The 72,089-nt window shown below is 39.0% G+C and overlaps 1 protein-coding gene across 1 annotated transcript; it reads right to left on the minus strand.

Annotated features, from left to right (window-relative positions):
• Positions 1 to 10,248: 10,248 nt before the first annotated feature.
• Positions 10,249 to 32,763, minus strand: PRDM1 (PR/SET domain 1). The gene is made up of 7 exons (XM_036767596.1): positions 32,722 to 32,763; positions 30,762 to 31,010; positions 23,013 to 23,132; positions 18,807 to 19,059; positions 12,242 to 13,353; positions 11,258 to 11,386; positions 10,249 to 10,871 (listed from the first exon to the last, which is right to left on the minus strand). Exons 1-7 carry the CDS (start codon positions 32,761 to 32,763, stop codon positions 10,296 to 10,298), a joined length of 2,481 nt encoding a protein of 826 aa, XP_036623491.1. The 3' UTR covers positions 10,249 to 10,295.
• Between the last annotated feature and the right edge of the window lie 39,326 nt (positions 32,764 to 72,089).

A 72,089-nucleotide genomic window follows, 5' to 3' on the forward strand; every position in this document is an offset into this window, starting at 1 on the left:
GTAACATCTTCTCTTATGAGTTTCAATTCTAAACTCATTCTCCTCCTTTCACTACCAGTGTATTTCTGTCCCAATTCTCTTTCTTTTCTTCTTTAAGGGTGGGGGGGAACACCAATTGAATTCTCTTCAAATGTTATTCACTTGAAAGCTAACAGATATTACCTTTGCTAAAAAGTTAAAAATTTAAAAAGATAAACATCTCTCTCCACCCATGTAACAGAGAGATGGGAATATTGAGGCAGAACACTGAATACATTCTCCTCCAAGGGCATAAGCATTAATAAAAACATCACTGGGTCAAAATCTAACAGATCCTACTATGTATGTGTGTATGTACGTATGTATGCATGCATGCATGTGTATGTATATGCATACACACATAATATACACAATGTGCATGTATAAATATGCACATATGTAACCATGCATGTATATAAACATATATGTAAACATGTACACATGTGTATATATACTCACACAATGTACATGAACACATGTGTATATGTATACACATGTACATATGTATTAGCACCTACGTGCAAGTGTATATATGTATATACATATGTATGTGTGTATACATTTTATATCTATGTCTGTCTAGCATCCATCTATCTAATCCTCTATTCATCAAGCTATCTATCTATCTATCTGTCTGTCTGTCTGTCTGTATATATACATCTCCCTCCTTCTACATGGGAGAAGTAGGGGACTACTGAGACAGAACACATTCTCAGCCAAGGGCAAAAAGATTGATTTTAATTAAGCAAAACTTTGGCTGATGGTCTTTGTCAAAAGAAAGGTTCAATATGGAGGGGACTAGGAAATGACTGTGAAATAAATATTTTTTGAAATAAATAAAATTTGAAACCCCACCACCACAATAAAGACAATTTTCCTTGTTTTCTTCCTCACAACAGGAAGCTGGATCCATTACTAATGGGGAAGTCACCTTATTCCTTTAGAGCGAGCTCATTAATTAAGGAGAAAGGCTTCTAGTTTTTGCAAAATTATGAGGGTCCCTATGCTATCATTTTCTTTGCCCTGAAGAAGTTACAGTGGTCCTACATACATGTGGCTGGCCCTTCCCAGACATTGGTTTTAACTTCCAAAATTACTATAGCTGTAATACAGGCCTCCATGAAAGACAAACCAAAGAAAATAAAAAAGAAAGAATCTTAGAAACATGGAGTGTTGGACATGGCAGAAACTCTGAAAGAACATCATTTCATGCTCTTATTTTACAGGTCTCCAAGGTACCCAAGGCCCAGAAAAATTAAAGTACCTTATCTATAGCCATAAAGATTCTTTGTGGCTGATCTAGGACTGGATTTAGGGAATCCTGTCCCTTTTTCCAGTGTCCCCTCCATGTAAGAGAAAGCTAGAAAATTTCTCAATAGACTGAAATCTCACTTGAGTATTTTTTTAAGTTGTGGCCAAGTTGACCGTCGAAGGGCAGACTACAGTGATAACTTCAGTGCAGGGTCTAATGCAGGTCTTTTATGTCCTCAGCTCCTTTGTTAGTGTAGGGAAGCCTGTGAACCCTTTCTCAGAATAATGTTTCTAAATGAGTAAATAAAATACATAATATAATACATGTTAGTATACAATTGTCAAAATATTGTTAAAAAGTAACAGATCCCAGCCTCAGAATTCCTTCCTTAATGCATTTTAGCTGGTAGGAATCTCATCGATCTCTTTTGTAGCCAAGGCTGCTTCTCCCCTCTTCCTACTACTCTGCTCTGTCTCCCATGGGGATGGCTCCCAGTATCCCACAGTTAAGACCTACCCCTTCTTGAGGTACTACCATGTGACTTCTTAACATGGTTGGCACTCTTGTGGAGAAGCCTCAGCTTTCAAGGTCCCCTAGGACCAGAAATTCAGACCATTCAACAAATGGTGACAGGGTGGGATCAAGAGATGCTCCCTAATGTGCTGGACTGAAACAACCCCCATGGGCCTAGGCATGAGTACTCTTGCCTTATGAGAAGAGGCATGCTCTGATTCAACAGACGGGGCCAGGGGATGGGGTTGCCTCCGATCATGGTTATTACATATACGTTCAGTTGACTCTTGCCTATACTAGACCGCATGAGGCCCACAGGAAGGTAAATGGAATCAGCATTCTACAACAAAAAATCTTACAAATTTCTGGCTCCTGGGTTATCTGAAAGACTAATTAGAATTAACCCCAAACTAGTGATCTAGAAGAGGCCTAAAGCTAGCTTGCCCTCTGCTGCCAAGTAAGGTATTTCGGGCATCTGAATGGAACTCCAGAAAAGGCAAACTCCCCCACTTCAAGGGTAACTCATTTTACTATAGTACAACCCTCACAGGATGGGTATTATTCTTTTTGGAGTCAATTGGGGTTAAGTGACTGCCCGGATTTGAGCTCAGGTCCTCCTGACTCCAGGATGGGTACTCTATCCACTGCACCACCTAGCTGCCCCTATTCCTTTTGTTTTTAACCAACCTCCTTTCTGCTCGTTACCTCTATCTACCAACTTTATACCACCAACCTGATACCTCTTTGCCTGATACCTCTTTGTCACTCCCTCTTTTTCTCTCGTTGACACTGAAAAAACACAAGCATAAATTAGTCATTCATGCCAATGTGCCAACAGATCTGTGATCTCAGTGATGTGGGTATGGTGTCCAACGATGTGTACTTTGACATAACCATGGGTTGCCATGGCCATAGAATTGTCACTAGCCTATCAGACAATGAGCATCTCTACACTTAACCAGGCTGATTCTCAGGACAAAAGATAACCTGGTCATAGGATCATACCTGAAGACTTTCTTGCAGAACCAGCCATAGCTGGACAGCCTAGCATTTGGCAACTCTATTAAATATCCTAGACACAGTTAAGCCTCGTAAATCTGAAAGGGGAAGGAAAGGTGAAGGTATATTTGATTATTTATGATATTCTGAGAAAGTTGACAATGCAATTCCTTGATTTTACCAGGTTAAAAAACAGAACAAACATGTCTGACAAAGCAACTCTTTTGTTTGAATCATCTTAGGAACATGTATGGCTTTGCCCTATGTTACATCTGTAAAATGAAGGTGTTGGATTACAAATCCTCAGAGGTCCTTCCAGTTCTTAATCCATGATCATGTAACAAGTACTAGAAGTGGACTTCATAATCCTCCATTCTTTTCCAGTTGAAAAATTATCTGTAATATTAGTGACTTGCCCTCCCTTTATACTCATGCAGGGAACAGGTGACAGTAGGGCTTCAGAAAAATGGACTCTGGGGCCTTGAAATATAAAGGAATAAAAAGAAAGGCTCATCCAGGGTGCAATCGATAGATGGCAAGGCAGAGTGGATCTCGAAAAGAGCTGTAGTCATCACCTGCAACAAGCTGACTGCTCCAGAGCAGAATTTGGCAAGAACACAAGATAGTCACAATAGGAACAAAAGTGCTGAACTCACTGGTTCCCAAAACATGAGAATCCTCTGAGCCAGGTCAATGGAAGCATCTCCTTTGTAGTCTCTCTTGCCATTCATAACCTTATATGCTTGTCTTGGTTCTCTTTCTAGACCCAACCATCCTAGAGACCTGATAATTTTTTTCCCATGGAAACTATTGACAATGTGCCTCTAATTTTTTTCATTACTTTTTAATGGACTTTATTATGTCCTTTTAAAGATGGCATCAGAAGACAAAATAAACCTTTGGTGGTGGTGGTGGTGGCCTCGGCTACTTATACAAGTTATTAGTTCTTAAATTGATTTCATCTTAGGAAAGAGAACTAGGAATGTGCCCAGCTAGGGTCACCTCTCCACTGGAAGGTGTTTATTCTCTGGCCTGGGAGATTAAAGATAGGATTTCAACAGTGAGACTTTACTTAGGTAAGAGAGAGAAAGACTTGGAAATTTTAAACAACACGATGTCCTCCATCTTGAATATGACGAAGGGCTACTTTTTAATGACTTCAAGCCAACCAAACCAAAAAACCTAACCAACCAACAGCTGCTAACTTTAGCCCAATAAGACTGGAACTTAGCATGTTCATTGTCTTTTCCTGTGTTTTATTAAACATTGTCCAAGACCCACAAAGTATCCTCGGGATATAACTCTTTAGGGCAGGTCCATGCTTTGCCAAGAAATGAGGTATGATTTATGGTGGTGACTGTTGTCCAAAGGGTTTGGGGGAATATTTTGTTGTTGATCTTTTTTTTTGATGGGGGATTAAAAGTGATTGCTGCAACAGTTCTGCAGAATACAGGCACAGAACATACACCATTTGGCACATTTATGACAATACAGTTCTGGTTTTCTTAACTCCACAGTTACATGTTGGCAAGATTTCAAATTCTTAGGACAGATGTTTAAGTAAATTTAAAGAAGACAGTGAAACACTTTTAAAACACCAGATAGAGAAGGGTCACAATATGAAAAAGATCATTATTTCCTTCACTTACAAGTATCGAATTAACTTGAAAGTCAGAAGAGTAAAACAGAAAGAGTCCTGTATTCAGAGTCAAAGAACCTGGGTTCAAATGCTGACTCTGCAAAGTAGATAGAGTGGGCCTGGATTCAGGAAGATTTTGCTTCTTGTGTTAAAATCTGGCCTCAGACACTTACTAGCTGTATGACCCTGGGCAAGTCACTTACCCCTGTTTGCCTCAGTTTCCTCATCTGTAAAATGAGCTGGAGAAGGAATATCTCTGCTAAGAAAATCCAAAATGGGGTCACAGAGTTGGACATGACTGAAAAAATGATTGAACAATGGAATCCTTTCGTCGGGTCTGTTTCCTCATCTGTAAAGTGAGGGGGTTGGACTCCATGACTTTGAAGGTCCCTCTCAGACCTAAATATGGAATCCTATTGATCCCAAGGTAGAAAAGGATGACACAAGGCTCTTTTTGGGTACAGAAAGGAACAAAATAGCAAGCATGAAGTTAGATTTTTCTTTGGAAGATAACAATAAATTACATGGTTTCCAAAGGAATAGTAAGAGTATTAAGTGGTCTTTTCTCCAAAAGCGGGCCTTTAAAGTTAGAGGGTCAGTCAACAAGCATTTATTAAGTGTCTATTATGTGTCAGGTACTGTGTTAAAGACTGGGGATACAAAGAAAGGCAAAAGAGGGTGTCTCTGCTCTCAAAGACCTCGCAGTCCAATGGGGAAGACAATATGCAAACAATTTTGTAAAAATAAGATGCAGACAGGATAAACTGGAGATAACCAATAGATGGAAGGCACTAAAATTGAGGTGGAATCAAGAAAGCCTTCTTGTAAAAGATGGGATTTCAGATAGGACTCAGAGGAAGGCTGAGGAACCAGGAGGTGAGGATGAGGAGGGAGAAAATCCCATGTATGAGTCACTAACTGCCAGTAAAAATGCTTAGAATCAGGAGATAGAATGTCTTTGTGAGGAGCAGCAAGGAGGCTGGAGTTACTAGATCACCAAATATGAGGGATGGCGGGTTGGAAGGGAGTGGAAGTAAAACATAGGAAGACTGGAAAGGTAGGAAGGGGCCAGGTCGTGAAAGGTTTCGAAAGCCTAATAGAGGGTTTCATATTTGATTCTGGAGGTGATAGGGAGCCGCTGAAGTTTATGGAATGGGCTTGTGTGTGTGAGACATGGTCAGAACTGCACTTTCAGAAGATTAAGCTGAGTGGAGAATGGACTGGAGTGTGAACAAGGCCTGATGCCAGGCTAACCAGCAGGCTATTCCAGGCCTGAGGTGATGAGGGCCTGCACTAAGATGATGGCACAGTCAGAGGAAGCAGGTGAGGGATGTTGAGAAGGTAAAACTGACAAGATTTGGCAAGAGATTGGCTATGGGAGGGGTGAGAACAAGGAGGGTTGTGAGCCTGGATGATGGAAAATGATGGCATCCTTGACAGCAGTAAGGAAGTTCAGAAGGAAGGAGGGTTTGGGGTGGGGGAAGACAAGTTCAGTTTTAGACACGTTGAGTTAAAGATGTCTATGGAACATCTAGTTTTGAGATACCTAATAGGCAGTTGCAGATAACAAGTCTGAAGGTTAGGAGAGAGGTTAGGGCTGGATAAATGAGGATCACCAGCATGGAGATGACTGAAACTATGGGAGCTGATGAGATCGCCAGGTGAAACAGCATAAAGAAGACAAAGTCAAGATACTTATAGGCAGGTTTGAGATTTTAAAGGTTTTTTTTTTAAAGTCCATAATCCTAAGGGCATAATTCACTTTAATTCCTGAAGCAAGGTAGCCCTCTCAGATATCCACATTCCCACGGCTCCGATGGAACATGTTTGTCTGTGGACACCTAAGTTTGATCTCACATATACATAGCTGACCTCATCCTAGGCAGAGTTGAGATTTGCCTGTATGGTGTCATTTCTAGAGGTCAAAGGCTACTCTCTACATCCACACCCACTAAGGTCCTCCCTCCACTATGGCTTTCTTCCCACCTGTTTGTTGATATTTGAAATTCCTTTAACAGAACATGTACTTTCATTCCATAATTAGAAATGACCTAAAATGGGGAGAATAAAAGTTGACTGAAATGTCCACTAAATGACTGACATCAAAGACTCTGAGAATTATGAGGGACCTTAGAAATCACCTAGTGTAAATGGCCTTACAACCAAAGATCTTTTCCTGGAATCAGGTTTAGATAGGAGGGAAAGGTCCTGGTACCCAGAGCTTATGCAAGAGGCTGATAGGCCAGGTTTAGGGACAAGACTTTCTCTATTTCCAAAGTCTGCATACTGCATAACCCAAGGTCAAAGACAAAGGCTCCATTTATTTTAAAATGTAATTACAGTAGTACTTTTTTGTGGTAGCAAAAAAAAAATGGAAACAAAGTGAATGCCCATTGGATTAAACATAGTGGTCAATGAATGTGATAGATTATATAAGAAAAAGCCTCTAAAAAAATTCAGAGAAACTTGGGAAGACTGCCTTCCTTGTATGAGGACAATTTATACCATGAGAATACAATACTGTAAAGGAAAACAATACTGAAAGTCATGTTCTGATAGCTGGTCAATTCAGATGGACCAATCTTGACTCTGGTCTTCATGAAGAAGAAGTGGTAAGGTATACCCCCCCAATGAAGTATACGTAGTCAGACATGGCAAATGTGTTTGTCTTGCTTACTTTACTTCATTTTGGTAAGGCAGAGTTCTATAACGCTGTTGATAGAAAATTGGGAAGTGACATATAAAAAGAAATCAATAAAACTTTTAAAGTCGGCCTAGTGTATACACAAGGCCACTATTGAGACAGCTGAAGACATGGCAGCAACCAGTAAAGCATGAACATTTATATTTAATTTACATTTTGACAATTGTACATAAATAACAATGTAAACCAGTTCGTAAACATAAGATAGTTTGTTGTTCTAGCAAAGTAAGAAGCTGATTAACTTTGGTCAGTTTTTCCCTTTGAGAAAAGCAAAACCACTTCCGATTGTTTGCTACATTCACATGTAAGAGGCCCAAACGGGGGGGGGGGGGGGGGGGGGTCAGGAGAACTATGGACAGTAAAGAGAATTCGCAATTTTTAAAGCTGCAGTATAATAAATCTTTGAAAAACTTCAACACAGAAGCACTAGAGGCCAAAAGTGGGGGAGGGAAGAGGGATTTAGGATAAGAAAAGTGTGTCCAGTGTCGGAGTAGTGATACTTTGGTTTATCTACATTTAAGTACTGTTTTTTAACCACATTGCTACGCCTAAATTTCTCAGCTTTGCTGTTCCTAGAGGCAGAAATTATATATATAAACTTGTCCAGCAAATGCTTCATTTACATACTTCCCTGGGTTATCTTCTGAAGTTGGGCTGTTTTCTAGTTGCCAACCTATTAGCCATTTTTATGTCCATCATAAAATCCTGGAACTTATAAAATGCTCTGATCAGAGACAAATAAGCATTGAGGACATAAAGACAAGGTACACTGAGTGGTAATGGGTGTACACGTAATGGGATTTGCTTCTGACACTGGGTGTGACCACATAACTCAGATGTGGCAAAATGAAATAAAGCTCTATTAGGCTGTCCCTGACACTCAAAGATTGTTTATTCTACTCACATCCACTGGTCTTTGGGGGATGTTACCATATGTAGGATGGGATTTTTATATCCCTTTTCTGTCAAGGTTTTGAGGTCTTCACTCTTGGACCTTATAACCTACAGAAAGGGAGCATGTACACATGCACATTAACATTCTTTCAAATGCCCAACACATCATCATCCTGGGTTTGAGGTCATCAGGTGTGATGCAAAGTTCTCTGAAAAGGTTTGATTTTCATCTTTTGTGAAAATTAGGTTCTATTACATGGTTTGGCTCACAATGTGACATAAATATATATACACATATAGTATAGTGGTATAAATAAAATGTATAAATACACACCATTCTTTGCTACACCTTGAATGCCAACATGAGATCTTTAGGCTTAGCAAATCGAGACAAAAAAGTAACACTCATGCGCTTGGTGGAGAGAGAGAAAAAAGTAATACAATAGGCCCTTTGTGACTGTCTTTATCTGGCCCACCATTCAAGTGTAGTCAGTGGCACTGGTACGGAGTGGGAGGTGTGGTGGTGTCCTCTCCCTTTCCTGAATTTCGGGGCCTCATTGGTAGTTATGCTTTTGTGTGTATTGTCTCCCTAACTAGATTTTAACTTCCTTGAAGATGTGTACTTTTCTCCATTATCTATATATTCACCACAGTGCCTGAAAGGAGTACAATATGTACTTAATTGACCCTATACTCATGGCTCTCTCCCTACCCTTCCACCCCCAACCCCACCTCCCTTTCTGGCCCCAGTCCTTCAGTATGATTTTTAAATTTTAAGGAGACAGAGGGAAACCTAAAAAAAAAACACCACATTCTAAGTTTTCTGTGCACACTTAGTTTCTTCTCTAAAGTAGCAAAACATTAGATAAAACAGCATTTCCTGCACTACTGGACACACTCAATGAGGTAATTGTTGTTGAAGAACTTTGCAATGCCCTTTTCATCTTCAATTAAATTAACCACAAAATGTACAAATGCAAATACTGAGGAAAATCTGAGTCTTACAGAAAACAAAACAAAATTGATGTGCTGGAACAGGAATGTTCATCACCCACTTCCACCCAGAGATAATGAGAAAATACCCGTTTTGATTTTTGTTTGTTTGCTTAGTTTTTCAAAATGTGGACTGAGCCTTTCTACCCCAAAACTCCTTTCTGGGAAAGCACTGTTTTTGTGCAATTCTGACATCTAGAAATTAAAACACACATCATACACACAGAACATCCCAAACTAAAACCCGAAAAACTAACAACAAAAACCACTTGTGCTTTTAACAGTGGTTTTAAACATGGCATCTGATCATCTTCACATTTTCGGTTGCTACACTGGGATGGTAAAGTTATATGGATGTTTGTGATAGATCTTTGGGGTGACTTTGGGGTTTTGTATTGCTTTTAGAGAAAAAAGCAAAAAAAAACCCAAAACAAACTCAGGCAACCAAGCAACCAACAACCACCACCCCTGCTCATTGGTATAAAAGTCACCTCTCTGGGCAGAGCTCTAAGTAGGGGGGAAAATGTCTGGACTACCTACCGAGAGGCAGGCAGAGGGTTCCTTTCCGTATTGCCACTATCCAAATGATTATTGGGTAATTCTGCACATCTACCCCCAAGTTATACAATGTTGTTCAGACTAAATGATCTCAAGTTACGATTCAGCACGTCCACCTTTGGCAATACAAAACCTCACTTTCAAACCTTTAGTATGTAGGCCTTTTGACTGAAGTAATGTATTTTTGTTTTTCCAATCTGAAATTCACCTTAATTTAGACAGATGTGCAGAAATTATCTACAAAGAATGGCCACAAGACAAAAAAAATAAACATTTATACTCAAATTACAATGATTTTTCCAGTCATTGTAAACATTTTCTAATTATTGCTTTTAGAATGATGTTGCATAATAAATTATAAAGTACTATCATTGAAAAATAATTATAGATAGGAGATTGTCTTAGTAATGGGAAAGGCTACGCAAACATACTTACAGACATATTCAAAACACAGTCAAATATATATATGTATGTATATATAATACGTATACATATAATAGTCTTTTTTCTTTATACCCTGAGATTACAATAACTTCAGAGTTCCTTCTTTGAATTGGAAGAAAAGTGAGGGAACTCATCTGTGATGTCAGGAAAGCTTTGCAGCATTGGAATCAATGTATAAACAATTGGCTGCAGGCATCCTGACTTGCCAAGTCATAAATTAAAATTATTTATATATATGTATATATACACATATAAATCACTTCTTTCATTTCCTGAAAGTCTTAAGGATCCATTGGTTCAACTGTTTCTTGTTTGACCTTTACGGGTAACAGAGGTAGTGGGTGACTGTGAGGCAACTTCATAAGGGATGGGTCTGATGACTCGTAAAAGTTACACCCTGAGGAGATTAGTCCATTTCCCATGTTCCTTTGCAAAGACATTTTCAGGTTGGCTCCTTCCATCTCTCTTCTGAGTAAAGCCAGGATCTCTTTCTCCACCACAGAGGTCATATCAGTACCATCCTCTGCATCTTCCAGTCGGTCTGCATTGTCACTGATGTCAAACTTTTCTATTTCTTCATTGATTCGGGTTAGGTCCTCCATGGACAGGCCGGAAGTTGGATCTAGGGGGCAATAACCATTTAGGTGAACCTTGAGACTACAGAGGTGGATGTAGCTCTTGTGGCACTGACTACATTTGTGTGGCCTCTCCCGGGTGTGTAGGCGCTTGTGGAGTTTCAGGTGTACAAACTGGGTGAACTTGGCTGGGCACAGTTTACACTGGTATGGTTTTTCTCCAGAGTGAAGTCGCAGGTGGGTCTTAAGATTGCTGGTGCTGCTGAATCGTTTGTGACAAACCTACATTTGAGGACAGACAGGAGAGGAGACAGGAATATCAGAAGATTAAAAGCTGCAAATGGGAAGGGTTAAGCTCAAAGACAACCTGCAACAACTTGGGAGGTGAGAAACAACATGAGGGCTATTAAGCAAATAGGGCTGTGTGGGCATAACCCACAGGAGGTGGTGGCTCATTTCCCTGTCCCTCTGCCACCCACTGGACACTATGTCTGCCTGTTTGCTTGCAGATTATAGGACTCAGCTGTGGCGCATAGCAGCAATCAATCAGTGTTTAAGAGGAATTACATATTTTGGCATTAAGCTTCAGATTCTACTGGGCATGGTAGGAACTGGTTGGACAGATTTACAACCAGTTTAAAAATTTTTCCCCAGAGGAGTTTACCCACCTGACATTCATGAGGCTTTTCTCCAGTGTGGACCAGGTAGTGTTTCTGCAGGTGGGCAAGCTGAGTGAAACCCTTATTGCAAGTTTGACATTTGAATGGTCGCTCTCCACTGTGCACTCTGAGGTGGACCTAAGAACAAAGAGCAAACAATGCTTCAGTCTCAAGCCAACATCAGGATTATGCTGTTTCTTTGTAACACTGGTGTTATTTTATCAATCGTCCTATTGGTGTTCTGTTCACTTTATTTTCCATCAGTTTATACAGGCTTTCCCAGTGATCTCTTCAAGTGCTCATTTTCTCATCTCTTCTGTTACAATAATATTCTGCTTCATCCATATACTGTACTTTGTTTCGACATTCCCCAGTACGTGTGCACCCTCTTTAGTTTCTAGTTTGGGCTATGATGGAAAGAAGTGCTACAAATATTTTTGTACAATATGGGTCCTTTTCATCTTTCTTTGATGTCTTTAGAGTATAGAACTCGTGGTGGTCTGGCTGAGTCAAAGGGTATGCGCAGTTTAGTGATTTTTAAGACCACAATGTCTATGAGCCTTTTGGTTGGAAACATCTAAGATACAAATTTCTCAAGAGAACAAATGAAGGAGACTCTCTTCACTATTCTTAAAAGCAAAGTTATTGTTGTCAAATCGTAATGATAATATCAACAGCAGTAGCTCATATTTACATGATGCTACAGAATTTACTAAGTACTATCTTCACAAAAACTATGGGGTAGGTACAAGTACCATCCCCATTTAAAAAATTTTAAAACTGAGACATAGAAGGGTGAAATGGACTTGACCCAAAGTTACCCAGCTGTACAGTGAGTGGCGAGACCAAGACTAGAACTGGTCACAGAACTTCTTTTCACATAGATGTAAAAATATGATCTTTTATAAAAAGATAAGGAAATCCAAAACTACATGTGTACATGCATGCACATGTGCCCACATATAAGTCAATAATCTGATTTTCGAAACCCACCTTCAGATTTGAGAGTTGCCCAAAAGTCTTGGAACAAACGTTACACTCGTACTTAATCTTTCCATTCTGTTTCTTCAGTGGATACGGAAGTGTTTTGTAACCAGTCATATTTCTCTTACTCTTAATGAGATTCATGGCTTCTTCGCTGCCGTTGGCTGCCATCATCGCTGAGGTAGCTTTAGGTTGTATCATGTGTTCAGATGTGGCGGCCGTGCCGGCAGTCGGGGACCCACTCGTTGGGCTACATGGCTTGTCTTTCATGCTGGTGGCTGCGCTGGTGATAGAAAAGGCACTGTGGGGTGCGTGTACGAGAACGTCTCTAGGGTGGTCTGGCTGTAGCAGTCTCCGGGATCCTTCAGAGGGCAGTGAATTTGGGAGAGTAGCTGGGCTGAACATGGTATGAGGCAAGTTGCCTCCTCCGCTGAGTATGTTACCATAGACTGGATATAGCCTTGGGAAGAGATTGAAGTTGTTGATGCTGTTCATATTGTTCACAGTACTCAGGCTATTACAGCTCATACCATAGGGAGGTAAAAGTAACTTGGGATAATGAGCATTATAAGAGGGGAAGAAAGCTGGAGAAAGATGACTAGGTGGTATATAGCCAGGGTAAGATCCCAATCCTTCTGTGCCATAGTGTGTATTCAAGTAAGGGTAAGGTTCTCGATGTTCTTGAGAGATGGGAGCCAAAGGTGAAACTGTGTCCCCCAGGCTACCGTGAGGACTGGAGCTTTTCAAGCTTTGGTCTGGGCTGCTTATTGCTGAGGGGCTAGGAGTGGTGGATGATGGGATTGGGGAATGAGTAATGTAAGTAGGTCTCTCCATCCTGTAGGTCAGAGAAGCTTTCAACAAGTCTTCTGCATGGGGAACTCGGATTGGGTAGATAACCCGAGGGCATATAGGCCTTTCGGGGCTGCAGTTTTTTCTGAAGTCATCCATGTCCTTTTCTGGAGTGATGGGTGAAATGTTAGCATGGAAGAAGTTCTTTCCTTTTGAATGGCTGGAATCATTTTTCAGAATTTCTTTCACACTGTACTCTCTCTTTGGGACACTTTTGGGGCAAAATTCATTTTTCTCAGTGCTTTGTTGCTTTGGACTGATGTGTGTTTGAGCTGCAATAAAGAAGAATACACAACTGTTAAAGGGATGTGAGAAAACAGCAAAACGTTCATTGCCAAAGTGGAGAGAACTTCTCTGTTTTGAGACCTTTTTTATGTCCCACAGCTTCCTTGAGAAAATTGAGTCAAAGGAGAGGGACAACTAGAAAACCGAGGATGAATGACGTGGATGCTCATTTAGGGGTTTGGGCTATCCCCTTTGTAGATGGCTCCAGGCTCACCATTAAAAAATTACTCTAACTCATTTCTTTCCCCTTCAAAATGGGGAGAGAGAGAGCACTTACCTCTCAACGGTCATAAGAGGGTTATTGTTTGGATTATTTTGTTTCCATTGTTAAAGAACATACGATGTGAAAAGTGCTATTCAAGCAAAAGATCAAACTTGCCAGAACAGATAGCTTCTATTAAAATGGGGTGGAAAAATACCATGAGGTGTCAGAAGCTAATAAAATAGTCATACTGATGGTTCACAGTTCACCTAAAGGAAATCGGCACACACAGTGAGCTAGATCGGCCAGATTAAAACTGTTTTGAGTAGCATCAGTCATTAATTTTTACATCAATTGTATTTTTATATGAATTTGATTAAACTCAGTTATAAATGCCTATGTGGAGGTGAATTGGTAAACTAAAGGAAAAAATCCAGTCAATGCCTTCCTCAAACCACTTGTCCACAATACAAAAATTTAGCCAGGTTTGCCCAGTAAAACTTGGCTCCCAAAAATGTTGTCCCCTGGAATCATAAGGCGTGACAGATTAACCTTTGCCAAACCACAACATATGCTCCACCAGCCAGTTCAATTACTTACAGTCCCAAAGAAAACATAAGCAACTCGGATGAAAGCCTTTTTTTTTCCTAAGAGAAGGTATTCTATACCAGTAAGCATAGCATTACTCAGTAAATACACTATTTAAGAAGATGAACGACAAGGAAGAGCAATTACAAAATACCAAACTCCTGCACAGGACAATAGAGACAAAGTATACAGATAGAGGAAAAGAAAACCAAATTCGTGGGACTCGATCTACCCCAACTTGTATCAGACCCGAAATACTAAAAATCTGCATTTGGAAACCTTTTGTATGAGCTATGGGTAATCATTGGCAATACTGCACTACCATCTACATAGCAGCTATGACGTGGAAAGATATGAAACAGGAATACGTGAAACAAAGAAAACAGAATGACCTTTGGGAGTAGCAAGGAGATATGCTTCAGTCTAATTTTCCAGGGTTTAATGACAACTGATTGGTTACCATCATTTTTCAAACAATCTTTAAAAGGATAAGCTTTCAAAAAGTGTAAGACACATTTGGGGAAATACCTTTTAAAAATTATTTGCTTCATTTATCTGAGAAAAAAAAGTCAACGTCATAAGTGAAAATCTGGTAGGTCCAGAAATTAATAATACAGAATGCTAGAAACTTTACTTTCTAAATCAGTACATTGCAGGCCAGCAGGCTTAAGAAAAATTCCCTTCCATCTCAAGAATCCCTTGGAGAATGTTATCTCCACTAGCTATTATCAGCTGCTCCTCACCGAGCAGGCAGCCCAGAATAAACAGGGAGAGGGACACTTATCAGGAAAGGTGCTGATCAGTGGGGATGGATAGAAAGCCTTCGGAGGGACAAGGGTTTCTGAAGCCACTAGACCAAAATAAATATCACCTTATCAGACCAATATCAGTCTTTCAGTGGGGCCTGGGAGGCAGGAAGTTCAAATTGTCACTTTTGTTTTTTAAAGCTAAAATGGTAGAGGAAGAGAGAGACAGCTAACCTGGAAAACTGATAGGGGAGCCTCCTCACTGCTGAGGAAAGGAATTTAACTAAGATGAAGTGGAATGCTTGGTGGGAAGAGTCCTTAGAGAAGGCTGCCTCATTTCCCTTCCTCATTCACCACAACTCATCTCAACCCCCTCACATTAACAAAATGAAGGTACAGGTATTACAATCAACCATCTTCACTTGACAAATCAAATTTAATCGCCATTATTTTCTCCAGGGATCACAAGAAGTGCTTCTTCTTGATCAGTTTCAGTATGGGGGTGCCTACATCAAGATGTCAGATGAAATCAGTCCACAGTACTTGTCCTAGTTTTCATGGCACTCATTTTTCTCTTATATCCTTAATTGTGACTACTGAATACACATCATTACTAACTCAATAAGCTAAAACAAAACCAGTTTCATGATCATTAAAGCAACTGGAAGAATTATACTTTTTTTCAGAACCCCTGAAAGAAAATCAGATTCTAATACTGAGTTAATTCCAAGCAATAAAAATCCCAGTAAAAAGATAAGTGAAACATTTTCTTTGGTAAAATATCATTTTCTGCTATTCCTCTTCCACGAAGCACAAAACAGATGCCTACTAATTAGAACAATTTTTCCTCCTTAGCAAAAAGAAGGAACCCTGACAAAGAATCCTGATTGTTCAGAAAGTCAATATGTAAGACTGGAATTTTTTTTTTCTTCCCTGATTTCCAAACCCCAAAGTTACTAATATTTATCATTATCAGACCTTTAGAAAACCATGCCTGGAAAAGGCTGCTTTCAACTTAGGACAAGAGTCTAATTAGAATGTTTTATGAGAGTATTTTTGAAGGGAGAATTAAAAAGAAAAAAAAGTACATTTGTATATTTGTACATAGTAAATTATCCTTCAGCACCTGCTGAGTAACCAGTAGTTCTGTTATTTCTAATTCTTCCACTCACTAACAACTTAGCATTAAAAAAAAGAATTAAGAAAAAAAGATGTTTTGCTCTTAAATCTTAAATGGCTGTAGGCGGACAGAGTCATTTCAAGAGTAAAATGCTCCTGAAGGCCTTCAATGGCTTAATTATGCCGATTCACATTTTCAGTCTATAATAAGAGTCTCTAAGGTTAGAAGCAAGACAGCCTAGAAGTTCTGCAGAAGGTAAAATAAAGCATGTTTTCAAGTGAAACTGAGAAAGCAGACTAACATTTAGAAGTCTATAATTTGGTCATCTATTTTCTAGATGGGTCTATGTCTCCTCTCTTTTTTTGTTTTTGTGCCAAATAACTTTTCCCACCCTGGGCATTAGCAGAGGCATAAATTAATTTAATTCTGATTCACATTTAAAATCATGTCCTCTCCTCTAAAATGGGAAAAAAAGGCATCCAGTAATTTAGATTTTAAAACTTAGCTGTTATCCTATCAAAGCTCTTTTTTCTACCCTTTCTGTCTCTATTAATGAAACCATCATTATTATTCGCTAATATCCTGTGAGCCCCCAGTGGGAGTCTGGCACAACCTTGCATTGTGCTTCGAGTGTGGAAACTGAATACAGCTCACTAGTCAGAGGCATAATCTACTTATTAGGACTGATGAAATAGTGGAAATTTTTCTGATCAACAGTCTCAATCATCAACCACCACACCTAAGACAACTGATTTCACAACAGGCAATAAGAATCCTCTGCTGAGGGTGACTAGTTGTTATAGCTCAAAAACTGCTCAACAAAAGCTGCTCTGAACCTTCATGGAAAGTGATACCTGAAGTAATTCTTCCATTGTATATATAGGAGGGACCTAGAGAAAAAGGATCTACTTAAAAAGTCCTATCTGAGAGGCAGTAATGGCATTTCTGACAAAATAATGGATTCTGTCTGATACAGGAATCTGAAAATGCTGAGTATATCTTGACAATTTTAGGATGCAATGTGAAATAATTTTCAGTTGGAGGAAGACTCTCTTTCTTGGTAAAGTAGAAGAGAAGAGCAGGCAAAAGAACCAAAGATTCAGGAAGAGAGGCCAAGTCAATGCTGCAGGAATCTCACTGGTGTTTCCATCCAAATGGTTTGAGATTTACTCACTCTTGCCCATCAAAATAAGAGGATGCTGAATTGTACGTGAAATACTTACAAAGATTAAGGAGTTCTACATTGGCAAGGAGTAAGAAATTAATTCTAGGTAATTGCTAGAAGAACAAACAGAACTAAATTACTCCTCAGGCGTTCAGAGTTGAGAACCGAATTATTTCTGAATATTCTATCCTAGCCTACCTGAGAAAGAATAGGGGCCATGATAATATGAAACTCACTGAAGACCCATCTAAATGGGTGGGAGGGTACTTGAAAGTAACATGGAGATGCTTTAAACTTTTTTATTCCAAAGATCAGCCTAATTTTATACATTCTCAGGTATTACATTGACCTACTCACTCTGGTCAGAAACTTTATTTCTGAAGCCATATGGTTGGTAATTCATCTCTAATGAGGATCAGCTCCTAGAATTAGCTAGTGTGTATATTTGTGTCTCAACAGCAAGAAAATGATTTCATAGGATCACATATTGAGAGACAAAAGTTGTCTTAGAAGTTATCAAGACTAGCCCCCTATATTAAATGTTGAGAACACTGAGGCCCAGCAAAGTGAAATTATACAGACCCAAGGTCACATAGCTGGGAGGGGCAAAGCCAGGATTTTCATCTAGATATATCAAGCCTACGACTTAAAAACATACAGTGTTAAGTTTTGTTGACATTTCTCATTACAAAGAAAATTAATAGTCAAGTCCAAATGATTCAAGGATATGATCTATCCTTGAAATTAACTGGCTGTCTGGTTTAGGGAGCAAAATGAGAAATACTTTGGAATTTTAAAAATGGCAGATTTCTGTGGGTTTCATCACAGAACAAAAGATTCCAATTTTCTAACTTATTGGAAGACTACCCAAGAATGGCCCAAATCACTTATATAAGGTAAAACCTTTTGTAGCAGGTAGAGGCAGAAGGGGGTTACCAGATCCAGCCCAGATAATTTTACCTAAATAAAAAAGTGAAAGCCTATAGACCTGACTGAGGAACTGAGAATTTGTTAGATAAAGTGATATGCAGCTACTGTCAAACAGATTAAGAAATCAGATAATTAAAATTTTACCATAAGGAAGTTAGATATGAAATCTTCAGAACCTCCACTTAGAATAGTCTTTCAGGAGAGAGCTAATTGCTTATTGTTTCTAGAAAAAGCCTGGGATACCATAAAGTATTTATTCTTATGCTATCTCATGGCTGATGGTGATTTGGTAGTTGGCAGTTGACATGGTACAATAAGAGATCCATTTCTAAGCAGCACAAATAGGCAAGAGTAACTGATTTGCTCAATGGTTTCAGGCCTGTTGTCTAGCCATATTTTTTTTAAAGTGCTGCCAATTCTAAGTCACTTTTCTCCCTACAGCTTTATAAATTCAGCTCTCAAAAAGCAATGCTTAAATTTTTAAAAGTGCCCCCTGGATGGGCAAATGGAATGTGAAAAGAGGAGGCAAAGGAAAGAAAGAGAAGGAAGCAATTCTCCACTTTCTGGTCCAAACCACCTACCCTGGCACAACAGTTGATACAGCCATATAATTAACCACCATATTATCAGATCGTACAGGCTGAATAGACATTACTAGCATTCTTTTTTTTTAATTGTAATCCACTTACTGAGGTTCATCCTCATCAGCTCTCCGGAGGAAGGATAGTGGAGTCTTTCTGCAAAGTCCCGACAATACCACACAAGAAGTTCCTGGTTGGCAGGGATTGGCTTAATAGTGTAGAAATAGATGTTCATTCCATTCTGACATGCAGCCAAATTCTGCTCCTGAACGGAGTGAGCAGGGTTCACATAACGCATCCAGTTGCTTTTTTCCTCATTTAAGCCATCGATGAAGTGGTGAAGCTCCCCATTAGAATAGATCTGGAGGAAAACAGAAGACAGCACCACTGAAAAAAAAAATCCCTGAAATGACAGAGGCTTATTTTACTCTCCTCCTTCCTTCAGCACAACACAAGAATGGAGACAAGTGAAGAGACTGATGTGTGCTTCCCCTTCCCCAACTCTTTTCTTACAAAGTTAAATAAAATCAGAGCATTCTAGATTTAGCAGAAATAAGGGAGTTACCAGTGAGAGGAGGCATTTCTCTCTTTCTTTCTCTCATTACCTTTTCCATTTTAGTTAATTTGTAATGCTGAGGAAAAAAACCAACACCGAAACACAGTTTCATGGAAGGAAGGGGCTGGGCTGCCTCCGACTCTCAGAGAGCGCTCTTAAAAGCGTTAGAATGGCAAATGAGTAATACTCCTAACTCCAGTTCTGATTGTGTGCTGACTTTGAGTCACCCAGGTACAAGAGCAGGCTGTGTCAAACCCAAGTCTCAGCTTTTTTTTCCTTTCTATTTTAAAAAAAAATTTTTATTTAAAATTTTGAGTTCCAAATTCTATTGGTCTCTCCCTGCCCCCCCCCACAGTAAGCAATCAGATATAGATTATACATGTGCAATTATGTAAAACATTTCCATATTAGTCATTCTGTACAAGACTCAAATAAAAGAAAATGAAACAAAATGAAAAATAGCATGCTTCAGTCTGTACTCAATCAGTATCAGCTCTTTCTCTGGAGGCGGATAGTTTGCTTCATCATTAGTCCTTTGGGATCGTCTTGGATTATTGTATTGCCGAGAATAGCTAAGTCACTCACAGTTCTTCATCGAACAGTATTGCTGTGACTGCGTACAATGTTGTCCTGGTTCTGTTCTCAGCTCTTTCTATGGGCCTCTCTTTGCTTGCAGTTTCCAAACACCCCCGCCCAGAGGCTTAAACTATGCAAACATCCTCCACCCCCCCACAAGTCCTAAAGTAACACTTGCTCATATGAATACTTGGAACCTTGCCTTTTTGTGGAAATACTGGGTGGGGCAAAGGTGAACTTCACCTGCCATAACAAAGTGAAGACCTGGATGGAGGCCAAAATTTGACAGACTGCTCCTGAGAAGTCACTTTTCCTCTCAAGGGACATGTTCGGACCTGTACTTTTCTTTTAAACAAAAGAAAGGGGGGGGGTGGGGAGAGGAAGAAAGAAGCCCTATTACTTTTATACGGGGTAGCCTAAATCACCACACACCTCTCCCCCATCAGCTGGAGAAGAAAAAAAATGCAGTTTGTTGAAGGAAAAGTAGGATGAAAAAATGAAAAGCTTTTTTCAATGTCAGTCAAGAGTAGTTAATAGATGTTTTGTGATTAGACTAAAGGGTAGAGGGTTAAAAATAAGAAAGAAAACTCAAAGCAGCCCATTAGCTCAGGTCAGCCTCTTCAACCTTCATACCTAAATCTCTCAGCTCTCCGTGGAACATTCCTACTTAGAGATGCCCCTTCCCTCTCCCTCATCTCACCGGATTTTCTTTGGCAACCAATACCTGATGATCTGTAGTGTGTGGTCTCCAGGAAGCCTCATCTTGTTCAGAGTCCAACAGTATCCATGGGGCAAGCAGACTATTGCTTGGTTCTTACTCACACACCCTGACTCTGGCTATAATAAAGCCTTTCTTTATGTCTCTCCAACGCTATCAAAAATAAAAAGGGAACTCTGTCCCTTTAACACAGGCAGTAAACACCAGAATCACTTTCTTTTAAGAGTAACTTCCTGTAAATTGTGAAGGGGGAAATACATGTGGCTTCATCAAAGAAGCTTGTGAGAGATTTTGCGGTGTGTTTTGTTATGAGAAAATGGAACAGGGCTGGGTGAATTCTGCTATCAAGAGGAGTCTTCAAGTTTGTTTACTCTGATGTGCAAACTTCCAGGAACATGGGGTTCCATTGCTCTGCACTCTTTTGCTTCGGGCGGAAGCTGCTTTCTAAAGCTAAGGGCGATGCACCTTCCAGTCAGCTTTCCCCAATTTACTGTACCCCCGTTTAAAAAGGGAGATGACGACGCCATGAAGTCACAGGCTCACACCCACAAAAATATAAAATAAAAGCAAATGCTAAAATGAATGCCTTTCCCTATCTTGTGTTTCCATATATTATCATGAAGATTAAAAATGTGCTGACTCACAGTACGGTTACAAGAAATAATGTCACTCTGTGGTTTACTCAACTCGAACATCCCTTCTCCTCTTTGACTATGTAATTTGCATGGAACTTTTTTTTTCTTCATACAGCAGATGTTCCTATCCCTGCCAGCAAAAGCAGGACGGTTTTTATAACATGTGGGAAGTTATCTCCGACAATTTCCTTTTCATGTGCAAGACCGATCCAGATCCTTAGTTAGAAAGAACATCTCTGGGGGACGATGGAAGCTTACTGACTTAGGGTATTTTCAGAGAGATGCAAGAACTAAGGTGCTGTTGTTGCCTTTTTCAAGATAGCTTTGCACACAAAAAAAGGCTTATACATCGGATGGTCTTAATTGAAGACTTAGTCACTCTCCAGGAAATTATACACCTCCATGGCTTGCTTTTAACTGAAGAGGGACTTACTGGCAATAAACTCAAATGAACCCACCCACTTTTTTCTAGGAAAAGTCTGTAGCACACACACACACCATATACACGTATATGTATATACAAAGTTTTTAATAAATAATTTTGGATTTAAAAATATAAACACATTGCTTATATTTTGGGAAGACAATTTAAATACCATCTTTTGTTCATAGTGGAAATAGGAATTGGAGACAAAGTTAAGTGAGAAAGAAGAAAATAAGAAAGTGCAAAAGGAAAACAAAAGAAAGAGAAAAGCTCTTACGGAAAACCTAACCCATTTCTCAAGAACAACTTGAACAAAGACTCGAATTCACAGCTTTCTTAACACTACATTGTGATTTACATTAAAGATAGGATGAGAGAGGGAAATGAATTTAATGAATCAGGAGCCCGATAAATATCCTATACATAGGTAATTAATAACATTACTTTTTAGTCATAGTCATTTTTTTCCTTAGAAGAATTAAAAATTCTTAAGAAAAGATTTCTCTCCTAATTATCACAGCATTTCTTCAAGAAAAAGTTGTGATGGGTCTATGAGTCTAAGTGTAAGAAACTGAAATCACAGAACAAACAGTGGTAGATTGAGGAAAGGAACCCAATAATTTTTTTCTGTGATCCAGGGGTTCTTAATATACCCAGACTGCCTTAAAAATATCTTTTATCTAAATTCTCTAGTTCAGGTTTCAAAGTCTTCAGGGATTTTGTAGAAATATTCTAAATAATGCATGTGGTCATGAGAATGTATGCATTCCAATAAACTTTATGAATTGAAACCCAGATTCTGAATTACAAATATATTCATTTTAAAGGACCACTCCTTCCCTTGACCCCCTTCCCCAGACTACCCTTAGCACTCTTTCCAATGAAAAAGTTGTTTTAGAGATTATATAATTTATTGATTTCATTTTATCCAATGAATTAAAATTTTAGTTAAGAATTCAAGAATATCTGAAATTGAAAGGCTTAATGACTCATTACTCCCTCCTTGCAGAGAAATGCAAATGAATTTACTCTGGAAGCAAGTAGCAAAACGGTTTCATTCTATCAGGAAGCTCTTATGAGTTGCAAAAATTCAAGTCAAGTATAGTCCATGTTATCTCCTTTTCCTCCACCTACAGGCTTTTCTTCCCCCCAAGAGGATCCAGAGACTTACTCAGCTACTTTAACATGCACTCAGAATTCTTATTCTGTGCACCCATGGGAGAATAAAGTTTCATTTGTAGGTAAGCAAGTACACGTAAGCACCCAAGCAGAAAGACAGACAGACAGACAGACAGACAGACAGACACACACACACACACACACACACACAGAGGAAGGGAGCTAGCCTCTTTAGTTTTGCTTTTTTTGATTATGAAATTAACATGGACTTTTAATTTTTCCTTACCCGCCAAAAATACTGTCTGTTGGCATTCTTGGGAACTGTATCATTGGTATAGATTTCACCTATCAAAGGTCCGAAACGTGTTCCTTTTGGTATATATTCTTTGCTTATTACTCCAATAACCTAAAAGAGAAAGAACAATCTATAACCCACATTTCAAGATGACAATCCCATTTTTACCAAATTGTTTTTTTATAAAAAGATAGCAAAATAAGGTAAAAAAAAGAAAACCTCCCAACAGGGCAGAAATGAGCAAGTAGAGAATGCTACCAAACTCTAATTATTTTAATAAAGTTGGATTTCTAAAAACTTAAAAGTGATGAAACTCCATTTTCAAATTATTTTTACTTGTTGAATTAGAAGCCTTTGTTCAGTTTGAGAGTGGGAGGAGTTAAGAGTCACACAGAAAAGATAAGTTTCTTTCTTAGAATAAGAACCAAATAATTTTAGAATAGATGTTCTTAACCCTTTTTCATCATGGACTCCTTTGACTATCTGGCGAGGCCTATGGATACCTCAGAATATTGTTTTTAAATGAACAAAATAAAATATGTAGGATGGCAAAAGAAACCAATTATACAGAAATTCAGTTATAAATAAATATGAACATGTTCAAAGACCTCAGGTTAAGATCCCCTATTATAAATAGTCAAAATTATACAGAAATAGATTAGACCATCCCAGCCCGATGTTTCCCTTCAGACTCCTTGCCCATTGAACCATTAAATATCATGTCAGTTTTGAGGAATGGAATATTTAGCCTTGGAAAACAAAATCATGTTCTTTAAAGGGTTAAAAACCATAAATTCACTCTACTGGTCCAACCTGATGTTTCCCTTTAGACTCCTTGCCAATTAAACCATTAAATATCATGTCAATTTTGAGGAATGGAATATTTAGCCTTGGAAAACAAAATCATGTTCTTCAAAGGGCTAAAAACTATAAATTCACTATATTATACTCTACTAATTCCTGATAAAGTACATCACAGTTTCCTGTTCCCTGACGGAGAAATAGATTTCAAATCATTGCTTTTCCTTAAATGTGTAACAGGACAGCCAACCTCTTCTCTCTATAGAACAGTGGCAGGAGTCCTCATTAACAATTATCTTATGGATCTGGCATGGAGACAACATTTTATGTGCCCTCTGCCCCTCCCCCACCCAAGATCCTGAGATAAGGAAATGACTGAAAATCTATTATAGCCCATATTTCTAAAAGGCTTTGGTAAAGAAACACATTACGCCAGTTCCTCCTTGATGGTAAATTTCTTTTGAGTAGGGTAGAATCACCAACCACAAATCAGGAAGCAATTCATCACTATTCAAAAGAAGTCATCTGTGAGTAGTCACTTACAACATTCTCTGAGTTACCGGTATGTTTCATTCCCCCCTCCTCCATTTTTCTTCTCTTTTAGGGTGGCCAGTGGAATTGACTAAATTCTAAGTAGAACTGATGGACAGAGAAGGAAAGAAATGTTTAACAATGTTTTTAAGTTTTCTTTTTTACAATGCTTCTTAGTGACTTAAGTAAACTTTTCTGTTTGGGCCTGTGAACTAGATACTTCCTTCACATCTTATCAAATGACACTGAACAATAGAACAAAACTATATGCTTCGTCTAAAGTATTTACAGATAGTTCATGAAGAATGGCAAATTTCTGGCTACAGTTACACATATTCCATGCTATTCCCAGCAATACATTAAGCCCCAGTTCAAATGAAAAGGAGTCTGAAACTTCCATGGAATTCAAACAGCTAAGCCACAAAGCAGACTGACAAACTTTTGGCAGATGCCAAGTTCTGGTGCCTGTTCATGTCCATTTGGTATCAGCAAGTGATTAGGAGTACAATAGTCAATATAAAAGTCAGTGAAGCATTTAAAGGCATCTGGCATGGGGGGGCAGGGGCAGAAACTTTCCTATACCCAACACAAGCTGAAACAAGGTTGTTGGGCCAGTTTTATTTTGGGTGCTTTTCTGCATTTCTGGCAGAGCTGAAAAAAGCAGATGTTCATTTCATCCTCCTCTGCCCTCATTTACATCTATCTGACCTTTCAATAAAGGCTCATCATTATTGGTAATCACTACAGCCTAACTGATGGGAAGATATTAGTAAAGTCTCAGGCCCTCTAGGCCTGTTTTCTCACCTGTGAAGTGAGGAAGTTGGACTAGTGATCTCTCAAAGTACATCAGGGCCCTGGTACTCTATGATTCTGTCTGTGTGTGCCTAGTGAAATTCTCACATCTAGAGCATCCTGGAAATAGTCAACTTGAAACATTCATGTTGGCTCTTAGGATGTTAGCAAATCTTCTGACACTTATATTCGACTGATTATAACACAGCATTAAAAAGCCCAAACAGGAACAGCAAATAATGCCATTTGCTGGTCAGCCAATAATTAACAGCTGATTTTTCAACATGTCCATGTTAAAGTAGTAATTTTAAGAGAGGCACTCAACTGGTTCACCAACTTTTGTGTCTGCTAGAGACTATAATTTTAAACAGTCCTGAGAGACAGTGCATGATTACCAACAAGCAACATTACATTGAGGTCAGTGCTTTTCCACCTAGTGGCCATTCAGTCTACCAGAATGAGGTGCTTGTTTTTCAAAATTAAAACTTATCTTCTCTCAGTTAAATTCATGCTGCATCATGAATATATCAGATAGTTTTCCAGGGGCCAAATATAAAGTGACAGGCTAGAACCTTGTTTCCATAAGCTTTATTGCCTTTCTTTAATTGGGAAGGTGTTAGGAAGTACATTTTTTTTGATTGACACCCTCCCAATTTAAGTAGGGGACATAAAGAGGCATAAAACCTAATTCCTACCTTCTAGGAGTTGACAATATAGTTGAGATAGGGAATAGGCATATAAAAAGTAATCAGGTTCTCAAGTCTATCAAGCTTGCCTAAAAATCTCAAAACTACAAGGGAAAATAATTTTTATTATAAGGGCCTTATGTTAGATCCATTGTCTTTTTGAAATTCATATGTTCCTGTGATGTAAGTGTAACTTTGCTCCATACAATGGAAACCAGAAAGGACGATTTAAATTATGACATAGTATGGACTATTAAGTGGCACATCTTGAACACACTGTACATGACTTACATCTTCAATAAAGCCTGTTTAAGATACAGTGAGGGGGCTTGTTTATCTACCTGTACAAATGTTCTTACAAAGTAACGCAAAGCTAATTAATTTTATTGTCAGCTAGAAAGTTAAGCTTTCCCCAAACAGGCAGAGAGTAACTATCAGTTAGAAATAATATTAAGATGTATTGTCAGATGGATTCCTTCATCCAGCACAAAAGCTACAACTTTAAAACGGAAGTGTGGTCAAGATATTTTCACAATGCCCGCAGATCAACCAATCAACAGATTATTTATTAGGCACCTACTTGGTGCCAATGTAAAAATGAGGGACAAATACAAAAATGAAACAATCTCTGACAGCTTCTGTCTAGTTTATAATCACAGAGGTATCACCTATATCATAACAGCACTTCAATGTTTGTAAAACCTGATGTTACTAATTTTGCCCTTTATGAAATAAACGTTGGATTTCTAAACAGAAAACCTCATGAGACAATTATCCTCTGCAACAATGATTCACAATTTACAATTGGGCTGAAAATGGGCATCCTTCAACATTCCCTTCACTGTCCCAGAACAGTGTGTGTTGCCACACAAGGACTTTGTCTATCTGGTGAATTCCCATGTGCTGGAAAAAAAAAGGCCACTTAGGCTAGTGCTCACCTAACCCAGGAAGGAAACATGATTGGAACTGACCAGGGTCCTAATGAATTACTGCTGGGGCAAGGCTGCTGCATGCCTTCTATAAACATATCAGTGAGAAGACAAAAAGCTTCAACACTTTCATGCTTCATCTATCCCTACAGAAGCCCGTCCACAGGATGCTTTATGAGCAGCACCGACCTCCCTACCATTTTGGAAGATCCGTCTCTGTCAAAGGACTGGGTCACAGAACACATCCTGACACCCATGGCTTCTAGACAAAAAACAGGACTCCTTAGCCTCTTATTTTACAAAAATCAAGGCAATTAAAAAACTTTTGGATAGGCTGACCTAGAGGGTGTATTTAATGGATATCCAATAGCAGAAGGGAGAGAAAAGGGGTTCTCAAAAAGCAAATCTCTCCCTTAAGGGCCTAGGTAGATTTTTAAAAAGCACACATTATTTAGAACTTTATGGTTTCTAAAGTGCTTTACATACATTATCCCACAACACACAAAGCCCCACAACAACAGTATTTAAGCAGAGCAGTATTAGGCAGGTATATTCATGATGTGGTCAAACTTACCCTAAATCATTAAGATCACAAATTACTAGGTTCCCTCTCACCCCCTCCTCCCCCATAAAACTGATTCAGTCTATTAAAATTCTGTTTTGGACCGAAGACTGTTTGCACTGTGATGATTGGGACTCTACAGATGGATCAAGACCTAAAGTCTGTAATTCATCTGATTTTTTTAAAGGGGTGGAGTGAAAGGAAATGTTTTCAGATGGTTTCCTCCTTAATTATCTTTGTATTAAAGGAAACACAGTAGCAGCCTCCCTGTATCATCTCCAAAATAAAAGACCATCCCCAAGAACATAGGATTGCATGTTGTGGTGAGATACTCTTTTCAGATGGCTTAAGTTAATAATGGACTTCAGCTAAAATAGGCATATAGCAGACTGATTTTTATCACATTACTGCTTTAGAACTCCCAGAACAGGAGCTTCCCCAGTTGAAAGAGAAGCGCATTCAAAATCTAGGTTTTTCAGAGACATAAAATGTCAAAATTAATATTTCCATATTTTTACAATGCTCACAAAATATTGTTTAAAGGGAACAACCACCAAGTTTCCACAAAATGAAAAGCACAAGTAAGGACTTTAGTAAATGGAGATTAATATATTTTTAAAAATGAAGTAAAAAAAAATTTAGCTGTGGAAATAAACAAGAATAGACTCCTTAAAATGCATAATTAGCCTAAATAAAATCTAGAAGCACCAAGGGCAGGAGCAGAAACAGTTTTTTTAAATAAAAAAGGAGCTGACACATATGTGAATTAATAATGAAAAAAACTCATGGAAAAAGAAAAAATTCTAGTATGTCAGCAGAATGAAAGATAACACGTAACTTGACATCTACTACCATTGAAACAAAAAAAAATTAAAGATTTTATAAATCAGATCAAAACTACATGTAAAAAGTTTTTTTTTAAATTCCCATGGGATATATGACTAAGGACAAACTGATTCACAACAGCCTGCACATTTTGTTAATCACATATTTGTTGAATTCCCCCCATCCTTTGAAAATTATTGTTCTTTTAACAAAGATTACCATTCTAGTACAATTCCAGAGTTAGTTGCTAAGTAAGTGTGCAAATGAAATTTGTATCCTGACTGATTCGACTAGGACCCCCAAGATTGCTTGTTTCTGTTAGGTATGATTTAGAAGAGGAAAAGGTAAACAATATGCCTAGGTAGGCTCACTTCTCATGTCACCACCCCTTTGTAGGGCATTAAAATCTCTCCTAAAATCAATTGAAGTAATAGGTTCTGGGTTGTAAGGGAGAACCAGCTAAGCTACACCTTATAGGCAAGTAAATAAATAAAATTATGCTGAGATCCAAAGTAACAATCATGTTATAATGCAAAGAATACTGGCCAGTGTTAGGAGACCTGAGTTTTAGTCCTGGCTCAGCCAATAATTAGCTGTGTGTAGCCTTGGGCAAAGCACTTAACTCTAAACCTCAAGTTTCATCATTTGTAAAATGAAGGTGTTGAACTGGATGGTCTCAAAGGTACCTTCCAGTTCTAAAATGAGGCAGAATGGTATAAATTCTGAAAGTGGAACATAGAACACACGGCAGTATACAGCGTATTTAAAAGGAGAGAGAGAAGTAGCTCTCTTGAATACTGGAGTTATGGATCAAGATCAAAGTTTCTTTAAGCTGCCTTTTGAACAAGATGGGGAACTCCAGAGAACAAAAGAAGGGAGGAGGCTCTATACCTTCACCCCCAATCTCTTTCTCTAGTAAAGAAATCCATTTCAGTCAAGTTTCACATTGGGGGTGGGGGCCAGGGGAAATGCACCTCTTACAACCACAACAACAAAAATCAACATTAAGCAATTCATAAAACATGTCAAGTTAGCCTTTGTCACAGAATTATGACAAATAACTCAAGATGTTCTACTTCGAAAAATGTTTCTATTTAAGGGGATGCATAGGATATGGTGGACTCAGGGCATCTCCAGCAATTTAGTATGAGATAAGGTTTACTGTACAAAAGGCAGCATGTTCTTTTTGAGATAGTTAGCAAAATATCTTTGTAGAATTCCCCCCTTCAATTCCCTAACACCTCTGCCTCTAGTTTTAGTAAGTCAGAGGCAGTAAGTAGCTAGTGCTGGACTTACAGTGCTAAAGATATGAGTTCAAATCCTATCTTAGGTATTTACTAACTGTGGAACTCTGGGAGATTCATTTAACTTCTGTTTCCTCATCTGTAAAATGAGGGGGTTAGACTCAGACTCTAAGGTCCTGTTTCTAACTCTGAATCTATGAATTTAGGAATATAGTAAGTAAGTTTTCTTTTAGACAGCTTTGTCTCCTAACTCACAAAAAATATTCAACTTTGGAACACACAATCGGGAACGAGATATAGCTTTCCCCAAAAGGTTGCCAGGCCCTTTAAATACTACTCTTAGGGGTAAGAGAAAGTGATTTAACAGGACTGTAATATATATTCCCAGGAATAAATTCTATATTCCTAAAGCAAACAAGTCCTTTCTCACTGCTCTCTTAAGACACAGTAATATAATTTACATATGGTGGGGGTGAGGGTGGGATAAGGGGAAGGAGGTGAGCAGAAAGGTCAATTTATCTGGGCACAGTAGCAGCATAGGTAAAGGGGGCAGCCCTGACTAAGTCCCAGAAATAGAGGCTGTTCTTCAGATTACCTAGCTGAATATCACACCTGGCTCTGATATAGTTACACAAATGGGTGAACACAAATCAAACTGCCCTTTCAGGGTCCTGGGGCAGCCTTTTGGAAATAACAACAAAGGGCAGCCCCACTTCAGAGGTTGGGGGGGGGAGGTAGGCGTTTGCAAGTCTAGCAGGGAGCCAAGGAACTTCAGCAGATAAACAGTAGTTAACTCTTAAGTCATCCTGACAAAGGACACTTTTCCCAGTTTATATACCATCCCTCCTGTTCATAAACATGTCAATGTTTCGGGAATAATTTTAGAAACACAGCTAATAAAGCTAGCTCATTAAAAAGAATAAAGCACTTTAATAACTGAAGGGAGACAAAAGAAAAGACTAAGAGTGTTTTCCAAGGAAACTTAACTTTTCTTTCCCTCCCTAGAGCTATTATACAACCTAGGCAATTTAATCCAGTGGCCAGAGGCAATGGATACATTGGCTGCTAACAGCAGTTTAAAACCTGGCTCAGGGGTCTACCTCACCCCCCCCCCCCATGCTGTGCATATACCTATTCTAGGCACAGTACAGCTTGCCAGAAGATTTTAACTGCTTGCTAATTGGTATGATGGGGGATGGGGGGGAGCGGAAAGAAATTGGTTCAAGGAAAAAGAGAATGCAATGAAATGAATATATTATTTACAGGTACTTACAAAGGAGTCTCCCAGACTTATGGGGCCTCAATAGAACTGTATGGGAGATTTGGCTGTCAGGTGCCAATCTTCTTCAGCAAAAAAACCAGAGGCTTACCTCTTTGCAGTTCGTTGCATATTTGAAAACCAGATTCCTTGGCAAAGATGCCTCCGCCTGAATGGCAGTTCCTCCATCAGCACCAGAGTCCCAGGGGTGGTCATTCACAATGTACGTGCACTTCTCTTCAAAATCTGCCTCTGGCCACAGAGTCATGTCAGCATCTTCCATGTCCATTTTCATGGTTCCCTCTGCCCCCTCTACCAAAGTCGGAAAATTTACGGTGTCGGAGCTACACTGGGTGGCAGCCTGGAAAAGAAGGAAAAAGCCTTTAATCCCCATTGTCCTGCAGTTTCTGTGGTTTCCTCTGAGACACTGTGACTAATACAGTAGTCTGTGGCACTTGAAAAGCCTATGCAGAAGAGCTGGTACAGTTGAGTAATAGCCAAAAGAGCAGTATAAACGAGATTGCCCGGACTGAATGGAGCAAGGGTTTTCAAATGCTAGGCTTGGCTTAAAAAAAAAAAAAGGTGAGGCGGCCTCTTTGGAGAAAAATCAAAACAAATCAGCTCAGAGATCCATTTCTGGCTTTACCTCTCAAAAGCACAGAACCCAGAGTGGGTTCCCAATCTTGTATCCAAGAAAACCTGGGGTCATGGCCACCACACCACTCAGTGCCTGTGGAAAAGCTGCCTCAGAGAAAAAAGTGTCATAAACAAGGAGAGGAAGAGGAAGGAGCTGCTGTCTGCGTCTGAATGAAGCTAAAAATGGAAAGCGCGTGTTGCAGGAGCGGAACCCAGCCTGCCTTTTCCAAATGGGGAAGACTGAACTTTCCCACCAGCTTCCAAAGCACAAACAACTTTCAAAACAACCTGCCCCCCCACCCCCGTCATCCTCGCTCTTTCATCCTCTAGCAAGGAAGACAGCAAAAGGCTGCATCTTGGCCAGCATCCTGGTAGCGAGAGCTGGTCACAAATCATTGGAGTGCACTTATTTGGACCAAAGCGGGAGAAGAGAAAATGGGCTTTCTGTGATTTGTTGGCATCTCACGCCATTATGAAAAGGCACAACAAAAATGCAAAACTGTCCAAAAGTAATCTGTCCCTGGAGAGAATTCCTTTCAGCCACCTCGGCTATAAATAGTACTTTCTGTTGAAAATATTGACCACTCATTCCATTCTCAGAAGTCACAAGTGTTTCAATTTACTGTAATGAAAGTTATAGTAAATATAGAAAAGTGAGAGACTAAGTAAGTTCTTCCTCAACTAGTGATGGGCTACTTTCCCCCAAGCCTGCTTTACCCTCTCGGTCAGTAATGCCACTTTCCTTCCAAATAAGAGGTCAGTAGCTTCTCTATTTCCCCCCGCAAAAGTTACCCTTTCAAACACTAGGATACAAACTAGGTGACAAAGGGGGTAAAACGTGTCTCAAACACTTAGTTAAGATCATAGCAAGAAGTTCTAATCAAGGATTTCTATACAAAGAAGAATACTCGATTTTCAAAATGAGATAATGTCCCATGGAAGATGTTAAAAGCAGACTTTATCTTCTTTCATTGAGCCCTAAATGATGGGGCGGGGGGCCGATGACGGCACTGATGCATCCAATAAAAGAACCTGGGACATATGTATGTTTTATACTGTTCAAAATTTAAACAGACTTGCTCGTCTATGGATGGCTCCAGCATGTACAGTCACGATGCTAAATAAATATTAACTAATAATAAAGGTTTTAAAATTAAGCCACCACCGAATATTTGCTCTTCTTTGATCTTGGGGGGGGGGGGAGGAGAGAAGAGAACTGCTACTGAAACTTCAATGAATTGACAATTGCACCAAGAATTGAAAGGGTTAATGATTCATAAAGAGGAGAGAAAAGGTCTTATAATAAACATGTTTGAAGTCTCGAGTGCACCAAGGCAAACGTATTACTTGCTTGCAATGCTACTGCGTTGGTTAAGGAGGGAGAAAAAAGTTTAAACAACTCAAGAGAAGAGAAATAGACAAAAAAAAATTCTTACCAAGGTCGTATCCACAAGTTTTTCCAAACAAAAATCCAACATCTAAGGTAAGTCACACTCATTTCTACACAGTAAACATTTCTTCGTCCTTCCAATTGCCGGCTTAGAGCAAGACTGACTCACACCTCCAGGGTTAACTCCTTTTTCTACGGTGTCTCCGGCCCCCCCCCGCCAGCCTCGCTCTCTTGTCTTTCTCTCTGTCAGACAGGTGCCGAAGCACTTACTGCTTTTGCCTCGCCGAAACACTGGAGGGCTGAGTGTTACAGCACTTTGTCTGCTTAACCAAACAGACTGAGCATTTACTCAATCAGCTAAAGCAGGGGGGTGGAGCTATACCTGTGTATAGAGGCCAATCAAACGAGCCAGACCCAGAAGAGGGATTTCCCCCCCCCCTTCCAAATAGTTCAGGCTTTATAGGTTTTCCTCTTATTACACGTGAAGTTCACCATTCACTTGGAACTTTCTTACTTCCCCTTGAAACACACTTAACCTCAAAGTGAAAGAGTTGACATTATTTGCTTTGTGCTACAAATTCATTAACTGTTCCTTTCTTCCAACTGAGGCTTAGAGTACCACAAACACTTCAATCATTTTTAAAAAAATCTCAGTTAAAACTTCTATTGTTCTGATAGGAAAAGTCTTGGTTAGAGAATGAGAACTTTACATTGGGCACACGGAGTTGGAGTAGGGGTGGGCGGGAGTCCCGGGGGGGGGGGAGGGAAATGGGTGTCTAATATTTTAGTATATAATGCCATACCAATTCAGAGACTCAGGTTTCGAGTAATTTCCTGTGAAGCCTGCATTTCCTGGGAAGCATCTTAAGACTTGTATTTATCTGTATAAGCTTCCAAAGAAGTAGGTAATTAAATGATTTTACATTCGGCATAACTTTCCCCCTTTAAAAATCTTTTGGGAATAATGCAATAGGAAGAAACCTGAGTCCCTTCACACAGAAATCTCCTTGCTTTGCCTCCTTTTCTCTTTTCAGGTCCAAACTGCCAGACTCAATATCCAAATCAAATACAAAGCATTCGTAATTTCACCATTAGAGAGCATAATGGATTGATCCTTCTTAGAGTGTATTACAAAGGGCAGAAGTATTGGGATAGTAATTAGTGGGTTCTGAGTTCTTGTCAGTCTTTTCCTCCTGTTCAAGTCAGTCTGGCTGAAGGAAGGACATCCTGTGATGATGGCATACAATGTCCTGTTTGTTTATTATTAAGAGCAAGGACCTAGCATTCCTGCTCCTCATTACAAAACAAACCAGATGCTTTACTTCCTTCAATGGTCCTATTCCTCCAGCAAGGAATTTTTCAGATCAGAGAAACAATGATGCAAAAGATCCATTAATAGACAGCCACTCTGTTGCAAACACTCTTTAGATTCACCAGGGCAAGTCTCCGATTTTTCCTGCTGGCTTCAGATACTCAGATTTATTTATCATCCTTTCCCTCTGCCTCAGGATGCAGTGTCTCTTCTAACATTTTAAACACACATGTGCGTACACACCCACCCACACGTACACACACACCCAGTCCCAACCTGCTGATACCAACTTAGTCATACAATGAAGTGGACATTTGAGTATTTGTTTACAGGAAGATCAAAACAAATTAAAGAAAAAAAAAACCAACTCACAATCACAATTGTGCCTATATATATTTCCTTCTTTAAAAAAAAAGACAAAACAAAACTTTTCTGTTTTTCTATTAGCTAAAAAGTGAGGCAGGGTTACTACATTTGAGAATGACATCTGTGTCTAAAGGTCTTGGACAGGCTCTAATCAACACCCACCAGGGGATATTAGTAGAGCTGAAAGCTACCCTCAGTGCTCTGGTTTATCTGCTATAGCATAAAATGCCACAGGGGACGCTGGCTCCCTTAGAAGAAGGCTGCCCTCCTTCGGGAGATGTGTTAGGGGTGTAAAACTGAATGAGCACTTCCTAAAAGAGATCTCAGAAAGCTCTGAAGATGATAATTAAACCAGAGAAATCCAGCCTCCTTGGGAGGGTTAATTAACTGATGCTGAGTCAGAGCCACATTGGACAGAAAAACAATGTAGTCATACTGGAGGCAGGCCTTCTATTAAAACACAGTCTCACTTTGAGATGCAGATGTTGGGAGAGCTTTTCACTTCCCTCTTAGCATCAAATCTGTTCTTAGGTCACACATGGCATTCAAGAGCTATTTAAGTCCATCTGATACAGTAAGAGAACAGGAAAATGGTGGACTTTTTTTTAAACATTTGGAGGGTGATGGGAGGGCTTGGCTGTTTTAAGGCAAATATTTACTTCAATGACTGGAGGATGCCAGTGATTCAACTCACTGTTAATTAATATCAGCCCGCACTCACCTTCAGAGGCGGTGAAAAGGGCTTGAGTCTAGGGAGGACGCACACTTCAAATACCTTTGTAGGGCTTAGTCAGGCAACCCTGAAATTAATTCCAGCTGTTTCAGCTAAGCTGGATAGGGCCACAAGCAGAACTGTAGCCCTTAAGGGGCAGAAATGATAGAGCACGGGAGTACAGGCATATGGGGACTCCCTCTAGGGTTGGTTTCATCACTGTACAGATAATACCAACCCAACTGAACCATCCATCCTTCCTTGCCCTCTGTAGAATCAGAGAAGCACTGATTTATCTTTGGAGGCTGCCTTAGAAAAGAATCCATTCTGCAGAGGCTGGGATGGAGTGGAAGTGACTTGCCCAAGGTCGCATGACGAGTGTGTGGCAGAGGTGGGATTATGAACCCAAGTCTCTTGACTCCCAATTTTTAGCGATCTTTCAGGATGAATGACAAAGCTAGGTCAAATTCCTCTAACACCTCCAAACAGTCCATTTAAAAACAGCACAGGGTTTTTTTTTTTGTTTTTTTTTTTTTTTAGTGAATAAAAGGCAGTGGGTAGTGACCTCTTGACCCCCTATCCGTTTAAAAAGGCATTAAAAATAGTGTGCCATATTGTTGACTAAAAGTGGGGAGAAGCTGCTGGCTGGCCTATTACTGCACAGGCAGGCCTATCGAAAGTTGTCTTTGTCTGGACTTCTACGTCTCAAAGTGTTCATTTCAAAGTAATAATTTAGTGCATTTTTAGTCATGGCATTTCCCCCCTCCCCTCCTGATTCACAAAAAAAAGTGCACTAAAAACCTCAATTATTTTATTAATCAGCATTTCTCAGGCAGAGCTCTCTCTGTTGCTCTCAGGTTGGCAGCAAGTCATGAATGGCCTAACCAGCTCTGATCTCAGAAATCCCCATCCATTTTCTTTGATGCTATCACCACAGCTGATGTTACTCAGCTCCAACTACTGCAACAGTATTTTCAGTCTTCTAGTGGGGACAGGCGAGCATATGCTTGCTCAGAGGAGCCTATGATCAGGAAGTGAGGGTATGGGAAGAGAGGATTGTTGAGTTAAGTGGAGTTGAGAACCAAATCTGCAGAGCTGGCTCCAATAGGAAAAAAAAAAAAACAACAACAAACTTTCCGAAGCAAGTCAAAAGAAGGATGAAATGTGGTCTCATTTTCGAATTCAACCCTCCTTTACCAAAACAAGGTCAATGACAGACTAACCACATCAAGAGTAAACCCCCTCCCACCCTCTGCTTTGACCCTCCCCCTCCCCCTCCTCATTTCCCACTTCCTGTAGGTTAGGGCATCTTTATGCTGGTAAACATTTGGGGACCAACTGCAGTCTTTCCTCAGAAAAGAAGGGCACAGGGGCCTTTGAAGCCCTCCCACATGTCTTAAAAGCCAGGCTGAGAACTAAAGGCCCTGGTTCCTAGCGGGACACTCGATTTTTACACTCAAACAGCCTTTTTCGAGTGAATCAACTCAGCTCAACTTTCTGCCTGCTTCTCTGAATTTTATTCCCCCAAAGCTGACAAGGGAAGCAACTATGTGTGTATGAAGGAGAGAATGTATGACACACTCCGGAGCACAATTTGGCATGTGTCATTGGTATGATTTACGTGCATGAACCAGTTTGGTAATGAGTGAAACAAAGTTTAAAAATAGAACCATGTTTCCCTTCCTTCGAAAAGGCTCTCCAAGCTAACCAGATATTTTGGTTTAAAACAACGACAACAGAAAACAAACAAAAAACAAGGATTCAAATTTTGATCCTAAGACTCTGATGTTTGAGCCAGCCTTCTTGGATAAAAGGATAGAAATGAGTCCACTCTGCAAACCTCCAAATCAAAAATGACCTGATTTTCCAAATGAGATGTCCCCTTCCTGGAAATATAGATGGGATGAGAAGCGCTGCCTCTAAGAGCCCCATAATGTGGGGTATCTCCAAAGCCTTAGTGCAGTTCTAGAGTATAAATAGCACCAAAAATATAAACGCTACAAATACACAAAAACACCATTTGAAATGTTAGTTATATGATATTAAAATATGGATTTTTAATGTAGGTTCAACATAACTACTGCTGTCTCGTGTTATATATCACTTTAGCCAATTTTCACAATATGTAAAAACTTTCATCAGCTGTGGCTTAGGGACAGGCACTTGTAATAGTTGCCTTAGGATCATCCAGAGGATGAGGTTTTGATGCATACATACACAACAGTTTTGATGTGATCACAAAGGAAAGAGTCTGATGAAGATAGATTAGGTGACCAAGGTGGCCAGGGAAGAGAACCCCCTCTACTCACAGGTCTGAGAAAGCATAACCCACAAACTGTGGCACATATGATACATAATGACGTGGCAACCTGGTGTGCTAAGATTAAAATTTACTATTCAAAATGCACAAAGTAAATAAGTATAAGGGATGTTGTTTTGTTAGTTTGTAACATTTATCCTTCTGAAGTTATTAAAGCTTCAAACTGCACTAAGACTTTTGGGACATGCCATATGTGCAGGTTAGAAGATTGTATTTTTAGCATCATGGTCATTGTTCCATCACCTTTTATTTGGAATTTACCTGTATTTTTCAATCTTGCTTTGGAACACAAGTAGATTGGTATGCTGTTACGTAGAGTAAACATATATTATAACTCAGCATTTACTTCTAATCTGATGTTTTCAGTTAAATTTGTTAGAACCCATAAAGTAACAGGTGTAGTAGATATTATCACCCGTGGAAAAACCTAGATTTTTTTTTCTTTTTCTTTTAGATAAACATGTGTAATCAATAGTTATTTAGATTTACTTAAAAGGTGAATGAAGGGGCAAAAAAATTTCACTTCTGGTGGTTAATATCTACAGAACCTTTTGATTACATTACCTTGAGAGCCAGGGTGGTACCATGATGGAAGAGGGGAATGGATTTGGAAAGAAGAGGATCTGGGTTTGAAGAGTCTCTCTGATACTTAATTATCCCTGTGACTTCTGGCAGGTCATTTTACCTTCTAGGTAAATTCTAGACTCCTCATCTAGAAAATGACGTGTTTGGACTAGATGGCCTCTAAATCTACGATCTTTTGATTGAGAGTCAAGGAGGAAGAAAGAAGTGAAAAAATGGATCCTAGAAATGACTTCTAGGCTATAGTTTAAGGCTATTGAGGCTACATCAAGGGGAAGATAAAGAGAAAGGAGCAAATGCTGAGAAACCAACTTTCTCTTTCTTTAGAGAAAGAAAAGAGGCCAAAGTGAACCTGAAGACAGGGAATAGAAGAATGTGGGATTTTCTGGGCTTGTTACCACAATGGGGCATTGCCCAATTTCCAGATCCCTAAATGAGGCTCCAACCGGAAGTTACCAGGCCTTCCTGTCCCCACCCCCCTTCCCTGCCAAGTTATAGAGTCAGAATCGTAGAATCTCTAGAGCTAGAAGGGAAATTATAGTTTACCTAATCTAATGCACTCATTTCACAGATGAAGAAACTGAGACCCAGACAAGTTGTTACCTGCCCACAGTCACACAGGTAATCTGTAACCAGGGCTAGGACCTACTTAGATTTTTTTATGTACCCCAGAGCTATTTTAGGGGTTGCTCTTAAGTATAAGTCTGACATTAGGTTAATTTCTTGAGTCACAAATACTATTTTCATTATTAAACAGTTTCCTGGGTTTATAAGAAGCAAACACCAGTGAGGTATGTCAACAGGCAGCCCCTTAACAGGTAAAAGGCTAAAGTGTCAATTTTTAAAAGTTACCGCTCCCCTCACCCTACCGCCCCTTCCCTCCCCTCCCCCCCGTGAAGAGCAAGTGGGTTACTTTCACTTCCTCCCTTCAAAGCTACACAGATAGGAAAGGGGGATTCTTGGAGACACTTATTCCCAGCACCCTCATTAACCCCACCCTCCACCTCCACCTTCCCCATTTTGGAGTAAGGGTTATTTTTTTCTTTGAAATGTCTACAGTTTTGCACACAAAGGGTACTTCAGAAAGAGGAGGAGCCAAATGTCATCTTTTGAAGAAGTTTTTAGCTTTCTTTTTGTTCAATTCAATACAACATTGATTCAGCACCAAGAATATGCTAAGCATCTAGAGAGAAAGAGAGGGCAGATGACAGTTACTGCCCTCAAGGAGTTTATAATATAGTAGCAGGTCTGACCCAAGAAAGATGTCTATAAAATGGCACGATCACCTCACCACTGCTGTTCTCTGCCTGTGCTCCCTTGCCTTCCCCCTACTCCAACTCCCATCTTTGGTATTAATAGAAAGTCCAGTGGAATTCGGACCCTGGAGACCTGGACACTAGTCCTAGTCGCTAATTAACTACGTGTAGATCTGAGCAAGTAATTTCATCTCTTTGGGTTTTAGAGTCACCATATCTGTGATGTAATGAATAGGGGGCTGGGACTGGAAGACCTGGGTTCGAATAGGGCTTCTGACACTTTCTAGTGCCTGGCTAACCATGGGCAAAGGATAGAATCATATATCTAGAGTCAGAAGGAACCTCAAAAGGCCATCTAAAGTAACTTCTTCCTCCTCCTAGGTTACAGGGATTTGAACCCAGGTCCTGACTCCAGAACCAGTATTCTTTTTTTGTGTGTGATTTTATTTATTTATTTTTAATTTTTATTTTACAACACTCAGTTCCACAAGTTTTCAAGTTCCAAATTTTCTTCCCCCTCCTACCCCCTCCCCCCGCAGATGGTATGTAATCTGATATAGGTTCTACATATACCTGCACATTAAACTTATTTTCACAATAGTCAAGTTGTAAAGAATTATAAACAATGGAATGAACATGAGAAAGAAGAAACAAAAAAAGGACATCGAGAGCGACAACAGCAAGAGACAAGAGCTGAGCGAGCAAATAGTTTGCTTCGATCTGCATTCAGACTTCGTAATTCTTTCTCTGGATGTGCACAGCTTTTTCCATCATGAGTCTTTCGGAGCTGTCTTAGAACCTTGCATTGCTGAAAAGCGCTAAATCTATCAAAGTTAATCAATACAGATACCATGTGTCTATAATTGTGTGTAATGTTCTCCTGACAGAACCAGTATTCTTTACTCTGTACCAGAATACCTCAAGTTCCTTAGGCTGACCCTTGGTTTACTCACCCCCCCAAAAAAACTGGGGATAATGATATCTGTAAGAAGTAGTATGTTGTAATGACCTTCAAACCAGGTCAAGAAACAGATTCTAGAACCATCTCTGATATATAATGGCTCTGTGATCCTGGGCAAGTCATTTAACTTTTCAGTGCTCTAGGCAATTCTCAAAGATTGTAAGATATATGTGATATGGCAGGGAGCTCCTTATACCCCATGAAATCACAGATCTAGTCCCTCTTCTAATAGCAGTAGCATTCACCCCACAGGGTTGAGAGACTTTAAAGACTTTAGAGCACTATATAAATATTATAGTCTCATAATTTCTTTCACTGAAAGACAGGAGTGGCTTTTGGAGGGAAAAGCTGGCCTATGGAAAAAAGAAAAGGAAGGCTGTATACAGGGGTATTTCCTAGGTTGGTGTAATTGAGGAAGGGGAGTGAGCTAGGTTTTAAGAATGATAGAAAGAAGTTCCAAGGGCCCTGCAAAGGATTTTTATGTATATAAACAGAGAAGCCCAGAAATTCCATTCTATTATCTGAAAGAGAAAGCTGAACAGCTTACCCTAGGTGAGTAGCAAAAGTGTCCCAAGGTTTGCTACCTTAAGACGTAAGGGGCAATACTTCTTTAGAAAATCTCGACATTATAGGGAGATTTGGGTGACTGAACCAGTGATAGATTCAGTGGAGAAAATCAAAGGACTTAGAACTGGAAGGAACTATAGAAATAATCACCTAGTCCAAATTTCTCATTTTACAGAGAGGGAAGTCAAGGTGCTAATTGGTGATATGGCTTTCTCAAAGCCACGGGACTGGTATCTAGGTCTCCTGTAGCCCAATTCCAGCTCACTTTCCATTATTCCTTAGATGGAGTTGGAGGAAGGTATAGGTGGAGAATGAAGAGTGAGCTCGTCATGCCACTTTATGTACTCTCCTGTCCAAATATACTGACTATAAGCTATTTTCAGGCAGGGACTATGTTTTATCCTTCATCATTTTCTCTTTGAATACTTAGCATATTATTGGAACTTCATAATGTTTATCAAACAAAAGTTTTCATTTGTTTTTTTTAAAAGTATGACATTTTGAATGAATAACAAAGCATTCATTCAGTCCTTCCTAAGTGCTAAACACTGGGTGAACCGGCAGGGTGGGCACGGTGGGCACAAGGTAGATGATGAGTAAATGTCTGACTGATTGAATACAAAGACAAAAGCAAAAGATCTTGCCTCTGAGCCAATAAGCAGAAGGGCTCATTAAGCTTTTCAAAAGTGCTAGGTGCCAAGCTAAATTCTGGGGATACAAAGAAATGCAAAAACTCCCATATTCTCTGGCCTCAGGGAGGGTACACTCTATCAAAGGTTTTTATAGTACTGCTTGTATGCAAAACCGTACACATTTAAGGAAAAAAAGAATAAGGAGGTGGGAGAGAGGTGAATATGGGGAGGGAGGTGGTAGTGGTGGTGGTGGTGGTGGTGTAAGGTGGGGGCGGGGAAAGAGAAGTGAATCATCTCAGTCCATCTCTAAGAAGCCTCACGAGTGTACCCTTCGGTCATTCAGTCTGGCTGCTACCTGCTGCCAAAGTGATTTTTTTAAAGCACAGATCTGATCAAGTCATTCCCCTCCTCAGACCCTAGTGGCTTCCTATTTTTTCTAGAATCAAATAGAAACACCTAGAGTTAGCTTTTAAAGCTAACTTTCACACCTTCACAACCTTGTCCAAGTTTGCTTTTCAGCTTTATTTCTCCCATTCCTGAATTATGCTCTTCAGCCAGGCTGGCCATTTTGTTCCTTCCCAGAAAGCGCCATCTGATTTCCCATGCCTTTGCAATGGCAGCCCCTAAGTGCTGGAAAGGCACTCCTTTATCAATTCCTCCCCATAAACTCCCTCTCTTCCTTCTAGATACACCTCAAGCACCACCAGATCCTACCCAAAGCCTTTCCTGAGGCCTTCAAATACTGGTGTACTTCCTCTCAAACTACCTTGTATTTATTCTTGTCATATTTATTCTGTAAACAAATATATGTTTGTCAAGGAACACAGGCAGGGAAACTCACGAAAATTTGCATGTGTGCACACACACACACACACACACACACACACACACACACACACGCGCGCGCGCGCGCTCGCGCACACACACACACACAGAGTCTTGTCTCCACTGTTGGAGTGTAAGCTTTCAAGTAGGGTTTTTTTTTTCCACTCATTATATTTGTATTCTCAGCGCCTAGCACAGTGCCTGGCACATAGTAGGTATTTAACAAATGTTTGTTGATTGACTGAGGAAGTAAGGAAAAGTAACCCAATAATTCATTAAAAAAATCTAAAAGCAGACATTTTATCTCTTTCATCTAGCTAGCAGCTACTTCACATAACCCAGAAAACCTTTTAAAAATGAAGACAGTGTGGAGACCTTCTGAGCCTCAGAGCCCAGGTTTATCTAATCTTTATCAGTAGTCTATTGTTTCCTGAGGGAACTGATCTAGGAAGAGGTAGTAAAGGGTTAATATTCACTAGGTCCCTCCTGGTCTTCCTTCTTCCCCCACCCCCACCCTCACTAAAGGTATAAGTAAGAAGGTGAAGCTTCAGCCAGTAAGTGGAAGAAATTCTGGGTCCCTGGTACCTTCTTCTGGGCATTCACCCTCACACCCCCCTTTAGAAGAGCAGCCCATGACCTCCCCCAATGGAGAGTCCATTAAAGGTATTAGGATTCGGGCAGCAGGCCGTGATCTCTAAAACGAGCTCTTTCCTGACAATAGACAATTAAAGCTGATAAATCTAGGCTACTTGTTGCCCTTCTCTAATTCCTCCTAATTGTCCCACTCCTTGTCCTGGCCTCTAGCACGCAGGGATGAAGCGTGCTCCTTTAATCTCTGAAGTACCTGACCTACTTCCTAGAGATGGCCTTTAGAGAACAGTTTTCTTCCCCATCTGGCCCCCTTTCCCTGCCGAACTTCCCTTCTCCTTGGGGGAGGGGAGGTAGAGGGAGGGGGAGGCCCCAGCCCAATCAGGGATCCTGGATTTGCAGACAATGCAGGCCCTAATCTGCAGTTAACAGCTAATCAGGCGGTTTGGTACACCAGCCCTTGATTCCAGTGCCCCTCGGCGTCAGGCTCCACTGGTGGGAGCAGGCCATGTTGACAATTCAATCGCTAGATCCCTCTGAGCTGCCAACTTTGCATGTGCTCATATGTGCAAAGAGGAGATGCCTCAATGGTTCCATTTGCAGCTGGCACTGTCCCCCTAATTATGTTGTCACAACCAGCCACTTGGAGCAAGAGCAGAGTATTCATGTTCACACAACCGCTGCTAAAAGGATAGAATTCTTACTTAACAGATTGCCCTTTGAGTGTGAGTTTAGTGACTTCCTTCTGCCTGCGTGATTCCCCATCTAGAGTCTGCATGTCAAATCCCCCAAACCCCCACCCAAAAACTGGCTTTGGTAGCAGGTGAATCCTGTTTCCTGGTTAAATGGTTAGGGCTGAAAATCTCTGCATCAATGTCTCTCCCAATCATTTTAGCTTGCAATTTGGAGGAACTGTGGTACAATAGAAAGAGCCCTTGTTCTGGGGTCAAAGAAGCTCTGGATTCAAATCCTGCCTTCAAGATTTATAACCTTTGACAAGTGGCTTAATTTCCCTGGACCTCAGTTTCCTCATTTGTAAAATGAGGTGGTTGGACTGGCTTTGGAGGTTTTTTCCTAGATCTATAATCATATAAACTGTGCTTCAAAATAATGATTCTACGAAGGGAAGGGTTAGAAAATAACATATAATAGAAGTTACCAATATTAAAAAAAAAACACGAAAAGGGCTGTCAGTACAGAATGTTGCATACCCCATCAGACTGATCCTGTATCTGCTAAGTTTTGCTTGATTCTTTTTTGGCTGGTTGATTGGGGTATATCCAGAAACAATTGTGACATTTTAATAGTTTTAGAGGTCTTTATCATTCACTCACTGGCCTCTCTGTTTAACTTACCCTTCCCATCCTTGAATAAATGACAAAAAATGGTAAAATGACAGTTAGGAGAAGCTGGCATAGGCTCTCAGATAGGGTCCAAGAATCGACTCCTTTCTCTTCATCTTCTTTCCTTTATCCCAGCCCCTTTAGCCTCTTAGACCTCAAGGGATTTTCATGCTCCAGTAATTCAGCATCATTCTCTTCCCCAATCCCCAGGATCGAAGGAGCTTTGTAGAACCCAAGGATGGACATTTCAATACACCTGCTATTCACTTTCTCATCTCTTTTAGTAACTTGTGCCATCATTAGAGGCCCCAAAATGACCACAATGCAAATTTAATTTTTGTCCTTGGAACAAAACTGGAAAATGGTGCTATATTTTGAGCTCCTTTTGAATACTGAAGCTATTTTCACTTCAGCATTGGGGAGTGTGCCAGAAGATGAGAGGACTTTAGATATGGGATTTGAAAAGGAGTGAAGGAAAGACCCTTTTTATCATATAAGTCTGCACCCTCTGAGAGGGACCAGTCCCTGTGCCCCTCCCCATCAGGAACAAAATATTTCTGGTCATTCACTTTTTGTTTAGTAGGAATAACCAAGATGGCTGAACACAAGGAAGAGGTACAGCTCTATTTTCTCCCCTCCTCCACCACACACAATAGCCCAATTACCATAACATTTACTCCTCTGGAGAAGTGGTAGATATTGGAACCGGATCCTCAGAGGGACAAAAGTGAAAGCGAAAGTTTCAGCAAAAAGAGATCCCACTAGGGACAAAAGTGAAACCCCAGCCCAAGAAATACCCTGAGGGAATAAAAATGAAAGCCTTAGTGCAAGTCACTGGTTGCTTTTAGGTGGACAAAAAGAGTAGCAGTGGTTTAGCCCATGGCAAAAGAAAAGGGACACGACATGGTGAACTAAATAAAAAGTCCCTACTTCCTACGCCCCCTTCCCTCCCACACTTCTGAGGAACTAGGTCCATTCTACCAGAGGAGGATGGCCTGTGGACTAAAGAAAAGCCCTTTCCTTCCTCCCTTCTCTTTTCAAGGAAAGGGCTTCAGCTCAGGCTGAGCCTGGAAGAAGGAGGAAATTTTGGTGTTGTGAAGGACAAAGGAAAGGATATGTACAACTGAAGGAAAGAGCCTTAGCTTTGACTCTTAAGAAAAGGGGGAGTTGGGTGAAAGCCCCCCCCCCCCAAGGGCGAAGGAAAGGACTTCAATCTGGTCTGATCCCCAGAGAACTGAAGACCTAGAACTTAGTTCCTAAGGCCTAAGCACCAAAAATGAGTAAACAAAAAAAAAAAAAAAAGAAAAGAAAGAAAAGGTCTTTTGATACCAGAGATGCTCAAGTCACAGACCCAGAAGAGAATAAATCAAAAACATGGATAATCAAAACCTTGAAGAAGAAAAAAAAAGGCCCCCCAATGAGACCAATAAGAATTCCTAGAAGAAATTATGTAAAATTTTGAAAGTTTAAAATATTATAAATGAAATTAGAATGAGAGGACAGAATTTGATAAGCACTAAGAGCTGTAGAGAAGAGACTTGGGGAAAAAATTAATGGCTTAACAAAGAGGTATATAAAGCCTTACCCTAGGGATAGATGGCATAAAAAATTAGAATAAAGAGAGGTTAATGACTCCAGAGAACAACAAGAAATACTGAAGCAAAATCAAAAAATTGAAAAACAATAAAAGAAAATGTAAGATATCTTATGTCAGAAGCAAATGACCTGGAAAACAGATAAAGCAGAGGTAACCTAAGAATCATTAAACCACTTGGAGTCTATGACCAAAACAAGAATTTGGATATCTATCTTTTGAATAAATCACTCAAGACACCTGCCCGAACATTAGAATAATAGGCAATAGGAAAAGAGAAAGAATCCACTAATTGATTCCCAAAAGAAAGTCCCACATGAAAACCGCAGGAATGTTACTGCTAGAATCTAGAGCTTAAAGATCAAAGAAATAATACCACAAACAGTCAGAAAGAAAGAATTAAAATACCAATGAACCATAGTGAAGATCACCTAAGACTTAGTAGCTACAACTGTTATGGAACTGAGAACATGGAATGAGACATTGCAAAAGGCCTACAAGTCAGAATAACTTATCTAGCAAAACTGAGTATAATCCTCCAAAGGAAAAAAAAAAGAATTTGCAATAAAAATAGAGGACTTTCAACATTCCTTATGAAAAAAAAAAACCAAAGCTGAGTAAGAACTTCAAAATACAAATATGGGAATCAAGAGAAAAAATAAAAAGGTAAATATAGGTGAATAATCAGAAGAAACTTGTAAGGATGAATTATTTACATTCTAATGGGGGTGGAGGATGACAAAAGAGTTCTTTAGAATCCTAATGACATCAGGTGTCATAGAAGTAGTCAAATAAGGTGGAAAACTTAGAAGTGGTTTTATTATGTTTTGACAATGCTGTAAGAACAAAGAAAAATGAGGAGAGGAAGGATATACTAGGGGGAAAAATGGGAGAAAAATGGGAACTTATTTTGAATAATCAGGCTACACAAGTACAAGTCTATACAAACATGAAAGGAGTAAGGCTACTAGATATAATTTGAATGTTACTTTCATCTAAATTTGTCAAAACAGGGTAGAATACAGTCAGTCAATAAGCATTTGTTAAACACCTCTATGTGTCAGACTCACACACATACACACCCAAAAAGTTGTGTTCAACTCACAAGAATATAGGGAGGAAAAGGAAGAGGAGAAAGGAAGAAATAAGGAGAGTAAATTCAGGAAGAAATTAGTTATAAACAAAAAAGAAACCTAAACTTTGAGAGGAGATAAGTAGAGGGAATCAAAAGGAAAAAATAAGAAAGAATAAGAACCTATAATAAGGAGGAAATGGGGACTAAAGACAAAAAAGTCTAAGAGAATAGAATAGAGGGAAATACTCAGTTAGCAATCCCAAATGTGAATGTGAATGGGATGAAAGCACTGACAAAATAGAAGAAAATAACAGAATGGATTACAAAGCAGAATCCAACAATATTATAAGAATAAGCTTGAAAATAAAGGCCCACACTGACAGCTAAAGTATGGAGGTTGGAGGAAAATTTTTCAGTTGAATGAAAAAAAATCATGACTAACAGTTATAATTTCAGGCAAGGTAACAGCAAAAAAACAATTAAAAGAGAGAAACTGGAAACTACATTTTGCTGAAAGCTACTGTAGACAATGAATTAATTTCAATATTTAACATATATATGTACCAAATGACCTAATATCCAAATTCTTAAAGTAAAAGCTAAGGAATTATAGGGAGGAATAGAGAGTAAAACTATGATAGTAGGGGATCCCAATCTACACTTTTCAGCCTTAGAAGAATCTAACCAAAAAATAAATAAGAAAAAAGTATATGACCTGAATAGAATTTTAGAAAAATTATTTATAGTAGCTATCTGGTAATTATTCAATAGGAATAGAGGAGTTTCTCAGCCATGAATAGTATCTTTTCAAAAACTGACCATGTATTTGGCCGTAAAAAACTTCACCAACAAATGCAGAAAAGCAGCGATATTAAATGCATCCTTTACTGATGACAATGCAATAAAATTGTATTAAATAAAAAGCTATTTAAAAAGTATTAATATCAACTGGAGATTAATTAACCATCCTAAGGAATGGATGGGCCAAAAAACCTATCACAGAAAGAATACATAATTTCATTAAAGAGAATTACGACAATGAGACAATATATCGACATTTTTGGAATGTAGTGAGGGCAGTATTTAGAAGAAAATTTATATTTTTATTAACAAAAAAGAATAGCTCAATTAATTGGGCATGCAAGTAGAAAAAAACCTACAGAACTAACAAATTTTAAACCATATGATCACAGAAAAAGAAATTGAACAAATTATGAATGAACTCCCAAAGGAGAAAAAAAAGACCCCATGGATTTACAAATGAACTCAATCAAACATTCAAAGAACAATTCATTCCAATAACATAAACTGTTTACAAAAATAGCAGAACAAGAGATCCTACAAAATTCCATCTATGACCCAAATATGTTCTTGATACAGTAATGAGGGAAATTTAAAACATGAAAACTATTAACCAATATCATTGATATAAAAATTTTAAATAAAAAAATTAGTAAAGAGGGTAAAAAAACATATCACAACGATTATACATTATGGACACGAGGCTTTTATACCAGAAATGTAGATTTGGTTTAATATTAGGAAAACTATAAATTTAGTAAACCATATTAACAAAAAAACAACAAAAATCACGGTTATATTAATAGATATAGAAAAGGCTTTTGACAAAATTCAACACCCATTTCTATTAAGAACACTAGAAAACATAGGAATAAATAGATCTTTCCTTAACATGAGAAATAGCATATAGCAGCATTATATGTATTGATGGTTATATGTATTGAGGTTAAACTAGAATGCTTTCCATTAGGGTGAAAATGTCTATTTTCACCACTTCTACTTGACAAAATACTAGAAATGTTAGCTTATCAATAAGAAAAGAAAATAAATTGGGTGTCACCAGCATACATAAAGAAAAAAGCAATTATCACTTTTTGCAGTTGATATGATATACTTGATATACTTAAAACTTTAGAGAGTCACTTAAAAATTACTTCAAACATTAACTTTGACGAACTTGTAGTATATAAAGTAAATTCAAACAAAACATCAGCATTTCTATATGATATCAATAAAAGCCAGCAGACAGAGATAAAAGACAGATCATATAAAACACGTGGGAGTCTACATACCAAGACTGTGTGTGTGTGTGCACGTGCGTGGGCACATGCGGACGGGTGCATATATAGGTATAATCAGAAATAAAGATAGATCTAAAGAGTTGGAGAAATATTAATATTCTAGGTTTGGCCAAACCAATATAATAAAAATTACAATATTATCCAAATTAATAAATTTATTTATTCAATACCATACCAATCAAGCTATCGAGAGATTACTTTATAGACCTAGAAAAAAAAATTCATGTGGGAGGCAGAAAAGATCAAGAATCTCAAGAGAAATCAGAAGATTAAAACAACCTGGACCAAACAGCTCCTCATATTTCAAATTATACTACAAAGCAGCAATTCTCAACAATTCGGTACTGGTTACAGAATAAAGAGGTCAATCCGTGAAGCAGATTACATACAAACAGAAGCAAAGGAACCTACTAGCCTGATATCTGATAAACATAAAGACCCCAGCTACCAGGGTATGGACTCACTATTTTATAAAAACTGCTGAGAAAAGTGGACAGGAGTATGGCAGAAATTAGGGTTAGACCAACACAGACCTTATCCCAAGATCAGCTTCAAATGGATGCGAAACCTAGATATAAAGTCACATAAACAAATTAGAGAAAGAAGAAATTATCTTTCAGATCTGTGGATGGAGAAAAGTTCATGACCCAACTAGGGATAAAGATCTCAAAAGATAAAATGAAGAATTCTGATTACGTAAAATCAAAAAATTTTTGTACAAACAAGTCCAATACAGCTAAGAAAGGAAACAGTTAACTGGAGAGAAAATCTTTGCAGAATGTTTCTCTGAAAAAGTTTCATGTCCAAGATGTATAAGGAACCGATTCAAATTGATAAGAATTAAGAGCCATTCTTCAATTCACAAATGGTGTGAATTGGGGTTAAACTAGAATCCTTTCTACTGGGGTGAAAATATCTATTTTCACACTTCTACTTGACAAAATACTAGAAATATTGGCTATGATATGAACAAGCATTTCAATGAACCAGGATATGAATCAGGCTATCAATTGCTGTATTAAAAAAATGCAATGCCAATTAGAGAAATGCAAATTAAAGCAATTCTAAGGTTCTCCCCAACACCTATCAGGCCGTAGAAAATGACAAAAAGAAAAAAGACAAATGATGGTGGGGAAACAAGCACATTGGTGGAGTTATGAATGGATCCAATCATTCTGGAAAGCAATTTAGAATTATCTACAAAATGTTACTAAATGCTGAGTGCCATTTGATATAACTATACCACTGGTAGGCCTACACCCCCAAGGAGATAAAAGAAGGAGGTGAAGGTCCTATATTACAAAAATATTTGTAGTAAAAAAAAACAAAAAAAATCCCTGGAAACTAAGGAAGTGCCCACCTGTTGAGACAATAAAGTGTGTTGTATGAATATAATGGAATAGTATTGTGATATAAAAAATGAAGAAAAGAGTTGGTTTCCAAGAGACAGTATGAATTGATGCAAAGTGAAATGTGAAGAACCAGAAGAATAATTTACACTTCCACATCAATATTGTAAAAACAAACGATCCAGAAAGACAGTAACCCTGATCAACCATGATTCCAGATGACTGATAAAAAAGAAAGCAGCCTACATTGAGAGGTCAATATATAGAAAAGATGCATTTTTGGATGTGATCCCTGTGGGGATTCGTTTTGGTTGATTTGCTTCTGTGATAGATGGGTTCTGTATTTCTTTCTTTCATTTTTCTCCCCAATGGATGGGGGAAGCAGGAGAGAGGAAAAAAAATGAATGCTTGATCGTTGAAAAAAAAAAAATTTTTAAAGACATAACCTGAGTAAGCAGGCATGTAGCACCCAGCAGGGGTCAACTGATAAACTGTCAAATTCAGACCATTTGTCAACCAAGGAGAGAAGAGAACAAACTAAAGACAGACTCAGGAAGTCAATTTATCTGGTGCAACACATTAAGTAGTATAAATACTAGGAACAAAAAGGTAAACACATTTACTCAGCAGTATCTCCATCAAGAAAGAAGGGCTAAGTCACTCCTACCTCAGAAGCACACCCTCCCCAACTTTTGCAGTGCTTTTAGCTCCCTCAGACTCTGAAGGCTGAATGTTTAACTAGGGTATGAAGATATACCTCATCAAAGTGAAAGATTACTCACTCTCAGATACAATGCTTTGCTTTAAAAGAAGTATAAATGTTAATGCCAAAAGTTTCTGTCAGACTCAAAGGGAAACCCTTTGGAGACCTTAGTTATGAAAACAGAATGATGTTTGAGGATCATTTCATTCAAAATAAAATCTTAGGCAACTGTTGAGACACAAGTTTCAAAGAATCCCAGATGCAAAGGCTCCAATACATGATAATATGTTGTCAAAAGCCTATTCAGTAGTGCCCCAGTGCAAATAACATTGGAACAGGAGCTGAGAAACCTGGTTTCCAGACAGGGCCCTGCTACTGATTATCTGCGTGACCCTGGACAAGTCACATCCCCTACCTGGGCCTCAGTTTGCTCATTTCGTAGAAGGAACTGGACATGATATCACTCCCCATCACCTACTCTATATTTTAGTCATATTGGCCTATTAGATGCTGCCACACTGCATCTCCTACCTCCTGTCTTTGTATCAGACGGTCTCCTATGCCTGGAATACACTCCATCTTCACCTTAGCTTCATAGAGTCCCCATCTTCCTTCAAGGCTGTGCTCAAATGCCACTTCCTTAATTTTTCCAGTTGCTAGTACTCCCATCCCCCTACAGTATTTTGTATTTACTTATCTGAGTATGTGATGTCTTCCCCCTTCCCCCTCTCTTATTAAAGCTGAGGCAGGATTTGGTTCCATTTTTGTCTTTTTATATCCAACACTTACAACAGTGCCTGATACATGATAAACCCTTGTTCAGTGAATGCATGATCCACAAAGTGTCCTTGTAGCCCTAACACATAGAGTTTTATTATTTAGGGAGGGAAATGTTAGTTTGTGGTTTCTTTGGATAAGCTAAAAGAAACATAACAACTTAAAGAAGAAAAAAATTGTTAAAATATGTAGCTTTAGGGACCCGTTGCCAATAACTGCCAAATATTTATTTAGCATCTTCCTTAACTGGGATCTTTTGCTAGACTTTTGGGATACAAAAAGGTTTAAGACTCAGTTCCTGTCCTCAAGGGCCTTCTCATCTCATTTTGAAGACAGGACACATACATAAGAACATATAAAGAGCAATGTTGCTTGTCTTTCACTCATATCAAAGGAATAGAATGTACATCCCCTGCCAGTGAAATGAGCAGTTAACGGAATAAACTGACATTCTCTACTTTAGGAAAGCCAACAGTTAAAGTTAAAAATTAACCTGACATTCACAACATATTATAATTTTGATGCTCCATCATAATCTCCACAAATCTAGATCTGTGATTTTTATATACACACAGGCATACAGACAGACACACAGACAGACAGACACACACACACACACACACACACACACAGGAAAAAAAACCCCATGGTTCCTGTCCTTGGATTCCAAATGGATCAGGTTCCTTGTATTGAGTTCTCATATCCCTACATCTATACAGATTTACCCTTTCATACAATCTATATCAGAGGTCCTTAACCTGGGGGCTCTATGACTTTTTTTTATATTTTGACAACTGTATTTCAATAGAATTTGCTTCCTTTGTAATCCAATGTATTTAACAACAATAATAACTTGCATTTATATAGCACTTTAGGGTTTGCAAAGAGCCTTATAAATGCCACCTAATTTTATTTTCACAGCAACACTAGGAGGTAGATGTTACTGTTACCCCATTTTAATGATGAAAAACCTGAAGCAGAGGTTAAGTGACTTGTCCAGGGTTATACAGCTAGCTGTTAAGTGTTGGAAGCCATATCTGACCTCGAGTCTTCCTGACTCTAAGGCTCTAAGACTCTAAGATCTATCCGTTGTACCACCTGGTAGCTCTTTAAAAAAAGTTATCCTGAGAAAGGGTCAGTAGGCATCATCAGGCTGTCCAAGGGGATCTGTGACCCACAAAAAAGTTAAGAACCCCAAGATATGAAGACTGGGAGAAGCAGTAGTTAAAATGGACCTTTACAAACAACTTTAAAGTTCATGTGTCTGTTCTTATCACTGGAAAATTTCCTCTTTCCAATCTAACTTTCCTCCTCCCCTCCATCCACTCCACCCAATAGTAATTAAGTTTAACAAGAGCAATTAACAAAACAAACTCCCTACTGCCTGGTGGTCTGATTATTTAGATTACAAAATTGTTTTAGACTGTTAAGAAGACAGTTAAAAACCAAAAGGTTAATAAAAATTATTCAATAGTTTGCATATAATTCATTCTTTTGTTTTAATGCATGCATTTTTTTTCTAGTATATATCTAACATTGATGGGTAGAAATGAAGCTACTACTATATAGTGACTAGGTCTCAGTGCAGTTTACTGTGTACAGTAGTGCTGTTCTTCTGTGAATTAGTGTACACAGAAAACTGCACCAAGACTTGTGGGAACCCTATTTATGTATGTGAATATGTACACACATCTAAATACATATATGCACAAGTATTCATAAATACGTATGTACGTATGTATACACACAGGTGGGCACATATATAACTACATATATGAAGTATAGGAATGGCTCATATATATGCAATGCTTAGCTAATGATTACTCACAAAGGGTTTTTGAATTAAGTAGTTGGAGGCAGTTGCCTTTGGTTTTCAGGAGTCACGCTAACAGGTGAGTTTACAATACTGATATGGAAGGAATCAGGAGTCACGCTAACAGGTGAGTTTACAATACTGATATGGAAGGAATCAGGAGTCATGCTAACAGGTGAGTTTACAATATTGATGTGGAATTGACATCAACAATACAAATACAATACATAAGACGCTTAAGCCTGTAATGTGGGCTGTATACTGAGGCAACTATTCTCAACTATGAACTAATGTTATTAGGCAAGTCAAATGCTTTTAAAAACCAATGTCAACGCCCCCCCAAAGCCCCTAGTACCTTAGTTCAGGTAACCATATAGATTTCTAAAAGCCCTAAAGTTTCTAAAAGCCATTAAAATAAATGTATGTAAAAATATACATGCATTGACCCACTTAACTCCTCAGAGACTCCATGCGTTCATAGGCAAAATGGTGGTGATAATAATATCACTTGGATTATTTACCTCTTGGGATTGTTGAGAGAGAAGACATTGGTAAATAGTAAATCTATTATTAGATAAAACACCACGTCAGTAACAAAGGAATTTGGAGTCTCTTAAGAGTTCCTTGTAGTAGACTTTTACATGTAATGCTTTTTCAGAGGCTTCCTTCCGATCCAATCATCAAGGTGGAGGTGGGTGGTGGTGGTGGTGTAGGTGGTGAAGAAAGGAGGGATTTTCTGGTAACTATTTTCTATAAGAGAATTTCTACACAAAAAGAAAATCACGACTGCTTTTCTCATGTTGGATGGCAGTAATCAGCTTCCCAAGGTATAAATCTGGGGAAATCCCACATGCAAGGCTAACAAAACAGCCTCTGGGGGCAATGGGTGAGGCTTGGCTGGGCTATGAAAATCTTTTTGGCTTCTATTGTATAAACCAGAGGTAAAAGGCTTAAGAATAAATAAGGCTTTTGCCTCTGGTTTATGCAAATGACTATTCTTAAAGATGCCTTTACTTGGTGGTGGATTAACAGCCACAGTAGGTCCTAGGCACCAATACCCCAGAGGGTCTCCTCCCCTAAACTGAACTAGAGTAAAGACTCCAAGAGACCATGGAATCAATATATTTTAGAAGGAAACTTTACCTTAAAGGATTGTTCAGCCCAAATTTCTAACTTAAAAAAAAAAGGAGGAAACTGAGATTAAGTGACCTGAGCAAGGTTACATAGTTATTTAAGCTGGGATCTGCCGGAGCCAGCTCAAATGGGAGCATTTGCACCTCACAAAGCAGCAAGTCAGGGCTTGACTTAACTGTTTTGTTAACAGTCTTGCCTTAAGAAAGTGATGGGGAAACTGTTAATAATACAGATTAAATTTAAAAGTGTGTCCTGCGTATATTTTCTGTGGTTGTTAAACATTTACCATTATATGGCTGTACTTAAATGTCAGAGTCTGAATTTGCATTTAGGTCCTCTGACCCCAAATCCTGAATTCTTTTCATTGTATCATACAGCCTCTCTAGTTTAAAAAAAATTACCAGGGGTTATTTTTTTTTTGTTTGTTTCAAACTCCTTAAGAGGAAGGCCCCAGTCTTCTTTCCTCTTTGGATTCCCCCAGCACCTTAAATGCTTATGGAAATAAATCATGAGTAAATCTCATGAAGGATAGGGAAATAGACTATATTTGTCAAGTTTTCATCCTAATTCTGGCTCTTGCTAAATATTGTGGAAGGTCCCTTTTGCTCCCTTTAACCCAAAAGTTCTTAACCTGTGGTTCATAAACTTGTTTTTGAAAAATACTTTTATAGCCATGTTTCAATATAATTGATTTCCTTTGCAATCCTATGAATTTTATTTTATGCATTTAAAAACATTATTCATCAGATTGCCAAAGGGGTCCATGACACACAAAAAAATAAGAATCTTTGCTCCAGTGCCACCACATAGGCCTTAAGTGAGAAGACTCTGGTTCCTACTTCAGGACCCTATATTTAAAAAAAGAAAAGGTAGGGACCGATAAGGCCAGGAGAGGAAAGCTCCAATCAATTGATCAATCAAAAAACAGGTATCTATTAAAAGTGCCTGCTGTTTGCTAGGCACTTCACTAGGCCGCAGGGGATACAAATACATAAAATGAAACAATTGTTATTTCTATGTTCACATCCATGACCCAACACAATTCTATTCAACAAGTATTTTTGGTTAGGCTTAGGGGACACAAAGACAGTTGGTTAGGATGCTGGACAAGAATTTTGGAGATTAGGGCTGAATGTATAGATTTAGAAGTTATCTATATAAATGATAATTGAACCTATGGGCCCTTGTGAAGTAACAATTAAAGATCTTGGAGGTCACTGAAGATACAGAAGATGGAGAAGATAAGAAAGTGTAGGAAGGACCAGGAGGTATCCAATAGTTACAAGCCACAAAAAGGTCAAAAAGGATGAACTAAGTCTGAGAAAAGGCCATCAGATATAACTGCTGGGTCATAAGTAACAGAAGAGAATGGTTTCAGTCAAGTGGAGGGGTCAGAAGCTAGATTAGAAGGGGTCAAAAAGTGAGTAGGAGATGAGTAGTAGAGTTAGCTTTTTCTAAGAGTGTGTATATAAAAGGGAGAGATGTAGGATGAGAGCTTGAGGGGATGACAGGGTCAGATGAAGGTTTTATTTGGGGGGGGTAGAATGGGGAAAACCCAAATATGTCTACAAGCAGCAGGTAAGGAGCCTATTGATGAGAGATTAAAATTAGAGAAAGGGGTTGATCAAAGGCCAGACTCCTGGAGGACATGGGAGAGGTGATCCAGAGCAAAGAGGTAGAGAAGTTGGCTCTGACAAGAAAAGGGGTCGCTTCTTAAAGACCGGAGGAGAGAATGGTGGAGGACAGAAAGGGTGTTTTAAAGTATAGAACAGGGGAGAAGAGGAAGCTCACGATCCATTGCCTCTGTTTTCTTAGTAAAACAAAAGGCTAGGTCTGGAAGGATTGACTGCTGGAAAAACAGATAGCCTAGGAACAGTGAGGGTCTTACTGATGTTAAACAAATTTGCAGTGGCCCTGGTCAGCATAATTCAATTCTGCAACATGATCAGTAAGGCTTTTGCATAATAATAATAGCTAGTATTTATATAGTGCTTTAAGGTATGCAAATTGCTTTCTATATATTATCTCATTTGATCCTCACAACAACTTTGTGAGGTAGGTGCTAATATTATCCCCATTTTACAGACAAGGAAAAATAGGCTGAGAAGTTAAAAATAACTTGTTCAGGATCACACAGCTGGTAAGTAGCTAAGGCAGGATTTGAATACAGTTCTTTCTCACTCTACCTCCAGCACTCTGTATTCATGTTCATGGAATAATAGAATCTTAAGATGGTTAGAAGGGGCCTGGGAGACCTTCTTCTAGATAGATTCACCTAGATAGCTGATCTAGAGTTCCTTTACAACTTTCTAGACAAGGAGAAATCCCGACTTCTTTTGAAGACTTTTAGTAAGGAAGAATCCACTATCTTTCAAGGCAGCCTGTTCCACTCAGGACTAGTTCTAATTAGGGAGTTTCCCAAATCTACCTTTCTCCAATTTATAGCTACTGCTCCTTGTTCTGCACTCTAGGGTGAAGAGACCTATCGAGTTCTATCTATAGGCTTCTCTTCTTTAGCTTAAACACTTATTTTCTTCAATAGATCCTCATTTGGCATGTTCTTTGGGTCCTTCACCATGCTGGCCATCTTCCTTTGGATATTCTGTAGCTGATCAATGTACTTCCTAAAATGTGAAATCCAGAATTGAACTTCAGACGTGGTCTGATTAGGGGAGAACAGGGAGGAACAACTACCATCTCCCTCATTTCTGGTGGTATTCCTCTTTAAGAAAAAATTAGAGCAGCAACTAGGTAGCACAGCGGATAGAGAGCACTGGCCCTGGAATCAGGAGGACCTAGTTCAAATCAGACACTTACTAGCTGTGTGATGGTGGGCGAGTTACTTAACTGCATTGCCTCAACAAAAGCTGGGGGGGAGGGATAGCCTAGAGGATTGCCTTAAATATTTAACCAATACATTGCTTTAACATGGGATCTTACCCTTTTTGGGGCAGTGGAACCCTTTGGCAGTCTGGCAAAGTCTGTGGTCCCCATCCCAGAATGATATTTTTAAAGGTATGAAATAAAATACTCAAGAGTACAGAAGAAAACAATTATATAGAAGTACAGTTGTCAAAATATTAAAAGCATGAGGTAAAACATTATATTTACTGAAATTGTGCTCACATACAATTTTTAAAGGAAACTATATTGAAGTAAAATTCATCTGAACAGTTAATGTGAATATAAACCAAGTTGTGACCTACCTAACAAAATTTCCTAATATTTATTTCCCTTTTGATGATAGTAATCAAGAAAAATAAATTCTCCCAACCAAGTTTTAGAGCACATTGCCATTGAAGGGGGTACATTTTTTGGTTCCCTCCCCACCTTTCTCTTCTGAATTCATTCCAAGCTGTAAAACGCACATTAGTAATCAGTCAATTTACAAGCTTGACTCTTGCTTATTTCATGGGATCAAATACTAACATGTGTGTCCTTTATTATATACATCATGTTAGACAGACCTGGGGTCTAGTTCTGGTTTTACAACTGACAGTTCCGTCACTTTGCTGATTTCCTCATGTGTAATCTGTGTGTTAGCATGAAGGCTCCTAGACAGGATTGGTTGCTATACTTGAGTGCCCTGATGTAATGCCTTGAGTAGACTAGGTACCTAATAAATGTTTATTGAACTGAACTAAAAGTGCTTTGTTAACCATAAAGAAGTGTATAAATGTGAACTTCCATGAATTTGGAAACTGAGGCCTAATTAATAGGTTAAGGTCATGTAGCTAATTGGTGGCAATAGCAGAGACAGGACCATAACTTACACGTGTACATGCTCTTTGCTCATAGTAAGCTCCTTGAGGGCAGATTTTTGCATTTCTATTTTTGTATCCCCAGAGCCTGGCACATAGTAGACACTTAATAAATGTTGGTTAATTGACTAGAACCTAAATTTCTTTCCTCAAAATCTTGTTACACCCTACGATTACAGACAAATCCATGTACTAACTGAAACTGCTTTTAATCTGTGGCTACACTATAGGCAGTCTTTGATTTTTATATCAAAACAGATTTAGGAAATCTTTTAGATCTTAATGAGTAGTATTATTGATTACCTGTTTAATCATCTCCCAGATTTAGCATCACTTACCGCATCTTCCCTCAAGAGTTCTAGGGGCAGGGGCGGAGCCAAGATGGCAGCTGGAAAGCAGCTCTCCCCCAAATCCTTCCAAACACCTGTAAAAATGGCTCTGAACAAATTCTAGAACTGTGGAACCCACGAATAGCACTGGGATACAGGTCTCCAGCCCAGGAGAGTCTGGATGGTCACTGGGAAGGAGTCTATCACATGGTGCTGAGAGCAGAGGGCAGCCCAGCGTGGGCTGCACCAGGACAGACCAGAACCAGAATCAGCCAGCCAGAATAGGCCTTGGGGCCATGAAACAGTGAGCTGTGGCAGTTACCAGACTTCTCAACCCACAAACGCCAAAGAGCAGGTTAGGGGGAAACTGCAGGATCGAGTTCAGAGCAGTCAAGCAGCCATCTCTGGGGGTGGAGGAGGTGGTGAAGCGTCAGCCGATTCCCAGATCCCTGGCTCACACCATTGGAGGAATCTAGCAGCAGATCAGAACAGGAGTGCAAGGAGTGCTTTGTGGGCACAAAGGCAGATTGTCTTGCTGTGCCCTGTGTGGATCTGTATTGCGGTCCTGGTTGGCAGTTCTTGGGGGAGGAGGAGTGCTGATGTGGCAGAGCCTGGGGTGACAGTGGAGTAGAAGTAGCTCTGAAAACAGCAGTGTTTGGACGCTAAAGCTTGGGACAAAGTACTCTACAAGCAGTCATATCCTGATAAAAAGCTCAAGGGTCAAGTTTTGGCTGGGAAGCTGGGAACATGAACAGTCAGCAAAAACGAACTCAAACTCAAACTCAGACTCAAACTCAAACTTTAGATTTCTTTTTTGGTGACAAAGAAGATCAAAACATACAGCCAGGAGAAGTTAACAAAGACAAAGAGCCTACATCAAAAGCCTCCAAGAAAAATATGAACTAGTCTCAGGCCATGGAAGAGCTCAAAGAGGATTTGGAAAAGCAAGTAAGAGAAGTAGAGGAAAAATTGGGAAGAGAAATGAGAGTGATGCAAGAAAACCATGAAAAACAAGTCAACGACTTGCTAAAGGAAACCCTCCAAAATAGTGAAGAAAAAACACCTTAAAGAATAGACTAACCCAAATGTCAAAAGAGATCCAAAAAGCCAATGAGGAGAAGAATGCCTTGAAAGGCAGAATTAGCCAAATGGAAAAGGAGGTCCAAAAGACCACTGAAGAAAATACCACCTTAAAAATTAGATTGGAGCAAGTGGAAGCTAATGACTTTATGAGAAACCAAGATATTATAAAACAGAACCAACGGAATGAAAAAAATGGAAGACAAGGTGAACTATCTCATTGGAAAAACCACTGACCTGGAGAATAGATCCAGGAGAGATAACTTAAAAATTATTGGACTACCTGAAATCCATGATCAAAAAAAGAGCCTAGACATCATCTTTCAAGAAATTATCAAGGAAAACTGCCCTGGTATTTTAGAACCAGAGGGTAAAATAGAAATTAAAAGACTCCACCAATCACCTCTTGAAAAAGATCCCCAAAAGAAAACTCCTAGGAATATTGTAGCCAAATTCCAGAGTTTCCAGGTCAAGGAGAAAATACTGCAAGCAGGCAGAAAGAAACAATTTGAATATTGTGGAAACACAATCAGGATAACACAAAATCTAGCAGCTTCTACATTAAGGGATGGAAGGGCTTGGAATATGATATTCCAGAGGTCAAAGGAGCTAGGATTAAAACCAAGAATCACCTACCCAGCAAAACTGAGTATCATGCTCCAAGGCAAAATATGGATTTTCAATAAAATAGTGGACTTTCAAGCTTTCTCAATGAAAAGACCAGAGCTGAACAGAAAATCTGACTTTCAAGTACAAGAATCAAGAGAAACATGAAAAGGTAAACAAGAAAGAGAATTCATAAGGGACTTACTAAAGGTGAACTGTTTTGTTTACATTCCTAAATGTAAAGATGATGTGTGTAATTCATGAGACCTTTCTCAGTATTAGGAGTGTTGAAGGGAATATAGACAGAGGGCACAGGATGAGTTGAATATGGAGGGATGATATCTAAAAAAATGGAATAAATTTAAGGGGTAAGAGAGGAATATATTGAGAGAGGGAGAAAGGGAGAGATAGAATGGGGTAAATTATCTCACATAAAAGTGGCAAGAAAAAGCAGTTCTGTTGAAGGGAAGAGGGGGCAGGTGAGGGGGAATGAGTGAATCACACTCTCATCGGATTTGACTTGAGGAGGGAATAACATACACACTCAGTTGGGTATCTTACTCCACAGGAAAGTAAGGGGAAGGTGATAAAAAGGGGGGGTTGATAGAAGGGAGGGCAGATGGGGGAGGTGGTAATCAAAAGCAAACACCTTTGAAAAGGGACAGGGTCAAGGGAGAAAATTGAATAAAGGGGGACAGGAAAGGATAGAAGGAAACATAGTTAGCCTTTCACAACATGAGCATTGTGGAAGTGTTTTACATAATGATACGTGTGTTCTATGTAGGTTTGCCTTCCTAGGGAGGGTGGGTGGGATAGGAAGTGGGGAGAGCATTTGGAACTCAAAGTTTTAAAAGCTATCCTGCCCTACAAGAAAGTAAGGGGAAAGAGGATGGGGGGGGAGTGGGGCAAAAGAGAGGAGGGCTGACTGGGGAATGAGGCAATCAGAATATATGCCGTCTTGGAATGGGGGGAGGGTAGAAATGGGGAAAAAATCTTGTGAAAATCAATGTTGACAACTAAAATATTAAATACATTTAAATAAAAAAAGATGATTGCACAGGAAAAAAAAGAGTTCTAGGGGCAGCTCTAAGGGGTTGGTTGTGTCATGAGCTCATGAGCCCCTACCAGTGTGCTTTCCCTATTATCACTGATATCAATCAGTAAGCCAGGTTTAATTAGCTTTAGGAAGTGGTATAAAGGTATTCTATTACACCCTGTCCCACAAGTACATATAGAATCCAAAGGGAAGTAGGCTTAAAATTAAGAAGAATAATAGACAAAGGGAAGAACTCATAGCTCTTGGTTTCTGGAAATCCTTTTCTCCCCTTTGTGGGGCATTCTCTTCTCTCTTAATAGTATTTCACTTAGTGATCTCATTGGCTCCCATGGATTCAATGATCATCTCTATGCTGATGATTCTAAGATTTATTTATCTAGCCTTAACCTCTCTCCTGACCTCCAATCTCACATTTCCAAATGTCTATCGGACATCTTGAGCTGCACATCTTCTAGATATCTTAAGCTCAACAGGTTCAAAATTGAACCCATTATATTTCTCTGAAACCCTCCCCTCTTCATAACTTCCCTATTACTTTGAAAGCACCACTATTCTTTCAATCACCCAAGCTTACTGCCTAGATGTCATTCTTAACTCCTTTCTCTCTCTCACGCCTTCATCCCCCCCCCACCCCATCATCTCCAATCTGTTATGGAGTCCTGTCAATGCTACCTTAGCAGCATCTCTCGTACATCCCTTCTTTCCACCTGCACTAATGCTACCCTGGTACAGCCCTCATAATCCCACATCTGGACCACCAAAAGAGTCGTCTGCTTGGTCTCCTTGCCTTAAATATCTCCACACTCCAATTTATCTTCTATCTAGCTGCCAAAGTGATCTTTCCAAAATGCTGGTCTGACTTTGTCACTCCCTCATTCAGTAAATTCCAAGAGCTCCCTAACACCTCCAGGATCATATACAAAAGCCTCTGTTTAGCTTATACAATCCTTCATAACTTAAAACCCTTCCTATCTTTCCAGTCTCCTTATGCTGTATCTATTCACCCCCTTCCCCCCAACTCCCTGCCCCAACGACCACATGAATTCTGAATCTATTTCTAGTAATTCCTAGCTGTTCCTCAAACAATACACTTCTCTCCTGACTCAAGGCATTTTCACTGGCTGTTCCCCAAGGCTAGAACATTCTTCCTCCTCATCTCCACCACCTAACCTGCCTGACTTCCTTCAAGTCTTAGTTAAAGTCTTATCTTCTACAAGAAGCTTTTCCTGATCTCCCTTAAAGCAGTGCCTTCCCTCTGCCAATTATCTCTGATTTACTGTATTTCTCCATGTATAAGACACACTCTTTTCCGAAAAATTTGGGGTCGAAAAACTGGTCGCATCTTATGCAGTAGTTGTAGATTTTTTTACTTGCATTTCCCACTTTTTCCACACTTGTTTTTGTGCTCATTGTTGTAGATCTTTTTACTCGCTTTTCCCGCTTTTTTTTTGCGCTTGTTGTCTTTGTGCTTGTTGTCTTTGCGCTCATTGTTTCACATTTGTTACCAGTATATTAGGTTACGTTTTGCCACATTCTGCCCAGAAATGGCTTAAAAAGATTTTCATACAGTGCTGAATTCAAGTTAAAAGTGATCCAGTTTGCAAAAGTGAATGGAAATCGTACTGCTGAATGTAAGTTCGGTCCTCCTCCAACTGAGAAAAGAATCCAAGACTGGCTACGGGAAGAAGAAACCCTACTGAAAACACCAAGGCAGAAGAAGGCCATGAGAGGCAAGTCAGCAAAATGGCCTGATTTAGAGAGGGAATTGGAGATACGGATTGAAGAGCAAAGGGCAATTGGAATTCCTGTGTCCACAAAGGTGGTTCAGCATGAGGCAAGAAGAATTGCTGATGAAAAAGAAGCTACTGATTTCAAAGGAGGACACAACTGGTGTTTCAGGTTCATGAAACAGAATGGACTAAGCATGCATACATGCACCAGACTTGCCCAAAAGATGCCTGAAAACTATGAGCAGATGAATAAAACTTGAGTGCAATAACTTTATGTTATACTTTTTTTTTCAAATTTCGGGCCCCGAAATTAAGGTGCATCTTATACATGGGGAAATATGGTATCCTGTATTTATTTTGTCTATACATAGTTATTTGCATGTTGTCTCTACTAGGGGACATGGAGTTCCCTGAGAAAAGGGAATGGGTTTGTTTGTTTGGGTTTTTGGTTTTTGCTTTTCTTTGTATCCCCATGGCTTAGCATGGTACCTGGTCCACAGTAGGATCTAGTTGACTGACTCTTTGTCAAATTTCCCTTAGATGTGGCATAGCATTTCTGCTGGTTTTTTTTGTAGAGTTTCAAAGGTGCCTTTCCTCAGTTTCTCTAGGTTGTCCCTAGCTCCTGATACAGATCTTGGGTAAGCTATTCTGGGGCTGCTTTGGGGTTGACGCCAACAAAAAGTCCAAAAATCATCTGACCTGCTAAAGTTCACAAAGTCCTGGTCAAGGAGGGAAGAAGGAGACTGAGTCCATGGTTCCAAGAGATGGAATGATTTCTGTGCCTCCCCCCTCCATCTTCTCTCCCAAACAATTCCTTCTTAGGAGCTTGATTGGAAGGCTTCCACCCTAAGTCATCAGATGCTTGAATCCTCCATTTCAAATTACCTTGCTGATTTTATAGATGCTCCACAGAACATGGCCATGGTCCCTCAATCAGTCTGAGTGTACTACCAGTTCATCTATTGGCTTTTAAGGACCTTTAAATTCAACAAGGACTTTTTCTATTTTGTCCAAAGCTTATGATTGGTTGCTTGACTTAATAAGAGTGTTTAGGTTTGGTTCATGCCTACTGCACACCTTTGATGGATTGATTCAATTGGGAAATCTCAGATACCTGCAATAATTTAAGTAAGTGTAAGGGATAGTCCTTTTATACATTCATTCAACAAGCATTTATTAAGAGCTTACTATGTGCCAGCTAGACATTCTGCCAAAAATGGAAATACAAAGTCAAAAATGAACCAGTCCCTGATTTCATGGACCTTATTCTATTGGGCACCCATATTTTATTGGGGAAAACCAGTACATACATAATAAGTAAATACAAAATATATTTAATTAAAGGCTGAATAATTGAGGAGGAGGTAGAGCAGAGTGGGAATCAGGACAGGCTCCTGTAGGAGGTGACCCTTCAATTGTGCCTTAAAGGACAGTAAAGATTCTAAGATATAGAGATGAACAAAGTAGTACATTATTGACATAGAAGATAGCCTGTACAAAGGTCTAGAGATGGGATATGTTATTTTCACTTGGGTGAAGAAGCAAATAGGCCAAGATGAGTGGAGGTAAAGTTTAAGGGGAGTGATGCATAATAATGTATATCAAGTCTGGAAAGTATGTGAAAGCCAATGTGTGAAAGGCTTTCAATGTCAAATAGAGAAGTTTGTATTTTATCCTAGAAATGATAGGTACATATATCTGTAACAGGAAGGTAATTAATAGAATTGCCATGAAATAATACTATTTATATGGTACTTTAAGGTTTCCCAAGCACTTTACATTATTTTGCATCATTTGATCTTTTTGTTTTTAATGTGGCTCTTGCTAGTAGCAAATTTAGAAACAGGAACTAAGGAATTTCTTTTAGCCTAAGACTGTCCTCAGTGGCCAAAGAAAGGAGATTTTCAAGATAAGCTATAGGATAAATGATAGATGAAAGAATGATGGACATATATACCAACACCCAAACTGATAGCTGCTGTTTGTCTGATGGGGAAAAGAAGAGAACTGACAATCAGTTTTCTCTTCCCTCTTCTAATATGGCCACTTCCCCTTCCAAGTCAGATGTGTTTACAAAACAGGCCACATCTTCCGGGGAGGCTCAAAGACCCTGGTGGCGTAAAGCTCCCTTCAAAGCACTAGTAGAAGTCTGTGTGGGAAGACAAGTATTGAAACCATCCCTTCTTTGAGGAAGAGCTAAATTCACCCCGCCACTTTTCTGTTCTCATTTATTTAGGGCTGACGGTATAAACTTTTTAGAAGTCTGTCATGCAGCTCACATGTGGAACAATCCACATATGCAGGAGCATCTGCCCTACTCAATGGCACTCTCAAATCTAGTTTAGCATTTTATTAACACTGGGAAGACCGAAGCATGGGAGAATGAAAGTCTAGACCTATGCTTCTTTTTTAAAGATGTTTTACCCTGGGGGTTCTTTATGGAAAGCCCCATTATGTGAATTGTGTTTTCTTTTTCCTTAGACCCATATCACATCTCAGGGTGGGATATGGGATGCCTTGAACCCAACCAAAAATCTCCTTAATGTATATGTCAATTCTGGAGGTCAGTTTTTAACCCCAAGTTCATCATGAGTCTTTCCTTAAGGAATAAATTAAAGGTGATGAATTTTTCTTACTCAAGTTTGGACTTCAGCATCTAAAATGAACATCATAGATTATTATTTTTCTGGAAAAGGAAAACTCTTGGTTCTATGCATCTGTACTTAAATGACATATGTGGGAAAGCAGAAGAGGCCATAATTCCCTGCCCCCCGCCATCAACTCAAACACAATTTGGAATTATGAATAAGCTTCATCCCCCAAAATGCATCTGCAGCATGATTTTCACAGTCAACATTATTATCATCTTCTTTTACTAACTGACTGATACTTGAAAAATCTAAAAAGGAACCATGACCTTTTTTCCAATAGCAGTGGGGGAATAAAAGAAGAAAATGAAAAGATTTTTTTTTGATGTGGACAAAATGTAAATGTATCTGCCTCTCTCCTATTATGTGTGAGGAACTAAAGCAGACACTGGGAAATACAAAGACAAAACAGAAAAAAAAAAGTCTCTGCCCTCACGAAGTTTACATTCTATAGTGGGGATACTTAATGTAAGACATCGGAAAACTTTTGAATGATAATGGTAGCATCCTCTAAAACCTGTTACATTATTTTGTTTTCAAGACAATTCCTCTATTCTTTCTTCACATAATTAGAATGTACGTATTCAACTCTGACAACTAAGTTTGTTGTTCCCCATTGGTCAACAAACTACTTGTAGCTGCAAGAAGTCCCAATTAGTAATAGTATCTGAATATCTGTCTGAATTACCCACAAAATCTGTCTATGTGTCTGGTTAGTTTGTTAGCTACAGCTAGTATTAATGAGGCCAAGGTCATTATATTATGGGGGTCTAACCTCATGGAGGTCAATTAGCTTTGTTCCATTTTTTTGTGGACCTAACCCCAGCTGCTTATCTTTTAAATGTCCATCCTTATTCCCCAAAGGCAAGTGTATAAATGGGTCACTGCTTCTAGAAAAGAATTCAAAATCTGTGGTCTACTGGACCCAGCCAATACTATCATCTTGGACCATTAAAGGAAAGCCTGCTATTGCTGTTCTGGTTGATCTTGTCATTATCATCATACTAAAACTAATTCTGTTCATGCTGGAGTTCTGATAATTTGATAATATAGCAAAAGTGAGTTCTTAACCCATGTGACTAAACACAATGAAATATGGCTAGATAAGTCAATATGGAACACAACTGCAAAGAATTACAGTAGAATTCCTAACTCATTTAGAAATTATCACCTAAAGGTCTTAAAAAATTCCCTGCCTCCCTGCCTTCTCAGCCTGCCTCAGTGCTTGGACTCACAGTGACACCCTAAAACTCGGGCAGTTTTCCCCAGGATGATCTGGCCTCTTTCCACACTTTTTACATTTTCCTCCTCTCCACAGAGTCTATAACCTAGCGACAGAGACCTACTTGTCTCATTTAGGACACTCCATCTTTCCTTTGCTAGTGGCTACTGCCTTTGCTTAGAACCCTCCCTCCTCACCTCCCCTATTTTTCTTCTCTGGTTTCCTTTAAGATTCAACACAAACCCCACCTTCTGCAGAAAGCCTTTCCTAGTACTCCTGGTTTCTAGATCCTTCCCCAGATCACTTTATGTCTTCTCTGTATGTATTATAAGCATACGGTTGTTTACATGCAGCTCCCTCATTAGAAAGTGAGCTCCTAGGGGGTAGGGACTATTTTTACCTTTCTTCTAGCATTCCATAAAGAGCTTAGCACAGTGTGTGGTACACAGTAAGGCCTGAATAAATGCTTATCAACTGAAAAAGCTGGGCAGAAGAGTAGATAGAAATAAAGGAAAAAGAGCAAAGGAAAGGTGTTTTAAAGTGAGATCCTTCAAAAACAGTGACTCTTTGTGAAAGATTTGAGAGGTATTGTAATGTAGTGGTGAGAAGGGCTGGAGCCAAGAGGGACTCTAGTTCAAATCTCACTCTGGCATTTACTAGATGTGTGACCCTGGCTGTGTCTTGTTGCCTTTTGGATCCTCCCTCAATTTCCCTATCTGCAGCATGAGACTAATAATACCTGTGGTACCTGCCTTACAGGTTGTTGTGAGTCTCAAATGAGACTGTACACATAAAGCATTTTTATAAACTTGAAAGTGTCACATAAATGTCAGCTATTATAATTTTAAAGGGTATATTAACTGAAATGTATAACAATAATTATAAGAGTTTCTAACTGTTGATTTCCAATTCTCATCCTCTAATTAAAAATTTTCCTTCAATTAGTCTTCCAGAAACAAACACTTCAAGTGATAATTTCAATTAATCATAAGCACCACTGACAAGCCCCTCCTATCCATATGCTGGGTCCTTCAATCAACCCCATATTAAAACCTTTTAAAACTGATTAATCTAAAGAACAGGCAACAGACTTAAAGCAACTGGCAGTTAGCCAGAAAATTCGAAAAGATGATACCTTAAAAAAATAAAAAGTTGAGTAAGGAAGCATCATTAAACCTGTCTTCTCAATTTGTTTTTCTCTTTTTTCAGACATTAAAAAGCTAATCTGGTAATAGCTTGGTATGCTGCTGTTTAATAAAATAAATAGATAAAAGAAAACATGAAAATATATAGAACACTTTTGGTTGGCTTCTTAGTCTCTACTGGGGGAACCCCTTCCTCCATCCCCTCCTGCTGAAGTCAGACCTTCAGTTAAGAGTGTAGCATACAAGAGTGCATTTTTATCCAGCAGAAATATTTAGCTTGGCTGGCTGCCAGGGAATGCTAGAAGAATAGACTGAATTAGGGGATTTACCTTCCACGTGTTTGGCACGCGTCATTTAGAGCTCTGAGAAGCTTGTCTCCTGCTCTCTCCATCACAACCAAGAGGGCTGCCCAAGTCTTAAGACAGTAATGCCAAAACCAAATGCAAGAATATATTGTATAATCTGAAGTAAAGAATTACATGTGTTATCATATTAAATTTCCAGATATGACTGAGACAGCTTTAACAGAGTAATCTAGGTACCTGAATTGGAGAAAGAAACCAGCTTTCTAGATCCTCCCCATTTTGCTATTCTCTCCTTTAACCCACGTAAAGGCTTTATTTCACATCTGTGGGGGGTGGAATAAAATGACAAGATGGGGCAGTCTAGGCACAGTGTTGCTAAAGGCAACTTTATTCATACGGATTCTTCACAATGGACTTGACTAATTCTACTTTATTCTTGATGTAGGTATCATTGGGATGGATTCAGTAAACATTGTTAAGCTCCTGCTATGCACTCTGTTCGGTGCTGGAAAGAGGAGAGATCATGCCACATATTTTGAGTAGTTCCACAAAATATATTCCCTACCCTCAAGGAATTTATAGTCCAACACATGGAGAAATAATTCTAATACAAATATGTGATAAGAGAAATGAGAAGTGCTGTGAGCTCGACATATATATATGTATACGTCAGAAATTTTTAAAACAGCTCAATATTTTGTTAGTTATTTTTAGATGATGTTGGGAAGGCCTAGGTTCCACTTCCACCTCTGATGTGTGCTAGCTGTATCATCCCAGGTGAGTGACTTAACATCTCTGAGCTTTGGTTTTCTCATCTGTAAAATAGGGATATAATAATTTATTTCCACATATTAACTTTATAATGAATAACTATATAATAATATCTAATTCACAAGATTGTTGTGAGGATAAAATGAGATACTATATAGAGAACACTTAAAACTTTAAGTGTCATTTAAATAGGACTAATTATTATAATAAGCCAAAGTGATATAAGTAACAGTGATGACTTTTTGTTCCAGAGAAAGCAGATAAAATTCCAGTGACCCATGTTCTCCAGAAGTCCTTACAATATTAGTTAGAAGGGATCATAGAAGTAACCTTACTGAGGCACTACCATACAATTAAAATATTTAGTAAGAACCTATTCTGTTCAGGGTACAGTGCTGGGCCCTGAGGGAATGTGAATTTCAGACAAAATATAGTTCCTACCCTAAAAAAATAATAGCAATTATACCTGGCATTTAGGTAGGCTTTAATTTCACTTAGGCTATCTCATTTGACCTTCCCAAAGGTAGGATGAGGTAGGTATTTCTACAAAGATTATTATTCTATTTTGCAGAAAATGAAACTCCCACTCAGAAAGGTTAAAAATTTGCCTTCAGCAAGAGCCAGAGGTAGGATTCAAAGCCAGGTCTCTCCTGATTCTCTATCCAGTATCTTTTTACTCCAATTCCATCCCATTCAATTCAATAAGCATTTATTAAACACCAACTGTGTTGGGCACTGTGCTAAGTACTAGGGATATAAAGACTTTGAAAAAGCAAACATTCCTTACCAGAGAGGTTCCTAACCTTCTTTTCTTTTGGTCATAGAGTCCTTTGGCAGTCCGGTGATACCTATGGGCCCATTTTCAGAATACCACGTTTAAATGCAGAAAATGAAATACTTGGATCAAAAAGGTAACCAATTATAGTCATATACATATATACCAAGCTCATAGACCTCAGGCAAAGAAGCTCTGCCATGCCCTCAAAAAGCTTACCTTTGGCTAGGTAGGGGACAGTTTGAACACTGGTAATTAAATTTTAAAATATATACAAATTGAGTAGTTTGTGGGGATAGCACTAATAACTAGAGAAATTTGACAGGACCTAAGGATTTCGGAAGTCAGATGTGGGGATAGAGAGCATTCCCAGATGTGGAAGATAGTCTGGGTAACAATAAAGTGGCCAGGTTGGCTGGAAGGTATGGTGCTTCAAAGAAAATAGTGTGAAATAAAACTGAGAAAGTCGTTTAGGACTAGACTGTGAAAGGCTTTATGTGCCAAGCAGTGAAGTTGGTCAGCTATTCCTACAAGAAGTGATTTTGAGGCTGGCATCCCCGGGAAAGGGTTGAAAAAGCCAGAAGTGTTTTGTGTGGCTGGGCAGGCACATCTGTTGGCAGAGCTAGAGCTGCTGGAACTCCTAATACCCTTTGGTAAGCTAGGGCTTTCATTTGCATGAAAATGGAAAGGAAAAAAAACCTTTTAGGATTTAATTATTTTTAAATGTGTATTGGGGAGGTTGAGGGAAGGTTTTCATAACTACAAATTAGGAAAGTACGCTTTTATGTGCATCTTTTGCCCCATTTCCAATTTAGCTATTTAAAAATATAATTTTAAAAAAGTGAATTAAAATCATATATTTGAAAATGTCTGGATCCTAAATCAGACCTGTCTTGAAGCATAGAGAATTCTCCTTCACAGCCCTGCCGCCTTCTTCATTAAGATCCTATTTGCCTGGTAATCTCCTTTGATGCTAAAGTTATAAGATTGCCTCTTCCCTCCCCGTTTAGGCTTCCTCCCCCCTCTTTTGATATTATCAGCTAGCTTTTGACCACTGAGCGTGATGAATTAAATGTATGACAGATATGACAGGTGAGGAGTGCTTGGAGGGGGCTTAAACAGCAGGGATAAGACAAAGCCCCCATTTAAGAAAAAAAAAACCCACCAATGGCTAGCCCATTAATGACCAAGCACTGAATCCCTCTTTATTTGTCTTCTTGGTAAGGGGCAAGCTGATACCACAGACAATGCTTTGTTAGCCAACCCTGCTGTTTTTCCATAGGGCCTCTCAACCAACTAATTGAAAAGTCTTTATTTTTCTGCTAGGCATGTCTGAGTGATACACTAGGGCCTCCATAGGTACCAATGGGACTTTCCCTTAATGTTGTACTAATTCTGCAGCCTCAAGTTTATGGCTAGACTAAATGGAATTATTGCATAGAAACCTGAAAATCTATCCAAGTACAAACTAAGCTCCACAAAGAGACAAGTCCTGGGGACAAATCCAAAGAATTTTGGAAGTTGATCCATTAGGATTAGCAGAATGGCCCCTTGATTTTGGAAGTCATAGACTCAAAAATATGGAAGCCATGAAGTCTCAATCTTCCCTTATCTGGCCCTTTTATCTGTAGGCTTATTGACTGAGTTATTATTCAAATAAACTGATAATGGTAGATGAAGTTATAATCATTTTCAATAGTATTTGCATGAGATTATTGGGCAGGCAGCCCACTAAAATATTTGTTTTACTACTGTGACTGAAACCATACTTTTAAAAAAACTATTTAGAAATTAAAACAGCATCCTGCATATATCTACATTTAATTATAATCTAATTATTATTGGTAAATATAGTACTACTTTGCCTGCCATTTAAGAAAGTTTATGTCTTTAAAATTTTAGGTTTAATGTTCATTTAGAGCAGAGGTTTTAAAACTGGGGTCCATAGACCAGAGATTTCAAGAGATCCATTAA

Source organism: Trichosurus vulpecula, chromosome 7, assembly GCF_011100635.1.
Source record: "Trichosurus vulpecula isolate mTriVul1 chromosome 7, mTriVul1.pri, whole genome shotgun sequence".
NCBI lineage: Eukaryota > Metazoa > Chordata > Mammalia > Diprotodontia > Phalangeridae > Trichosurus > Trichosurus vulpecula.

Excerpts from the sequence above, each read along its gene's own strand:
- PRDM1 (XM_036767596.1), bottom strand. The coding sequence starts at position 32,763 with ATGTTGGATTTTTGTTTGGAAAAACTTGTGGATACGACCTTG. Across the intron at positions 31,011-32,721 it reads AACTTGTGGATACGACCTTG|GCTGCCACCCAGTGTAGCTC; the intron begins GTAAGAATTTTT and ends CTTCTTTTCCAG. Across the intron at positions 10,872-11,257 it reads AAAAGCCTCATGAATGTCAG|GTTTGTCACAAACGATTCAG; the intron begins GTGGGTAAACTC and ends CCTCAAATGTAG.